General features: G+C 39.1%; 1 protein-coding gene across 1 annotated transcript; it reads left to right on the top strand.

The window, feature by feature from the left end:
- The first annotated feature begins 14697 nt into the window (after positions 1-14697).
- On the top strand, positions 14698-65671 carry LIX1 (limb and CNS expressed 1). Its single transcript, XM_526965.7, has 6 exons — positions 14698-15008; positions 32875-33038; positions 50031-50171; positions 52245-52340; positions 60619-60696; positions 62516-65671. Exons 1-6 carry the CDS (start codon positions 14927-14929, stop codon positions 62801-62803), a joined length of 849 nt encoding a protein of 282 aa, XP_526965.5. The 5' UTR covers positions 14698-14926; the 3' UTR covers positions 62804-65671.
- The last annotated feature ends 6418 nt before the right edge of the window (positions 65672-72089 follow it).

The following is a 72089-nucleotide window of genomic DNA, read 5'->3' as shown; positions in this document are numbered from 1 at the left end:
AGCAGACTTCTCTGTGGATACCTTACAGGCCAGGAGAGAGTGGCATAACATATTTAAAGCGCTGAAGAAAAAAAAAAAACTTTTATCCTAGAATACTGTATCCAGCAAAAATATCATTCAAATATGAAGGACAAATAAAGACTTTCCCAGACAAACAAAAGCTGAGGGATTTCATAAACATCAGACCTGTTCTACAAGAAATGCTAACAGGAGTTCTTCTATCTGAGAGAAAAGAGCATTAATGAGCAATAAGAAATCTGAAGGTACAAAACTTACTGGTAATAGTAAGTACACAGGCAAAAAAATATTATAACACAGTAATTGTGCTGCCCATATCTTGCAGAGAAAGAATAACAGCTGAACCAATAAAAAATAACTACAACCAGTTTTCAAGGCATACACAGTACAATAAAATATAAATAGAATAAAAAGTGTAAAAGTAGGGGGACAAAGTTAAAGTGTAGAGTTTTTATCAGTTTGTCTTTTTTACTTGTTTGTTGGTTTATGCAGTTAGTGTTAAGTTGTCACGGGTTTAAAATAATGGGTTATAAGATATTATTTGCAAGCCTCATGGTAACATCAAATAAAAAAATGTACAACAGATACAAAAAAAATAAAAAGCAAGAAATTGATACATACTGCCAGAGAAAATCACCTTCACTAAAAGGAAGACGAAAAGGAAGGAAAGAGGAGAGGACCACAAAGCAACCAGAAAACAAATAACAAAATGGCAGGTTAAGTACTTACTTATCAATAATAACATTGAATGTAAATGGATTTCACTCTCCAATCAAAAGACATAGAATGGTTGAGTGGATTTAAAAAAAAAAAAAAGAACGAATGATCTGTTGCCTACCAGAAACACAATTCATCTACAAAGATACAGATAGACTGAAAATATAGGGATGGAAAAAGATATCCCGTGCAAATGGAAACCAAAAAAGAGCAAGAGTAGCTATACTTCAGACAAAATAGATTTTAATATAAAAACTATAAAAGGCAGTCACGAGGTCACAATATGATAAAAGAGTCAATTCAGCAAGAGGATGTAACAATTTTAAGTGTATAGACACCCAACACTGGAGTACCCAGATATATAAAGCAAATGTTATTAGAGCTGAAGAGAGATAGAACCCAATACAATACTATCTGTAGACTTCAACACTCCACTTTCAGCATTGGACAGATTTTCCAGATAGAAAATCAACAAAAGAAATATCAGACTTAATCTGCACTGTAGACCAATTTCATCCAACAGCTGCAGAATACACATTATTTTCCTCAGCACATGAGTCATTCTCAAGGATAAATCATGTGTTAGGCCACCAAACAAGTCTTTAAAACATTCAAAAAATGAAATTATATCATGTATCTTCTCTGATCATAATGGAATAAAATTAGAAATCAATAACAAGAGGAATTTTGAAAACTATAAAAACACATAGAAATTAAACAATATGTTCCTGAATAACCAGTGGGTCAATGAAGAAATTAAGAAGGAAATATTAAAATGTCTTAAAACAAATGATAACAGAAACACAACATACCAAAACCTATGCAATACAGCAAAAGAAGTACTAAGAGAAAATTTTATAGCTATAGGCATCTATAAGAAAAAGTAGAAAAAACTTTAAACAGCCTAACAATGCATCTTAAAGAACCAGAAAAGCAAAAGCAATGCAAACCCAAATTAGTAGAAGAAAAGAAATAATAAAGATCAGAGCAGAAATAAATGAAATTGAAATGAAGAAAACAATACAAAAGATCAATGAAACAAAAAGTTGATTTTTTGAAGATAAACAAAAGTGACACAGCTTTAGTCCGAATTTTAAGTAAAAAGAAGAGCAAAGTAAGTAAAATCAGAATTGAAAAGGGAGACATTAAAATTGACACCACAGAAAGTCAAAGGATCATTAGAGACCACCGTGAACAACAGTATGCCAATAAATTGGAAAATCTAGGAGAAATGGACACATTCCTAGACACAACCTCCCAGGATTGAACTATGAAGAAATCCAAATCCTGAATTAACCAATAACAAGTAATATGATTGAAGCCATAATAAAAAGTCTCCCAGCAAAGAAAAGCTCAGAAACCCACGGCTTCACTGCTGAATGTTGCCAAACATTTAAAGAAGTACTAACACAAATCCTACACAAATTATTCTGAAAAATGTAGAGGGAAATACTTCCAAACTCATTCTGCAAGGCCAGCATTACCCTGATATCAAAACCAGACAAAAACACATCAAAAAAAGAAAACTACAGGCCAATAGCCCTGATGAACATTGATACAAAAATCCTCAAGGAAATACTAACAAATCAAATTCAACAACACATTAAAAAGATAATTTATAATGACCAAGTGGGATTTACCCCACGGATGCAATATTTAAACATACACAAACCAATCAATGTGATACATCATATCAGCAGAATGAAGAACAAAAACCATGTGATCATTTCAATTGATACTGAAAAAATTAAGTGGATGAAATTCAATATCCCTTCATGATTAAAAAAACTCTCAAAAAACTGGATACAGAAGGAACATACCTCAACATAATGAAAGCCATATATGACAGACCCACAATTAGTATCATCCTGAATGAGGAAAAACTGAAAGACTTTCCTCTAAGATTCGGAAGACAACAAAGATGTCCACTTTCACCACTGTTATTCAACATGGTTCTGGAAGTCCTAGCTTGAGCAATCAGAAAAAAGAAGGAAATAAATGGCATCCAAATTTGAAAGGAAAAAGTCAAATTATCCTTGTTTACAGACAATAAGACCTTATATTTGGAAAAACCTAAAGATTCCACCAAAAAACAAACTCTTAGAACTGATTTTAAAAATTCAGTAGTCACAGGATACAAAGTCAACATACAAAATTTAGTAGCATTTCTACATGCCAACATCAAACAATCTGAAAAATAAATCAAGGAAGTAATCTCATTTACAATAGCTATAAATAAGTTAAAATACCTAGGAATTAACTTAACCAAAGAAGTGAAAGAACTCTATAATGAAAACTATAAAACATTGATGAAAGAAATTGAAGAGGACACCAAACAACTGGAAAGAGAGCCCATGTTCATGAACTGGAAAAATCAATATTGTTAAAATGTCCATACTACCCAAAGCAAGCTAGGGATTCAATGTAATCCTTATCAAAATACCAACGACATTGTTCACAGAAATAGAAAAAACAATTCTAAAATTTATATAGAAACAAAAATGCCCAGAATAGCCAAAGCTATCCTGAACAAAAAGAACAAAACTAGAGTAATCACATTATCTGACTTCATATTGCTGAAAAAATTAAGTGGATGAAATTCAATATCCCTTCATGATTAAAAAAAAAACTCTCAAAAAACTGGATACAGAAGGAACATACCTCAACATAATAAAAACCATATATGACAGACCCACCAACTATTAGAGCTACAGTAACCAAAACAGCATGGTACTGGCATAAAAACAGACATATACACCAATGGAACAGACTAGAGAACCCAGAAACAAATCTGTACATCTATAGTGAACTCATTTTCAACAAAGGTGCAAAGAGTATACATTGGGGAAAGAACAGTGTCTTCAATAACCCTGGGAAAACTGGATCTCCATATGCAGAAGAAAAAAACTAGACCCCTGCCTCTTACCATGTACAAAAATCAAATCAAAATGAATTAAAGACTTAAATCTAGGACCTCAAACTATAAAATTACTACAAGAAAACATTGGGAAAACTCTTTAGGTCATTGAAATAGGCAAAGATTTCTTGAGTAATACCCCAGAAGCACAGGCAACCAAAGTAAAAATAGACAGATGAGATCACATCAAATTTAAAAGCCTCTGCACAGCAAAGGAAACAATCAACAAAACAAAGAGACAACCCACAGAATTGTAGAAAATATTTGAAAACTATCCAACTGACAAGGGATTAATAACCAGAATAAATAAGGTGCTCCAATAACTCAATAGGAAAAAAAATTTAGTAATCTGATTTAAAAATGGGCAAAAGATCTGAATAGACATTACTCAAAAGAAGACATACAAATGACAAACAGTTGTATGAAAAGGTGCTCAACATCATGGATTATCAGAGAAATGTAAATCAAAACTACAATGAGATATCTTCTCACTCCAGTTAAAATGGCCTTTATCCAAAAGACAGGCAAGAACAAACACTGGGCTGGGCACAGTGGCTCATGTCTATAATCTCAGCACTTTGAGAAGCCGAGGCAGAAAGATTTCTCAAGCCCAGGCATTCAAGACCAGCCTAGGCAACATGGCAAAACCTTGTCTACAAAAAAAAAAAATTAGCCAGGCATGGTGGTGCATGCCTGTGGTCCTAGCCACTGGGGAGACTGAGGTGGGAGGGTCACCTGAACCTGGGAGTTCCAGGCTGCAGTGAGCTGTGATCATGTCACTGCACTCCAGCCTCTCCAACCTGGGTGATAGAGTGATAGAGTGAGACCCTGTCTCAAATTAAAAAAAAAAAAAAAAATTGCTGGCAAAGATATGGAGAAAAGGGAACACTCATACAATGTTGGTGGGAATGTAAACTAATACAACCACTATTGGAGAACAGTTTGGAGGTTCCTCAAAATCTAAAAATAGAGTTACCATATTATCCAGCAATCCCACTGCTAAGTATATACCCAAAAGAAATAAATTCGTATATTGAAAAGATATTCGCACTCCCATGTTTGTTGCAGCACTGTTCATAATAGCTAAGATTTAGAAGCAACCTAAGTGTCCATCAACAGATGAAGGGATAAAGAAAATGTGGTACATATACACAATGGAGTGCTATTCAGCCATAAAAAAGAATGAGATCCTGTCATTTGCAAAAACATGGATGGAAGTGGGGGTCATTATGTTGAGTGAAATAAGCCAGGTACAGAAAGACAAACTTCACATGTTCTCACCCATTTGTAGGAGCTAAAAATTAAAACAATTGAACTCAAGGAGATAAGAGAAGAACAATGGTTACTAGAGGCTGAGAGGTAGGGTTGGGAGAAAAATGGGGATGGTTAATGGGTACCAAAGAATACTTAGAATGATTTAGACCTAGTGTTTGATAGCACAACAGGTTGACAACAGTCAATAATAATTTATTATACATTTAAAAATAACTAAACAACTATAATTGGATCATTTGTAGCACAAAGAATGGGTAAATGCTTGAGCTGATGAATTCCCCATTTACCCTGATGTGATTCTTATGCATCATATGCCTGTATCAAAATATCTCATGTATCCCATAAATATATACACCTACTATGTACTCACAAAAATTAAAAATAAGAAATTTCTTAAACTAACATTTTATATAACATTTACACTTAATTCCATAAGTAGAAGTATGCCTCATATTTAAAATATTACTTGGGACATTTATTACAAGACTATGTCCTTCTAGATTTTAAAAAAGAAAAGATAACTATTTGAAATAAATGAATCACCAGGCATGGCATGTGCCTGCAATTCCAGCTACTTGGGAGGCTGCGGTAGGAGGATGGCTTGAACCCAGGAATTTGAGACCAGCCTGGACAACATAGTGAGACCCCCAAATCATTTGTTTAAATTAAAAAAAAACTTTAAAAAAAAGAATTAAAAAACCCTCTTACTATAATGCTACTGTTGGCTGAAGAGGTTTGGCCTAGATTAGGAAGAAAATGTACATGTTCACACATCAGTAATTCAAGTGTGTGGGGTATATAAAATGATATTGGGGAAGAGAGTACACAGATTTTCTTTTTTTTATGATAAACTTTTGCTGGCTTGGAGGCCACCCCTGTTTTTTTTGAGAGACAAGAATAAACACATGGAACAACTACATGACAATATAGAGAAGGCTGTACCCAAGAGCCTGGTATCACTGATAATTGCTGGGGAAATTCCAAGCACAGTCTGAATGAAAGGGCAGCATAATTTGGTGAATTGTTTTGGGGAATGAAGATTTGGTTGAATAGGTGAACTAAAAAAGAAAACTTTCAAAGAGGAAATCATGCAGAAAATTCAGAAGACAGAAATGAATGTTGTGTGTTTGCTGTGCTGTAATTGGGAAAAAGGTGTTTTGGTGTTGTGAGAGCAAAGGGCCAAATTCAAGCTTATTTTGAAATATTTTTTAAAATTGATTATTAGGAAAAAGTGACTGTAGATTTTGAAAAAATACTGCAGAGTATTTTTTTAAATTTTTTTTTTTTTTAGAAACACGTCTTGCCCTGTCACACAGGCTGGTATATGTGGTACATATACACAATGCAGTGCTATTCAGCCATAAAAAAAAGAATGAGATCTGGTCATTTGCAACAACATGGCTCACTGCAACAAAGATAGCTCACTGCAACCTCAAACTCCTAGGCTCAAGCAATCCTCCTGCCCCAGCTTCCCCAGTACCAGGGACTACAGATGCATACCACCACACCCAGTTAATTCTTTTTTTTTTTTTTTTTAGAGATGGGGTCTCGCTATGTTCCCCAGGCTGATTTCAAACTCCTTACCCCAAGTGATCCTCCTGCCTTGGCCTCGAAGTGCTGGGGTTACAGGCAGGAGCCATAGTGCCCAGCCCAGTGATTTTATTTTAATGAGGAAGGAGTGGGGCTAAGGGAATTAGTCTGTTGATGTTAGAAAGGGTTTGAGGGAATTTGGAATAGAATCTAAAAGGTTGCCCAGTTAGTAGACTAAATATTAAGGCTGAGACAATCTGAAATAGAACCCTATTCTATTGGACTTGTAGTTACAGTGATTCTGTATTACCTTGTTCTTATTTTAGGGATGAGAAAATATCTTTAGATGTAAAAGTACTTGCTCAAAATCACATAGAGTAAATAAGGAGTGGAAGGAGTGGGAGAAAAAATGTAACTGATAAGTACCAAAATGGTTAATGGTAGGAAAACCAGCATATTCCAGTGGCCTAAGGCTTGTATTCAGCCTGGGAGTCTCTTCTGCAGAGTCTCGGAGGCCCATAAAATTTGACTTGCCCTCCTGGTGCCATGGAAGTATGAGAGGAGACAGTATTCACAACCAGGTTTTGATTCCATCCTCCATCAAGTTTTATCACTTTTTAGAAAACAAAGCTTTTTCCTATTACAGGTCTTTCTATCTTCTCAGTGTACACCCAAGAAAACCCATCTCAATAGACAGAAGCCCTTAGTGGAAGATTCCTGGGTTTTTGTTTTGTTTTGAGGGCAATGCTGGGGGACTGCTTTCTTTTTGGGCTCAAGGCTATTGAGATACCTTGAGAAGCTCAGAAGAAAACATACTCTAATTTGGTCTTTCTCCAATTTTCAATTTGTGGACAAATAGGTCCCTCTTTCTATGCCGTGTCTTATTTCCCCTTTAAACAGATTTTGAAGAGAAATAATGCTTGTTCTTTTTTAAAAATTTTTTTTTACCGCACAACACTCCTTTATGTTTCTTCTTTGTCGGCAGAATGCATGCTAAGTGTAGAACTCTAGTGGCGACTGCATAGGAAGTGAAGTAGAAATTATAGTTTACAGTGTGAAATGGATGGCACAAGGCTTTTATCTTAATGTAAGCATATCCATAAGTGTAGCCTGGATTGATTTAAGAATATACTGATGATGCAATCTTTACAGGAAGCTTCAACTGAAATATATGGAGCTGTGAAATTACTAGGTTGCTTGAACCCAAAATCTCCATCAACTAATCTTAGGCTTACGTCATTTGTTTAAACCAATAAATAGTCTCCTAGGTATTTTAAACTAATAATTTTTGCATAGTCTAGATTTTCCTTTTACTTTGCTCATTATTTTTGCAAAAATTTAAACGTTCTATATGACTTACACCCCCCAGAAATGTGACTTTCTAGGTAACCCATAGAAGGGGTGTGTGTCTCATCCCTTGGCTTGCCCCTTATAGAAGACCTCTTCTCTCTTTATTTGAGGAGTAGCTCAGAAACTCAGCTGGAATTCAAATGTCTCTTTTAGAATCAATCTGATCACTTTACAGCCACATTTTGTATAAAGTTTTTTCCTATGCACCCAATGATACAAATTTCTGTCCTGGAAAGGGTGTGTGCTACCTGAGAAAATGGAGAGGAACCAATAATTAGATAAACTTTTATGAAAGAGAAAATATCATTATAAAGGCCACTAGCAAAATCCACTCCAAAAACAAACCAAAATTGTTTTAACTATCTTTTTAAAAATACATATTAGGCTGGAAGTCAGCCAACCATCGTTAATAAGCTCAGTTATCACAAACGACATCCAGTGACCCAAGGGCTTGGCATCATAATCTCCAATCTTGTTAAGTTTGAACGTCCAAATTCTCCCACTTAAATAACTCTGAGTTTATCCTTAAAGTGTTAACCTGTGAACTAGCAAAGCCTCCCTCAGTATCTTTGACCTCTGAAGTATTTCTTGAATAATCAATTTTACTCCTCTCAGAGACCAAATACCAAGACAGCTCTGGGTAATTGGTTATATGAGACCATCAAGATAACATGGACCTATTCAGGGTCCCCGTATATATACCAATCAAAAAGCTGACATAAATGAGAGGTTGAATTTCATTGTGCTTTATGGTTATGAGAGTTGACTTCGCATTGGCAAGGAAAAAGAGCAGTTTACTAGTGGTTTTTTCATAATGTTCTATAAAACTGAAGAAATGTACATTCTTGTAATCTGGAGATGGGATAATAATCAATTTTCTAGTTATTTTTCATGTAGTTCAACAGATTAGTTCCTATTAATGATTTCTTAAAGGCAGTGAAATATCAATAAACAAGTATCTAGGATAAAGTTCTTTTATTTTACTTGTATTTGTAAACTTTTGCCTAGAAACCATCTGAAGTTGCCTTTCCAACTCACCCTCTCAATAAATACCTTGATTCAAACATCTCATTTGTCCCTTCCAAGTTGACAGTATATAAATTAGCACTGCAGCCGTTCATTCTTTTAACTTGTTCTTTCCCAGCTGAGAGTAAACAAAGTTGATGCTATACAGCCATTCATTCCTCCTACTGCTCTCTTCCTAGTTGAGGCTAAACAAAGCTGACACTAAACAGTCATTAGCTATTACCTCTGCGAAGTCAATCTCTTCCCAGCCTTTCTTCTTCATCCTCCCACACACCCTTAGAAACACTCCTGACAACAGCTTTGACCCTCTTTTGCCAATTCTGCATTTACACCCTTCCAGTTCCTTCCACTCATTTCCCATTAGAATCTGAAAGGAGCTGTTGTCAGTCATTTCCCGTTGATTTCATAAACTATTTGTTCTCCATATTAAGGCATTTAACGATTTGATTCCAATTCCTTTTCATTTGATCTATTTTATCTTAAATTGTACATTTTTAAGAATTAGAAAGTAAGTGAAGAAATTATTTCAGGATAGATAATCTTCCTAAATCTCAATCAAGGTCCACTCCCTCTCTCAGTCACCTGATTCACTAGAGATGAGTAGTATAAGTCATCTCAGGCTTAGTTACTGCAGGCTTATTGTTTAAAGCCTGCATGTCTTGAACTGAAATCTCTTGAGGACCTGGAGTTTCACTAACCTCACCTGCAGCCTCACCAACAGGCCCACTCTCCTGTTTCAATTACCTTAGCTTCTTCCTCCAGAGCAGAGTACATTATGGCAACATGAGAGAGTTCCTTCTTGTTTCTAACTGAAGATGATTCTTCAATATATCCACTATATTTTCTAACATTCTGCAGGTTATTTTAATAAATGGCCCCTACCTTCTTATCATTTTTATAACTGTAATGAGCCATCTAACAACAAAACTGTTACTGGAATTAAGATCTCAGCTCACTGCAACCTCTGCCTCCCAGGTTCAAGCAATTCTCCTGCATCAGCTTCCTAAGTAGCTGTGATTACAGGCATGTACCATCACACCCAGCTAATTTTTGTATTTTTAGTAGAGATGGGGTTTCACCATGTTGACCAGGCTGGTCTCAAACTCCTGACCTCAAGGGATCCACCCGTCTCGGCCTCCCAAAGTGCTGCGATTATAGGTGTGAGCCACCATGCCTGGCCAGGAATGAATTTTTTTTTACCAGAAAAATTATTATTTGTATCTACTTTTTTGTTGCATTATGCATAAAATTATGAAAATATACCACCTTGATTTCCCATCTTGAAGAACTTTGTTCTCTCTGGAAGATTGGTAAATGTGCTATTTCCCTGAGCCTTCTTCTTACCATTGGGTGGTAAGTTTTGATCACTGAATATGTCAGTTGTATGTCATTTCTCATCCTCTGATTAGTACACTCTGACAAGATTTGTAAAAACATCATTTTGGTTTTACTTTGTTTGAATACTTTTGTTTTTGGTATATGCCAACAGATGGTTGAGGTTTACATTGAAATCTAATGTGAACTTTAGAATTTGTGCTAAAATAGACACACTATTCAGGGGTTTCTCAGGTTCTTCCATCTCCATCAGATGCTTCTTACATCAAATAAAGAATAGTAAGAAATAGTTGTTTTTCTAGACTATCTTACAATAGCATTTTAAGGTAAAAAGTCTTTATGGGCATTTAAGAAGGAAATGCATAAACAAAGGTTTAAGAAAACTTCTGCTGAAGGATTGAGCTTAATAGGAATGAAGAAACTATGCTATCTAACTGGAATGTTGTATAATCCACCTTTCTTAGAATTCCTTTTTCATTTCTCAAAATACAACTCATTAAAAATCATGATATTTATACGGACTTCTCTTCATGAAGCTGTTTTGGAGCTCTCCATGAAGATGCTCAATAGTTTGCTTTTTAAAGAAAAACCTTATGGAAATTGAAGATTAGTTTTCTTTTTTTCTTTTTTCTTTTTTTTTTTTTTTTGAGACAGTGTCTCACTCTTGTCACCCAGGCTGGAGTGCAGTGGCGCGATCTCGGCTCACCGCAACTTCCGCCTCCTGGGTTCAAGCAATTCTCCTGCCTCAGCCTCCTGAGTAGCTGGGATTACGGCATGCGCCACCAAGCCCAGCTAATTTTTGTATTTTTAGTAGAGATGGGGTTTTGCTATGTGGCCAGGCTGGTCTCGAACTCCTGACCTCAGGTTATCCACCTACCTCAGCCCCCCAAAGTGCTGGGATTACAGGCGTGAGCAACTGCACTTGGCAAGAAGATTAGTTTTCTCAACAAATTCTTACCTTTCATTGTAATTAATATTAGAAGTGAACATCTTTGAATTCCTCATATTGATTTGTGTCTCTCATACTGATGAATGGATAACAATCAGATTGACTGTGGGAATAGAAGTGATTTGTTTGAAGACCATTGCACCCTTAGGAAACAAATATATGAACTTACAGAAGGCTAAAAAATCTGTGATAATATTTGTGCTCATTTGTAATATAGGCATAGAAAAATGTATGTTAGAACTGAAAGAGAGCATCCAGCTTAATCCCTTAATTTTACAGAAGAGGACTCTGAGCCCAAAAATGAGTGGCTTCTTTAAGGTTATATAGATAATGAACATGAAACCCTGGTCTTAATGATCCCACGTTCAGTGTTGCTTTCACCAAAATGCAACCAAAATATTTTTAAATACTGCTGGAATTATATTTAAGCATATAGAAATGCCCATTTATTGACCGAAATCCAAACATTTCTTTTTTTTTTAATATTATCAGGCTTACTTCTTTGAGAAGTCCATATCATTTTTCTTGGTTCTCTAGTGGTGATATTAAATATCTTGGTTTTCAATTCAATATCTCATTGAAAGTACTTCATTTATACTTTGTGTCCAATCAATGGATAATAGCTTTTTTGTCCACAAAGCATCTAATTTCTGTTTTAGATGATAAACTCCTGGACAGCAAGGACACTGACAATTTCCTATTTGGCACAGCTCATATAAAGTGCACTTTGGGACCCTGTTTAAAGAAAATGTCTTAACATGAAGGGCCACTTCTTTCAAGTTCTTATCTTATACAATGTCTTTGCACTCTGGGGCAACCCTGTGTCTGTGTTCTGTGTGGCATATACTCCCTGCGGGCATTTGCTAAGTGATAGTGATGATATGGTTTGGCTGTGTCCCCACCCAAATTTCATCCTTTTTTTTTTTTTTTTTTTTGAGACAGAGTCTCACTCTGTTGCCCCAGCTGGAGTCCAGTGGCACAATCTCGGCTCACTGCAACCTCTGCCTCCCAGGTTCAAGCAATTCTCCTGCCTCAGCCTCCCGAGTAGCTGGGATTACAGGCATGCACCACCACGCCCAGCTGATTTTTGTATTTTCAGTAGAGCTGGAGTTTCACCATGTTGGCCAGACTGGTCTCGAACTCGTGACCTCAGGTGATCCGCCTGCCTTGGCCTCCCAAAGTGCTGGGATTACAGGTGTGAGCCACCACACCTGGAACCAAATCTCATCTTGAATTGTAGTTCCCATAATCACCACGTGTGGTGTGAGGGACCTGATGGGAGGTAATTGAATCAGGGGGGTGATTACCCCCATGCTGTTCTCATGATAGTGAGTAAGTTCTCATGAGATCTGATGGTTTTATAAGGAGTTTTGCCTCTTTGCTTGGCACTTCTTCTTCCTGCTGCCATGTGAAGAAGGATGTGTTTGCCTCCCCTTCCACCATAATTGTAAGTTTCCTGAGGCCTCCCCAGCCATGCTGAACTGTGTGTCAATTAAGCCTCTTTCCTTTATAAATTACCCAGTCTTGGGTATGTCTTTATTAGCAGCATGAACTAATACAGTGAGTATAATAGGAATTATTATTCTAGTTCGGTTCCATCTATTTCCTTTTATGAAGCCTGCTCTTCTACAAACTAGCTGAAGAAGCTGATCACATGGAAGGTATTTCCTTTTTATATAGTCTTTAAAGGTCTACTTTCAGTTCATCATAAAATACAACCTAGTTATGGAATCTGAAAATTGGAAGAAACACTGGAAAGCAATCTTTGTGGCTACCCTGGAAAAATATTTTAAATAAAAGTTTGACAATCCTCAACAACCTCCTTCAACAAGTAACATTGGTTACAACCACTAAAATTAGTTATTTTATATCTGGTATAAATCCTTATTATGGAAAAGAAATCCTGTGACTTATATTTATGTCTTCTATGGAAAGATTATTTAACAAGGTGTTACAGGTAGTATAGATCATGAATAGGTAGAAAAAGAATTTCTGTTTTCTTAAGATCTTTAAAGGCCAGGCATGGTGGCTCATGCCTGTAATTCTAGCACTTTGGTAGGCTGAGATGGGTGGATCACTTGAGGCCAGTTTGAGACCACCCTGGGCAACATGGTGAAACCCCCTCTCTACTAAAAATACACAAATTAGCCAGGTGCGGTGGCATGGGCCTGTGGTCCCAGCTACTAGAAAGGCTAAGGTGGGAGGACCGTTTGAGACTGAGAAGTCAAGGCTGCAGTGAGCCCGGATCATGCCATTGCACTCCAGCCTGCATGATAAAGTGAGACTCTGTCTCAAAAAAAAAAAAAAAAAAAAAAAAAAAAAGATACAGCTAGGGACCAAATTAAGCCTTGCATTTGAATTCAGGAGCCACTTTTCTGGAAGCCAAGGCTTGTTACCCCCCAACAACCCTCCCAAATTTTAGTCACTTCTATTGGGCAAGGGCAAGTAAAACCTGACAGACTGTCTTACAGCTTGCCTGGGAACATTTGTTTCCCTATTTACCCTTCAAAGTGAATCATTCCCAAGGTTGACTTTAATTAATTCTGATGTAATTCACTTCCTTTCACTTAATAATTATTAAAAATTTCAGGGCAGGGTGCAGTGGCTCACGCCTGTAATCGCAGCACTTTGGGGGCCAAGACGGGATGATTGCTTGAGCCCAGGAGTTTGAGACCAGCCTGGGCAACATAGTGAGACCCCATCTCTACAGAGAATTTAAAAATTAGCCAGGCGTGGTGGCATGTGCCTCCCAACTACTTGGGGTGCTGAGATGGGAAGATTGCTTGAGTCCAGGGCTCAAGCCCCTCCCTTGAGTCAAGGCTGCGGTGAGTTATCATCACGCCACTGCACTCCAGCCTGGAGGACAGTATGAGACCCTATTAAAAAGAAAAATAAAACAAAGAAACAGGACGAGAAAATACATATATGTTTCTTAAGGTAGTTATTGAAAGATTTTTTAAAAAATTGAGACAGGGTCTTACTTTGTCACCAAGGCTGGAGTGCAGTGGCACAATCTGGGCTCACTGCAGCCTCGACTTTCCAGGCTCAAACCATCCTCCCGCCTTAGCCCCCAAGTAGCTGGGATCACAGGCATGCGCCACCACACCCAGCTAATTTTTGTATTTTTTGTAGAGTTAGGGTTTCGCCATGTTGCCCAGGCTGGTCTGGAACTCTTGGGCTCAAGCGATCTGCCCGCCTCAGCCTCCCAAAGTGCTGGAATTACAGGCATGAGAAACTGCACCCAAGCCCAAAATCTTTATAGCACTCCTTTACCAAAGAAGAATTACACTGAAAATTTAGATTTATAGGGATTATACTGTTAATATATAGCTGGCAGTCCTGAGCTGGAAGCTGTCTTGTCATTCAGGAAATTTCCTGGAGAAATAACCTTCCTGATTCCATATTCCTGGGGGCAACACAATTGAAGATGGAGGGCCAGAAGAAATACTCAAGTCAGAAAGCTGCACAGCATTCAGACAAAATCTGGTTGGAGAGGAAAGCTCTTTTCATAATTTAGCGAGCTTCCCCAGCTAGCCTGTAGGTGGGTGTGTTTAACAGAAGAAAGCAATGGGAACCCGCCTGTCAGCCAGCCTTTCGAGCTAATTAGCTCAGCATACAACAAAGATAAGTGAGCCTGGGAAGAGGGCCCCCTGAGGGGTCTTTAGATTCTGGGAAATGTCTGATTGGCAGATGTTAAAAGGGATTCCTTGGTAATCCAGTGCATCAATGAGCTGCAGAAATTCAGCCCAGGACTGCAAGAATTCAGGCATGAGGACACTGTACAGGAGGCTCACACAGGCAGACCCAAGATGGACAGAACCTTGGAATCTCTGAGACACATCATTGCCCAAGTCTTGCCTCACAGAGATCCGGCTCTAGTCTTCAAAGACTGTAAGTACTGAAGGGGGAAAAGTTTTTTGACTTTTTAGAAAATAGTCCTAAACGTCAAGTCACATTCTATTTAAGTAAGATTTCTCCTAAATCTCTGCAGTCGTATGCTGTGTTCTAAGTGATATTTTAACTTGTTCCTGACTTCAGCCAGAAGAACGATTTCATTTCACCTACAGGCATTAGGCGCTGGGTTATTTTGTCAGTAATACATCTTGCTAACTATTTAGAAGTCTCTTCTACAATCCAAGACCTGCCTAAGACTTAATGAACTTTTTCTGATGCTTTTTAAGTAAAGCAAAGCTGACTGGTGTTGAGATTAAACCTAAAAATAATTTGGAAATGATACTAGAATATATCAATATTTGTTAACCTGTTTAATACTCCACAACACATATTAGTTATGTTAATTCAAGTATCGTGTTTGTCTGAAAATATTTGTTGCAAACCAGAATTAACAGTAAATCACCACTGAACTTTTAAATTTTGATAACAGATTATAATGCTTTAGTTAAAAGGCCAATAAAATGAGATGCCTCCTAACCTCAGCAACACTCCCTGTGTGGACCCCCCTACCACCATCACCAATTTATACAGCATGGCAAAGTTATTCCAAAATCTTTTTTTTAATGATTTAAAAATAATTCAATCAAGATTTCCAATTCTAGCGATACTATTAAACCATTTGTCATATAACTTCGTTTCTGGAACCAATTTGATTTCCTGCTGCTGCAAAACAGACTATCTTCATGTTGTATCTTATCTACAGTGGGTTTCATATTACAAAGGGCTTCTGAAATAGAACTTTGCTACGGAACTGCCCAAAAGGTAAAATGCATATGGAATTTTTTTTTAACTTCAATAGGTTGCAGCTTTCCTCTTTGTGAATCTAGTTATGTTTGTCTCCATCAAAACATCAATGGTTTGAATTTTTGCTTTCTGATTGCTGAATAATGTTCCATTCCAGATGTCCTCTTAGCTTAGATTTCTCATATGTATGTTGAAGAAAGAGGAATGTTAGGCCATTTAATTCTATAAATTTTTCCTCTTAGATGTTAAATTGTAACCAATCTGTCCTTTAAGGCATAAAGTGAAAGCCTTTTCTTTCTCTCGCTCTCTTTTTAAATATTGTCTTTAGGCATTTGCCAATAACTATGTTAGATCTAATAAAAATCACTCTCTCCACTACTCTAGCCTGGAGTCTATTCAGGTTTGTTATGTTTTTTAAGCGAAAAGGGGAGGAAAGAATGTCTCTCTCCTACAATAGAACTGAATTCACTAGTGAGGGATAAAAGGGCTCTCGGGCTGCCCAAGCTTTGGATAAATTGTATAGGACCAGGGTTCTTACGCTGAGCGTTTAAATAGGGGAAGCAGTTAAAAAAAAATAGGGGGGACGTTTTTCACTGGCTCATTGAAAACTTAATAAGTTCGAATGTGAAACTGTATAGCTCATTTTTTAGCTGAACTAAATTGCTGCGATTGTTTACAGTTTAGAAGAGAAGATAGACTAGAAAAAGGATTACAATAAAGCATACATTAAGTTCTGTCATCCAGGACTTTGCAGGACTTCTTTTATATGGGAGAACAAATAAGTGTCCTGTTTTATATACTTCATTCATTAACATAGAACCTATATTTGACCAGAGAGCATTGCCTGTTTACCCTAGAATGGACTGCTACTCGGCAACTGCTTGCATGGCTTAATAGACGTGAATATTAAACTGCCAATTCTCTCCCTTCTTTTCTAATCTGAAAAATGACTAAATGACAGTAAGCCAAATGGCACATTTCTGTACCAGGAGTTTTCCTAACTTTAAAACATCCAACCACTTACCAATCTCGTGGAATAAGTGGGAATGGGCTGCTTACTTTCTGGGACAGGACATTAAAAGTCTGTCTGGAGCCTATGCCATTGCCCTGGCAAGCTGTAGGTGCTGCACACGCCAGAGTTTGGCATATGGTCCCATTTTCTTTGGCATACCCATAAGTTGCTGCCACCACACTCCTATTGGCAGCCTGTAAAAAGCTGCCACCAGCCTTGAATGGCAGGTTCTGAGCAGTCCCCTCTCCTCCTAGTCACTCCTGGCTCCTCCTCCACTCTAACCTGCTCCAAGCTCTTTCTGCCAGAAGGAAAGAGCTGAGCACTTGAGCACATCACTGCCAATTCCTTAAGAAAAATTGCTACCTTACTTTCCTACAAGATGAAAGCTGATACAAGAATTTTTAAAACCCAGCCCAGTTGAACAAAAGAGTAAACACACACAAACACACAAACACACACACATGCACACACAAAACACTTTTAAATTTTTTCTAAATTTCTCTTCCATGAATGCAAACACAGTTTTTCTCTCTTCACTCTTTGGTTATACACAATCCAGGGAGTGTAAATGATCATGCAATTCATTTATTGCCCTCAGTTGGCTTTTGATTTTCTTAAAAACAAGCAATAGTAACTGAATTTTCTCTTCAAGTTGGTTAGAAAAAGCACCCAGAGACTTTTCTGGTCTGAAACAGATGCACATGGGAATAGTTACATTCATTTAAAGAAATAAAATTCAAATGCTTTCTCAGACGAGGAAGCTCTTCAAATGGTATTTTGCAATACATTAAACCTGTCATTTTATTTTATACAAGGCGTTCATCTGGCAATAGTTGTGATTTGTTTCTTTTTTTATTTTCTCTTCTAGAAGGAAATAAATTCCATAACACTTTTTTTCCTTTTCCCTATTTCACATTTCATATGAAAAATAATGGAAAGAGGTTTTAAATAAGATGGACTCCCAATTTGAAATTTGTTCATCTAAGCTGACACTGGACTGTTCTCCCCTGCATAAATGTCTCTATTTTAAAACAAGTAGCACTGGAAGTCTCCACACTAACAGGCAGAATCTCTGCAAAGTATAGCTTGTCTCCATATTGCTTTCCATTCTTGGCTTTGTGCAATATCCAATTTCGTTTCATGTGTCATGCATCACAACCAAAGCTGAGCTATACTAAAAGCAGCCCCTGTCCACTCTTTTGAAGAAGTGTGTTAACTTACTATTCATTTGCCACTGTTTGACAATTCCTTGCGTACTTTCTCAAAAGAAATCACCACATGACTTCAAGATAGCTATGCTTTCAGATCCTAATCTGAGTGTTAACTCTTCAAATTACAAGAGCACAATACATTTATCTGCCATCTTTGGGCTCTTTCTTCAACCATTTAATAGTAAGGCTAAGACATCAAGTCCTTATCATGTGATAGGCACTGTACTAGAAACATTTATTCTTCACAGTAAGCTAGTAATGTAGGTACTATTGTTGTTAGAGGTGAGGAAACTGAGGCACACAGAGGTTAAAATGACGTGCCCAAGGTCACTCAAGGTCACACAGCTAGTATGTGATAGAGCCAGGAATCAAATTCTGTCTTCCAACTCCTTACCTTGAAACACTATGAGACATTGCCTCTCAGAAGTGCTAGTTACCATGTCATTAGTGTTGTAATAGCAGTACAGGTTGAGTATGCCTTATCTGAAATGCTTGGGACCAGAAGTGTTGTAGATTTCAGATCATTTTTGGATTTCAGAATATTTGCATTATATATACTTTAGCACCCCAAATCTGAAAATCTGAAATCTGAAATGCTTCAATGAACATTTCCTTGGAGTCTCATGTCAGCAATTAAATGTTCTGGATTTTGGAACATTCTGGATTTTAGGTTTTTGGATTTGGGATGCCCGACTTATATCTGTTAGGAAAACAGGGAAGAAAAAGGAACTCTACCAGGAGCATAGAGGGAGCCCATTAAATAATCACATTTGAACAGAAGTGTGACAAGAAAGTGGTGAGGGGCAGATAATTTTTGATGAGATAGAACAGCTTGTCCAAAGACAAATTGGGCAATACAAGAACCATGTGCTGGGGGAGGCAGAGACAGACTGAGGAGGCAGGTTGGGTCATGCTGACATGCCGGCAATAGGGAGCCATTGGAGTTAACAGTGATCCTAAATTAGTTCTGGAAGTTTATGGCCTTATGTTGCATTGCGGAAAAGTTTATATTGACATCGGTTAGAGGTACACATCCGAATACCTAAGTTAGGGAACACTGCAGCTTTTTCTTAGCAAGAAACCATTTGCCAACTCAGACAAGATGCAAGATTTGTAAATGTCAAACATGCCTATGAGGAGAAACCACTTTCACTGACTGAAGGCCAAAATCAGGGCAAACTTTCTCAAAAAGATTGTTTAAAAAGTATCTTAATTGTCACTGTAGCCATGAGAATGAGTTGGTTTCTAGCATTGACTTATGAAGTGACATGTAATATTTCACTGATATTTTTTCCCAAATTTTATAATGAAAAAGTAAGATGGATCCTTTACTAAGCGTTGAAAAATTGGAAGCAAATTTCTCACATATTTGAGGTGCATTAACTCTTCCATTTGGGAGAACATTTTTCTGCATGAAAGGTTTTATTTATATCAGATAGGTGAATACTTTACTTCAAAGAGTACGTTTTTTGCCCTTTGGAAAAACTGGACCAGACTACAGGGCTATTAAAAACATCTTAGTAATCATGAATCTAGCTATATGCAGCATGAGAGAGCAAGAATCCTCAGGAGTCAAGTACTTTATCCACCCCATGCTTTTTAGTACAGTTATGTGAAATCAATAAATTTATAGTTTTCACATTTCACAGAAAGGAATGGAGTAGGATGTAAAGGCTGAAGATTGCATTGCATTCCACCACCCCTGAAAAAATACAGTTTAAAACCACAAAAAAAAGCCAAACAAAAATAAACCCTATAGTGCTTGCTAGCTTATTTTAAAATAATGAGTGCATCTTAATTACAGTAATTTGAACTCTGCTAATTTTAGCATCTAAACTATGGATATCTGTTTGACTGAAGCCTATTCAAATGCTAATTTTACTTTATTTATCATAGGGCCTAATTATTTTTATTTGAATTTATACTAAGGAAGAAATATAAATTTTAGTACAGCTATCAATGGCATAAGAGCTGGTTCTTTCTTTTTTCAGTAAATATACATTTGACAGAGTTTAAAGTCAAATGTATAAAAGTCTCAACCCTAGAAGACAGGTTTTCAAAATGGAAAAAATAGGTAGCTTCTTGATCACTTCATGGCTTTATCTGTCCTAGTACATTTATTTCTCATAGAAAAGTAAGATTTAACAGATCAAAATAAATATGATAGACACCTATCCTGTGAGATCAAATCTGGGACCTCTTCATTGACTGCTCTCCCATCTCACCAGAGGTCTTTGGTGGTGGTTGCTGTTGTTTTTAACAGTTAAGATTTGTTAGTCTGAACTCAATTTTAACAACTTCTGAAACTCATGTGTTAAGTTACAGCCCATAATAGGATACAGATGCATAAGGGTGCGTTTCTAAGTTATGATCTTCTGTTTAAATGACACGGTTTTACTGATTATGTGCTACAGATTGATTTAAGAAATGTAAGACAACTTTAGAAGCCTTTCACAAAAGAATCTTCTTTTTGTAATACATTTCATATTGACGTTTTAACCCCAAACGCTCTTACTTCTTTTCCTCCATGTTCAAATGCCCATGTAAGTTTAGTCTGTCGAGGTAGTTAAAACACTTCTATTTTAAAAGAAAAAAAAAGAATCCTATTGAAAGATTGACAAAATAGACAATTATTACACTCCCCATAGTTCTTTATATTTTTTTCTCTGGTGTCCATGAAATGTTTGAATTATGGTTTTGGTTTTTTTTTCCTCCTGCGATGATAATCAGTTGATCCCTATTTTGATCTCATCCCGTTAAGCAGCTGTGAGAAACCATCATTTCGTCACCACTCCTTTGGCACTTATGGCCTGTGCTATTTAGTTTACATTTCCCTCATGTGGCTCTGTACTAAGTGTTACGGCTTCAATGTGGTGTTTTTGTCCACACCTAAGTTGTAAGTTCCAGGAGGGCAGAGCTGTACCTTGTACTTTTCTGTAACCCCCAGGTAACTCCCACAGGGACACACACCTAGCAGTGCACAATCAGACATTTTTGGATTGCCAATGGTTGATTTTTCTTCCTCACATAAGGGGGGTAAGATTCTCCCCACTGTCAGGTGTTCTCCTTTACGATGAAATAAACTGTGCCAAGACCCTTTTAAGCCATTTATCTTCTGACTCCATTATCACAGGCTAATTACATGCAGGGTTAAGTTGATAGCCAGATGATACAGAAGACAGCATCAAGAAAGTCGGGGCTCTAAAGACAAACACACCCACTCGGCTAGAGCTCTGCCTTGGGTTGGCCCTATCACACTCTCTCAGAATCATTCCATATGCCATGTTGGCACAATGGCTTAAATTGCCCATCCTTACATTCATCCGTTGGATCTACCCCCGACTGTGAGTCACCAAAGTCATGCATGCACCATGCTCTTTAGAGCCAAACTCTGTGCCTTGTGCATAAACCCTGGTTAGATAGCTGTGGCAGGATCTTGAGCATTCTTATAATGACTGTTTCCAGGGAAGGAAGATGCATTATACAAAGCCACATTTACACTTATTTGACCATTTTGACTAAGAAGAACTGATCAGCAAAGCAACCAGTGTGACTAATCCTTTATTGGTTGTCTAAAATCATTGGTCCTCTAAAGTCTCTTTTATTTATTTTTATTTTTTTATTTTTATTAATTTTGAGACAGAGTCTCGCTCTGTCACCCAGGCTGGAGTGTAGTGGCATGATCTCAGCTCATTGCAACCTCTGCCTCCTGGGTTCAAGGGATTCTCCTGTCTCAGCCTACCAAGTAGCTGGGATTACAGGCGCCCACTACCGCACCTAGCTAATTTTTGTAATTTTAGTAGAGATGAGGTTTCACCATGTTGGCCAGTCTGGTCTCAAACTCCTTACCTCAAGTGATCCGCCCACCTCGGCCTCCCAAAGTGCTGGGATTACAGACGTGAGCCACTGCGCCTGGCCTAAAGTCTCTTTTAAATACAGTGCAATGTCATTACCCAATAGAATATGAGAAAGATATGTACTTTCTGATTGGATAAATAGGGTACATCAGGCTTCTATTTTATGCAGCTTTTGAGATTGAATGACATCATCTGACCCAATGTGCACATATAAACCACATATGTGGAATCAGGCATGCTGCTTAACTATGGTATACTTAAAAACTTTTTAATTTGTCTTTGTGATTCCCTCTTACACCTTCATTAATTTTTCCCCTCCTTCCTTAAAAAATTACCCTGTGCTTCCAAATATACATAAAATAAGTGTTATTTAAATTTTCCCCTAAAAGGATTTACAGTTCATCGGTTTTAAATTCTAAAGGTGAAAATTAAGCAAAAAAGTATGATATCCCTTTTGCATGTTTTGCAGAGTCTCCTGAGAGGTTAACTTTGTAAAACAACCTGAAGGATCATAATTTCCTCAGGAATATGTTTGGGGTAAGGAGTGGGAATGAAAGAAGAAAAAAAAAGCAAACAAAAGAACAAACACAACCAGCTTTCCAGTTGGTGAAGAGTTAAGCTCTGACCTGGGAGCGTTACCAAAGGAAAGTTCCTCTGCTGGGAACAAAGCAAGACTCCAAGCTGTCTCAGTCCTGCTGTGTGCTGTGGCTACCTTTGAAAGTGTCTACACAAAAGAAAAAGGGGCCCCGAGATTCCTAAATGTTGTACCCTGTGTGTCCACAAGATTCCATTAGCCTGGCCAAAACTTGGCAAAGGCTGAGTATAGTTAGAAACAACTAGACAGCAACTCTGTTTGTCAGTGTCCTGGGGTTCAGCTAAGCCCAGCACAAGACCCAAAGGTACCACATTTTTCAACTCATTTTCATGAATGTAAATGAGCGTCACACCTTGAGCTTGCCCTTTAAATTGTTTAGGGTTCCTTTTCCTGTTGCTCCTCAAGAAAACTAGGAAATAACATTGGTAAAAACAAGTTGTACATGATTGAATTGCTAAAATACAAAATACTAATTAACTTTATTTAAAAATATCACCTGCTAGGGATAATTTAATTAGAGGTTATATTAAAATATTACATAACATAAATCCATCTGTTCGGAGGTAGATAATCAATTTAGAAATATGGCGGCCAGGCACAGTGGCTCACGCCTATAATCCCAGCCCTTTGGGAGGCCAAGGCGGGTGGATCACCTGAGGTCAGGAGTTCAAGACCAGCCTGACCAACATGGTGAAACACCATCTCTACTAAAAATACAAAAATTAGCTGGGCGTGGTGGCAGGCGCCTGTACTTCCAGCTACTCAGGAAGCTGAGGCAGGAGAATCGCTTCAACCCAGGAGGTGGAGGCTGCAGTGAGCCGAGAAAACTCCATTACACACCAGCTGGGTGACAAAAGTAAAACTCCATCTCAAAAAATGTATATATATGGTAATCATCTTGAAAGCCTCTTAATGATTTATCCTTAAATGGAAGCCTTTCCAATTTGTCTTTGTTTTCGACAAGGGAAATTCTACCCAGCTAGAATATTTCCTCATGTAAGTCTTAAAGAAATTTGTTCTTTTTTTTCTGTCAAATTTATAATGGATTTTTAAGATCCCTTTTTGTGGACAAATGACTGTCTTCTATGCAGGACTTGTGTCATATTAGGTAATTGAACTAAGCAATGAACTATATGGTTTCCACTTTCCTGAAGAATACACTGTTATGAAAATTAATTTAAAATAAAATTAGCTCCTCATGGTAGTTTTTGCTAGGAGCAGGTCTATTGCCTTTAGCATCCATTGGAAAGTGAAAAATTGGGACCAAAAAAATCCACATTTTCAAATTTTGAGACATGTAGCATTTTATCCATTTATTTTCTGGCTATTAGGGAGTTCTGACTTTACCAGTGAATGTTATCAAAAGATCTTTCTCTTTTCTATCCCTGCTGCATCTCTCTTGGAAATAAATAGCACAATGTGTTCAGTTAGAGAATCTTCAGGTTGTAGACTATTTCTGGACTATTTAATGACTTAGTTTCCAATACAGGAACAGTTAGTTTCAAAGATGCAATATGAAAACATATATTCATGCCCTCTCTTTTCTTCCTTTACTTCCTCCAGTCACAAATAATAGCTAACACTCTAGTACTTACTATGTGTGAAGTTCTTTTCTGAGCATTTTTCATTTTAAGCCTTACAGCACCCCTGTGATGTAGACACTACATTCCACAGATGAGGAACTGAGGCATGGGGTGGTTAGATATCTTGCAGTGATAGAAACAGGATTCAAACCCAGACAGTCTGGCTTCAGAGAACAGGCTTTTAACTACTAAGGAAACTTCCTGTCTGTTGATAAAAAGTGGAGAGACAAGATTCAGTGCATATTTTATTGTGTAATGAACTCATGCCTGTATTTGAGGACTCTTCTATAACAAACCCTGTAATCCATAAAGCATTTAAACTCTCTACATCTCAAACTTTCCGTATGAAAACATAGATCATATATGCTTATTGGCATCCTCATTGTGTCCAATCTGTGAAAATAAAAATACAATTTTATGTATATATACACAAATGATAAGCCCTGAATGTTGAGTATGATGCCCTCTGGGTGTCCAATTACTGATGTCCTTCTCTGAAGGGGCTTCATCTCCTTCCAGGCTGCAGAAGGAACACTCTTTTGCTTAATCATCTCCTACCCACTTCTAGTGGGTTTTTCTGTCCAGGCCCCTCTCAGAGAAATGTTCTACCTTGGGCTCACCCAGATACACAAGAGCAACCACACATTCTCTCTGGGGATCCGGGCCCTTCCTTGTGGCTCCACCTCTTCATGGATGGAGCCACCACAGGCAGCACAGCACCTTTGGCAAGGGCAAAGGACAAGGGACTCTGTTCCTACCCTTCTCTCCTGCTTGGGTAAAGCTGGGACATCAGGGCAATGGGGTTCACATCCAGTTATTAAAAGAAGCTAAGTCCTCTCACCCTGTCTCTTGTCAAATCATATCCCTTCCTACTGGCACTCTTTCCTATTGCTCCCTACACAGTTCTTCAATGGGAGTATCATTATTTCTCTCCCTTCACCCATCCCTCCCTCAACCTCATTCCTCTGAGAAGGGCTCAGCTTAGGCCTTTTTCCTACACAAATTTTTCCTGACCTTTTCAGCCCACATTCATCTACTCTTCCCCTTGCATTTATTTAATTATTCTGCCATAAATTTTACATTTTACATGTCACTTTAACATCATCTCTGTTCCACAATTTAGCACTCTAATATTTTGTTCATTAATTATATGATGAATATATTATTTCCCCAGTCGGATTGTAAATCTCCGTGGGCAGAGACCCGTCTTGGATTTTTCTATTACTTCATAGCATCAAGGTTAGGGTCAGCACATAGACATGCCAATGCCACATTGCAGGTTAATTATGGCGTTCTGTTCCACTGATCCCATATGGTATTTTTCAATTCTTTTCAACAGAGTGCTTCAGGCAGTCAACATAAATCAATTAGTGTTGGCATCCAAGACAAACAGACTTATTATCCCTGTTCAGGAGTTTCCTAAGTACTAGTTCTTGTGAAGGTACAACCCAAGTGAGTAGGCAGCCAGCAACCACGTTTCTACCCTCACCAGGCTTCATCTCTCTCTACCTGAGACATGGTTGCCACCAACACACCCATGTTGTTTGAACACCATGGTGGTCTATCCGTGAAACCTCCTATTCCAGAATTAAGTCCTGACCACGCTGTGGATCACAGTGACTTCACTTACTTTCTACATGTTCATTCAATTGCACTAAAGCTGTTTAGACTATGTCGAGGTTTCTTAGATTCCAAATGAATTCAGTGACTGCTTCTAGGTGAGTATCCAGCCTGTGCTGGATACCAAGGAGGCTACAGAGAAGAATGAGCCAGAGTTGCTGCCCTCTAGAATCCCAGTCTGCTGTGAGTTAAATAACAGAAAACTGTATTCTGTAAGATGAATTGTTACCACAAGGCATTTCATTCCTCTGGCCAGAAGGAAGTACAGCCAAGTCTGACTGGATACATTTAGCCAGGAGCACCACATCCATTTTATTAGCATAGTTTATAGGAGATTAAGTGCTAAGACATAGGGCCACTCATGGAATAAGAGTTCAGAAAAGGAGGTACATGTGGGTAGGAGCCAGTGAGTAAGACACAATGGAGGAGGTGTCATTTCCCCTGAAGTGTGGGAGTAAGCTGGATAGAAGGAAGGGAGGGGAGGGACACAACACTCAAAATAGGAGGGAGAACTTGAACCAAGGTACAGATAACAAATAGGCAACATGTGTTCAGGGAGGTGTGATGAGACTGTCCAGGCTGAAGCTAATCAGGAATTTCTGCTCGAGAGGGTCAAGGGTTAAATAACCAAGGTGTTCCATGTTGCTGGATGTCTTCATCAGTTAACTGGGAAAGCCTCAATGCTGACCTTTATAATAAAAGAAAGGAAGCTTCAGGAAGGGGAAAATGAAAACCTCACTTACAAGAGACTTGCTTGGGGATCTAATACTACTCTGAAAACTCTGTTGTGTTCAAATTTCAAAATACAGTGAAGAAGAAAGTAGCCACACTAATGTCTATAAACTACATGGCACATTTTCTTGCTATTGAAACACAAAATATTTAAAACTCCTGTAGGGGCCTATCACCGTGTTAGAGAAAGCAATTAGGGGTAGTAGAATGAATTAAGAAGCTCGATCTGCAAAGTCACTTCAGAGGTACACTGCTTTCTTTACTGTCAGCAGTTCTAAGCTGATAGAAATCACAAAAAGGAACTGGATTTCATGCTATTATTATGACTCCTCCTAACACTTATGTCTCCTTCTACTTCTTACGTCCCTTGCCTCAGCAAGGGATTTGATATTCTGCTTCTTTATTGTAACTTTATCAGTTAAACATCAGTTACCTTGACAAAAGCAAACCCAAAAGATGATTTGTGAAAGTTAAAGGCAGAACCAGAAGTGTTGCTCAGCTCATCCTTAATTCAGTGTCAGCCCAACTGCTACCCCTCTGCCTTCTCCAGAGCTCCAGCTTAGGAGTCACTGCTTCCTGTGTCCGGTGTCTAGATTCGCTGTATGACTGATTTATCTTGTCCTGGCTGTGGATAAAGTCCCTTCCCTTTAGTGTCCACTGGGAGAGAGTAGAAACTTTTCAAAAAGAACTTTACTAAACTTTCGGAGAAATAATGCAAAGCCATAGATAATGTGTTTTCGACTATAGCTTCCTGACCCTGAGGTGGAAGGCACAACCAGGCAGAGAGCTGGCCTTGCCAGAAGGCTCATTTCTCTCTACGGGGGAAACCAAGCCCCTCAGCAATCTCTGTCATTGAGTCTTATTTCTCTTGAGGTCCCTCCTTTGTTCTTTGAAAGAAAGGGCTGGAATGAGAGGCTCAGTCACAGCCCCTCCTGAGCCAGTCTGTGGGTATTTACACCATTGCTTTAACCAGAGCAGTTGGCTGAAGATTGATGATAAGGATATTGGTTTACATGCACATGGATTGCTCATTCCGTATGACAATTCCAAGCTGGAAACATGTCATATGACTTGTTTGAAAATGTGCAAATAAAGTCTTTTCTTTCATTTGACTTTGTCAAGAACAAATGTCAGAAAAATGGCCCACGGAAAAAGGTAAATGAAGTAATTCTTGGGGAAGGCTCTCATGCCTACACTACCAACAGCCTCACAAATGCAGCCCATCTTCTATACTTTTGATAACATTCAAATACTTGACTAACATTTATTATGTTTCTACTATGTTCCAGGGGTTGTGGGGAAATGATATAATTCTTTCTCCAATGAGCATTGTTTATATTACAGATAGACAGCATGAAAATAACTTAAGTTCTATTATATTACGGAGTATCTCAGGATAAACCAAGAACATGGACTATAGAGGCAAAACTAGGTTAAAAATCCTAGGTCTAAGACTTAGTAGCTGTGTGATTACACCTTCAACTTCTTTTTTTTTTTCCTTTGTAGGATGTGAATGATAATACCTATTTCAAGGGGGTGCTGTAAGGATGAAATGGGAAAATGCATATAATAGGTACATTAGGAGGATAGGAATGGTCACTTCTTCCTACAGCAAGGCATCTCAAATTTTAACATGCACCAGTTTTTTTTTTTTAATCTTGTTAAGAAGCAGATTATATTTCAGAAGGCCTAGGGTGGAGCCTGAGATCCTGCATTTTTAACAAGTTCCCAAGTGATATCCATGATGTTTCTTGCGGGTAGGGCGTGCACTTTCTTTAGCAAGGGCTTTGAGATTATTTTGTTTTTGTTTTTGAGAAACTGATGCTGGAAGCAAGTCTTGAAAAAGAGTAGGTACCATTCAAGAAGACAATAGACAGTGGAAAGAAGGGCATTCCAGGAGGATGAATGGAAGTACTGGCTTTTGAGAAGCATAAGAAGCATAGGGAGTGAGGAACATGAAGGGTGAACTTGGGGAGAGGAGGTTAGGACAAGAGAGAATAGTGAGACATAGGGTCTTCTATGCCTTGCCAAGGAGTTATTCATTCCATAGTTAATAAGGGACCCATAGAAGGACTTGAAGATGTGAGTGATTTGACTTGAAGTTGTGAGTGATTTGATCAGCTATGAGATTCAGTGATATTACCCCGAAAACAGTGGGAATATAGGTTGGATGGGAGGCTGGTTGGAGTCAGGAGGGTATTGTGGTATGCTTGATGAGATACAGTGAGCATGAACCAATGCAGTAATGGCAGTATAGACTGAAAGAAACTGATGCTGATGGGAGACATCAGGATATGAAACTGACAAAACTTGGGCATTTATTAGATATTGAAAGAGGAAATGAAGTTTAAGGTTTATGCCCAGTTTCTGATTTAGGTAACTAGGTAGATGATAACATCACTTTTTTTTTGTAACCCAGGAGAAAAAAAAGTAATTCAGGAGGAAGAGAAGAGTTTATGAAAAAGAAAATGAGTTGAGTTTGAAAATATGTTGAGTTTTTGCAACATCCAAATGGCAGTGTCTGATAACAAAATTGGAGATGCAGGAGAATAGTTTGGGAGCTGTCTGTGTATATTATGGTGGGTTCTATCATTCAAGGAGAATAGCTGGAAGAGAAGCAAGAGGAGACAAGACAAGATTTCCATGCTAGCCAACATGAGTAGTGAGCAGAGGAAGAGAAATCCACAAAAGACACCAAGGAGAAATGATCAGGAAGAGATGCAGACTGAGGAGGAAAAGCCTAGGGAGACAAGGTTTCTAGAAGAAAGTTATCAGCTTTATCAAACACAGCTAAGAAGTCAAGTAAATAAGGACTGAAAACCAGGAATTGGTACATTTGTAGTAATTTCAGTGGAATAATGTAGAGGAAAGCCTACATTACTTGCAGTAGGTTAAAAATAAATGGAACATAAGGAAGCAGAGATAGTCAATGTGGAATATTCTTTCTAGCAGTTTGGCTATATTGGGAGCATTTTAATAACTAGTAGCCAGACATAGTTCCAAGATTGAGTGTTTCATTTAATTGATTGATGGATTCATTCATTTATTCACTTAATAGTTGTTTTGAGCACACTTTTGGCTGCTGGGAAAGAGTGAATAATGAGGGAACTTTTAAAAATAGGCCATGGGAGTGACTAAGAGAACAATTCCAGGAAAAGCAGCACAAATTCATTTGAGACTGTAGGAAGTAAGGTGGAGCTGAGCATTTGTGCAGATGGGTCCCTAGACATAGGGATGGATATTGCACACTTGGTAGCTCAAGTTTATTCTGTAACATGGAAGGCAGGATCATTGGCTGGGCACTGAAGGTACAACTGCACCTAGAGATCAACTATGTATTGATTGACGCCTACTCTCAAACTTGGGTGATTTTCTTCAGCAGCTCTTGAACCTCTGCTCATATTTTCTTTGAAATTGTCCACAAACCTTGTTGATGCTACCGCCCCAAATAAAGAAGCATGTGTTTCATAAATAGAGCATTTTCTGATATACCCATCTTTGGAATTCCAAACGGCAAGCTGGCCTTCTTCCCTCTGCACTTCATTTGTCTGGTTTTCAAGTCGACAAGAACAGATAGAGATAGAAAGATGGATTGTGTGTCTGTATGTATATATATTGCACTCTTGGTGGGTGATGACATCTATGGGATCATCAGAGAAATCTTACAAAATTGCAGAATGAAAAATTTGAAAACTTCAACTTTTATTCACACAGAAATCTGACTTAGTGCATACCTTCAAACTCTTTAATCCCAAAAGCTTTACATGCCAAAATTCTTGTGTTCATTTTCCCTAGATTATCATGCATTTTACCTAGATTATCATGGGTCCTCAACTTCCTCCTCCACTTCTCAGCTAAACACCAGTCAACAACTGACTGACAAAGTATGAGGCTAATAGTCCTTGTTGACAAGAAGAGCAACAGGCTACTGGCATTAGTTACAGTCTTCAATCTTTAGGACATCTCTGCTGACTTCTGGAGGTCAACTGCAAGCAGAGACTCAAGTCAGCTAGCTCATAGATATTTGTTTCCTCAGGGGTGGGAGGGAAAGGAGGAGAGTAGGGGACAGAAATAATAGTTTAGAAAATAAAAGTTCTAATTCTATTTTGAGTTACATCAACTAGTAGAAAATATTATTTCAGGGTGGGCACAGTGGCTCACGCCTGTAATCCCAGCACTTTGGGAGGCCGAGATGGGCGGATCACAAGGTCAGGAGATCGAGACCATCCTGGCTAACAGTGAAACCCTGTCTCTACTGAAAATACAAAAAAATTAGCTGGGCGTAGTGGTGGGCACCTGTAGTCCCAGCTACTCAGGAGGCTGAGGCAGGAGAATGGCGTGAACCAGGGAGGCAGAGCTTGCAGTGAGCCGAGATCGTGCCACTGCACTCCAGCCTGGGCGATTGAGCAAGACTCTGTCTCAAAAAAAAAAAAAAAAAGAAAAAGAAAATATTATTTCAAATATTTTCAAAAAAATTAAAAAGCTCTGTAATGACCAATTCTCAACTTGACCATTCAATATGTATTTTATTGATTAATTCAAGTATCCCCTCACTACTTTTAACATTTTCCCAATTTCTTTCCCAAATCACTTCTTAAATTACTAAACACTGCAGTTTTTAAATATACACAGGCAACCAGTTCCTTAGGAGTTGCCAGAATTTGCCTGAACTATACACCATGAAGCTGATCAGTGACCTACGGAGGAGGTGCAGACACCTAGTGCTCTAGTAAACGCTTAGAAAGTGGCTATACAATGATTTTGCCTCCAGATCGCACTCTGAGATACTCCAGACTCTCTGAAAAATGTCACTGTCCAGAATTTTAAAGCAGATCCAAAAATATATTCAGGATAATGGCAAAGGGCATAGATGCCGTGTTACACAAAGCATGTTTGAAAGAGCAAAAACTATTTAATCTAGAACTTGAAAAAACATGAGTGTTGTCTGTTTAGTGTACTTTTCATATGCATGTGAGAGATGCCACCTGAAAATGGCTTAAGGAAAAAGCAGGTGGGTTGGTTAGATAACTTCAAGTCCAATCAAGGATCCTGGATTATGGGCATAGCTGAAACCAGGAGCTCAAACTATGTTGTCAAAACTTAGCCCTCCTCCATCTCTTTACTGAACCGTTCTCTGGGCTTTCTTCTCAGCCAGATTTTCTTCTTGCTTGGGCAGCACCATGCTTACCTCCTACCGCTCCAGAAACCCCACTGAAAACAGGAAACTTTCAACATTTTCAACACATTCATTGTCCCTAAATGGCTTGGCTATGGCCAAATTCCCACCTGCACCCCTCGAGACCACATGATTGTTCAAGGAAAATCTTGGTGCTATTTCCACAAGCAGAGAAGTGAATGCCAGGCAAGCAAAACAACAGATGTCTTATACTGCTTTTAAACATGTGGTGGGCTCCCATGTGGATAAGGAAATAAACTTTTTGAGGCCTCAGAAATGAGAAGTAGACCCTCTGCATGAAACTTACAGGAAAGCAGATTTCAGTTCACTCCTACAAGGACTTTTTCACAGAACCATTAGCAGTTGAAATAGGCTGCCTCAGGTTGTGGCAAGTACTAGGTCCTTCCACATGTTCAGGTACAGGCCAGATGAGCAGCTGTCAGGAATGCTGGCGAGGAATTCCTGCATTAGGCAGGGCTTTGCCTACATGACCTATAAGGTCACTTTTGACTCTACAATTCTATTATCCTTGTTAATTTCTACAATTTAATTTGCAGTACAGGATAAACAAACCAACCTAATTTGATCTGGAACTACTGCAGGCTATCACAGGTCATTTAATCTAAAACATATGGCTCTAGCCATTACTATGTTTTCTGAAATACTCGAACAGACCTTGTTCTTAACAAGGTCTTCATGTTATTAGTTTCACTCATGGATTTTTCCAGCCTCCTGCTTATTCTACAACTGCCTTTCATTCTCGTTTAGACTGGGGTGGAAGGAGCATGAAAGAGTTCCCTTCTTTCTGACTTTCTCTTCTTAAATCTTTGAAGGCTTAAGAATCTATGAGAAATGAGAAAGAGGACCACAGATAATCACAGCTCTGGATAAAGTATATTAAGACAAATGTTCAAAGCACAATGAGATTTTTAATTTTTATATTAAAAATTAATTTATAGAGTAAATTTGAAATACTGCTATATTGTTTTAATTAGGGTACCAAAACCACTTCTTGAGCCTTACTCATTAAGAAATATACATATTTGCATTTGTAAATAACAGGTTCAATTTGTATATTTTAACATACTTTAAATATATTTAAATAAAGTATATTCTTTCACAGCTAAAAGCCCCTCCACCCCACTATCCACATACCCAGCTCTACTTAAACTGGAACTGTCATGCTACAGAATCCAGATTGCAAATAAAATTTTGGTTTTGCACCAGATTATGTCCATCCTTAATAACTGATGGTGTTTCTTGTCTTTTTCAGTGAACGTTGTGTCAATGTTACAGGAATTTTGGGAAAGCAAGCAGCAGCAGAGGGCTGCATTCCCAAGTGAAGGTGTGGTGGTCTATGAGTCACTGCCAGCTCCTGGGCCTCCCTTTGTGAGTTACGTGACCCTCCCAGGGGGAAGCTGTTTTGGCAACTTTCAGGTAAGAAGTAGCCATTAATTTGTCAGTGAAAGTTCATTGGGCTAAAATTAAGTAAACCTTTTTGTAAACTGGTAACATTACAAATTTTCTTGGAAATAGTGAACAAAGTTGTACCATATCCTATGAATCAAAACAACCAGAAAGGAATTAAATTTGCCAATATCCTTTATAAATACCCTTTTAATTGAGTAAATTATCCCTCAATTTTCAATAACTGGCAAAGATGTTTTATTTCTTGCTTATGGATACCGTGAAACTCGTAAGCAATCAAGTTTCTCTCTTAGTTTGTCAACTAAATAGCCCAAGGCAAATTTTCAGGTCATTTTTTTGTAGTGTAAGTCTACAGAACTTAATATCATATAATTTTTAAGACTAACATCATACCTGATACTATTTATATTTTTACCTTTACTCTCCCTTTGAACTTATGAAGTCACTCATTTATTGTATCCTGTTACCAGGTGTATCTGTTTTACATGGTTTCAAATCCTTCACTGAGTGAGGGAAGGGTATAATTTAATAAACAGACCTACAAACCTATGCTGCCTCGGGGAAGTCAAAGAAGGATTCACAGGAAATATAAATGTGAACTGAGGCATTCAGTTGATGATGTCTTGGCCAATGGGAAAGGGAAAAAATGACATTCTTAGCATAGGGAACCATAGCATTTTCAGAATTAGGGAAGCATAAGGGTTAATGTGTGTGGCAAGGAACGGTTGGGAGAGGACAGGTAGGCACTCACATCAAACCATAAGAGATCTTCATACTTTGCAAAGCAGTACAGGTTTTATTCTATATAAAATCAGAATCTTTGAAGGATTCTGAGCAGAAGAGTGATGTATTCAAATGTACTTCAGAAAGATTACTCGGGTCACAGCATGAAGATGCTTTGGATTTAAATGATTTAAATGGCTGAGAGGCTGAAAGTGATGAGTGCCCATGGAGACAAGCTGCAAACACAGTATATTCAGGAGCTAAAGGTGAAGGGACTTCACTAGGAGTGAAAGTTGGGATAATACTTTCATGCCTAATGAAGTCTCTTCACCTTCACCTTTACCAGTGGTCAGCCCTGGCTTTGGCCACTGGGTGGGAAACACAGGAGGAAATGGAGCGGGTATGTGAAAGGTGAGGACGAAGAAAGTATGAAGTGCCTTGAAGCCAAACAGAGAACAGCAATCGCCCTCCCCTATCCAAAAAAAAAGTAAGACCTAAAGCTCAAGAAAGAGATATGGGTTGAACTTCTACATTTCTAAGCGGAAGCCACAGCTACAGGTACCACTGCCAAGTGAGAATGTGTGGTGTGAGAAGATGATCAAGGAATGCTCTTAGGAACAGTTTTAGTGGGGGAAATAAAAGGAGAAAGATTTCTCTAAAAAGCCCATTGCCCAGAAAGAGACAAAGAACCAGAAGAGGGGATTTATGGAAACCGAGAGATGTGACATCTTGAGACTGAGGATGAAGTGAGCAGCAGTCAGCCACAGGACAGATGTCCAATGAGATGTTTCCACTGACTGTGATGAATGTGAAATCCTTATTAACCTTCCAAAAAGTAATGTCAATGGAGAAAATGGGATACAAATTAGATTACAGTAGATTACAGTTTTTAGAGTAAAATAGGGGTTTAGAAGTAGAGATAGTGTCCTTCAGTAAGGATTTAGAGGGCTCCTTCTTACTCTGGTGGTCAGCACTGCTTGTGAAAATAGGACCACGTTGCCTATTGTCCAGCGGGGAGTTGGAGACAAAACATGTTCTGGTCAAACTGGCATCAGTGGCTTCCAGACATCTAAGCCATAATTAAAGCTGGGAAGGACAACTAAAACTGAGCCACTGAATATTCAGACAGTTCTCAAATAGCCTACAAAGATGGGCCAGAATCAACAAGATGAACTCTTAGAATATAAAATAAAAATTAAAAAAAGTCTCAAGATTGAATCAAGATGGAGTGGACTTAGCACATTCTTCAAACTCTTTTCTAGTCTGAAATTCCCTAAAATGTCAAAGACATGTTTTAAAATAAGTAAATTCACAATAGTGCTAGGCAAGAAGAAAGGGTGCCATTGGAAAAGATGAACTTTGAGGCAATTCCAGGAGACGAGAGTAGAATCAAATTATTAGGGGCAAAGATGCCACAGTCTAAATATATATAGGAGAAATGTATTGTGAAAGTAAAGAAGAGCTAGAGAAACTCCAGGTTCACATGAACAAATGCAAAGAGCAGAATGCAGTCCTGGGGTAATTTTAAGGCTAATCAAAAACTGCTTTCAAAACTTCTGACCCATCCAGACAGTGAGGTGTTGCCTTCCCCACTCCGAACAGTAGTCAGCAGTGTGTTTTTACCTCTGGTGAATGAAAGTGAATTGACTGAGGAGGATTATTTGAATGTGGGTATAGAAGCCTCAGAACAGAGCTTAATGTAACCGTAGACACCAAAGACACGGATGAGAGGCAGCGAAGGGGAAAGAAAGGCAGCCATTGAGGAAGAGGCTCTCCAACCCACTTGTGCCTGCAGGTCCCTTATTGAGCATCCTAAGGTGAAGTCTGCCTGTCAATACACCCCATTCAATATGAAGCACCCAGCTGTCCTCTCATTCAGGGGAGCCCCTCTGGGGAAACAGACATTCTCAAGCATAGAGGAAGGTTTTGTCAGCCATCTAAACTAATGTACTTGTTTGTCCATCTATGTCAATGAACTTAAGATCACCAAACATTTAAGGAAAACCAAATGCATAAAAGACCAAAGGCAAGCAAACAAAAGAACAAAACAATTCAAGCAGCACAGAATGTAAAAGAGTATTAAGTTAATATCCTCAGAAAATTTTGAAAGGATATTTCTCTCTAAAACAGCTATTAAAATGGAGCAAGCAGGGAGCAAGAAAATGAAATATGATGGCCAAATTAGAACAATAAGTATAAAGAATTAAGAGGGGTAAATAGAGGAGCAGACATAGACAGCCAAATTAGTAAGGAATAACTGAGTAAAGTCTTCTATAACTTAGAGCAAAAAGACAGAGATGGAAGACAGTACAGGAGACATGCAGATAAATTTTGGAGGTAAACATCAATTTAGTAAGAGCTCTAGAAAGAGACAAAGGAAATAGAGGGGAGGAAATAAATAACAGAGGCAATTTTCTTTGAGTTAAAGAAAAGCATAGGTTGTCAAATTGAAATGGCCCAACATATTCCAAGCAGAATCATAACAAAAGAAAAGCACAGCTCTGTGGTTATGTGGGACTTAGAGACAGCATTCTGCTTAAAGGTAGATCAAGGGACTTTTTTGATACTGCATATGTACACTATCTGTTTTTAAAATTAGATTGAACATATACGTAGCTTTAGGGAAACTTCAGGGGGCATTAGCTCCCTGAAATGGGACAAAAACTGGCAAACTTGGTTAACAAAATCAAAATCTATTTCTTTGAAAAGACAAATAAGAAAGACAGATCTTTGGCATTTCTGATTAAGGAAAAAAGACACACCACACTAAGCATTAAAGAGAGGATATAATCATAGGAGTGTAATATAAGAATACTATATAAATCATTATTCATTGAAACATGAAAACTTAGATGATATGGACTACTTTCTGGGAACTCTTTACAATCTTTGCAACTCTTATATAAACATAGCATTTGTTTCAAAATAAAAAGTAAAAAGGGGGGCTTCAATGGCTCCCTATTACTTTCTTATTAAAGCATACATTCCTTACTCTGGCAATAAAGATTCTACAGCTGGTCCAACTTTCCCTTCCAGTTTTATCCCCCCGATTTCCTCTTCTGACACTTGATGCTTCCACCTAACTGTTCCTCATGCATGTCTTGACCTCTTCTAACCACTCCCATACTCACATTGAGATCTACTTAGGAAATGCTATTGCCACCTTCTCTTCATGTCTAAACCCTGACCATCTTCCAGGACTCCACAAAAAGTTTTCTCTGAATCTCCCTGATGGAACTCCCTACCTCCTGTGATTTCCCAAAGCAGTGTTCTCTGTTTCTCTACTAGGCTTAATGTTTTCTACCATATGCTCCAGTTGTCTATGTGCATGTTCTTTCCCTTTACTGAAATGTAAGTTATAGGGATGGGGTGTGTATCCTTATGTTCCCCATGACCTCAAGGACTGTGTTTTGCATACAGTGCATAAAGTGACTAATAAATTGTCTTAAGTGAATAGCCAAATGAATGAATAACAAATCCAAAGAATAAATGAAGTTAATGTTTGTCCATTCTTGTATGTAACCAATAGTCAGCTAAGATCATTCACCTAAATCTGCAAGATAGTGGGCTAGGAAGGAAAAGTCAGTAACAGTAAAATCAGCTGATATTATTTTGTTCATATCTGTGGTTAAAGTTTTGAAAATGGATGAATTTAAAAGTATTGATTAAAAATATCTTATGATTCTCTCTGGATTTAATTTATGCATAGCAACTTTTTCCCCATCCGACTCTTAGGACCATAAATAACCAAGATGTGGCAGTACTCACACCCAGGCATGCATTATATTTGTTCATACATTCATTATACTCTATCTAGAATATAATGCATTTGACAGATTGGTGAATGGATCTAGAAGATATGAGTGTAAGAAATTCTAGTGTTATTGTTTTTGTTTTTGTTTTTGCTACCCGGAGAAGTATAAATTTTCCTATCATCTCATAAATTTTGACCCAAAATGATAGCTCTTCCCTTAGGTAATAAATTCAACATCCTCCTGTGGTCTTAAAAAAAAAAAGAAAAGAAATAGGAAACAAAATGAAAAACTGAAAACTTCAGCAGGGAGGCCTCTTGATGATTTCTCTGATCATTTTAGGGTCCCCTTTTCTTTATGTTTAAATCATCATATTTTAAGGCTCTCAGGAGGACTGTTAACATCTTTGCTTAAAAAGATCCAGAATTTCCTGAATCAAGTATGTTTTGAAAATGTGTTTGGGTGGTTGGCTGCCAAATCTGGCCCCTTCACCCATTTGGCCCTCCAAAATATGACTTGAGAAGGGAAACCAGGGGGAAAAATGAAAGAACATTTCTCCTAAAGCAATGTGCTTACACTTTTCTTTGTCAGTTCAGAAACCATCTTAAATGCTATTTTCACCATATAGCATTTCATCATGTTTTTGCCAGCAGTTGGACTATAAGAGCCTACATGCTCATTCCTGCAATGCCTTTCACATAATCAAATGTCACCCCTGTGCATTACAAATCATTTCACGATGGATTATTAATGCCAAGACCATGTGCTGAAACATGGAGAAACCATTATGCCAGCAGTAGCCTTCTTACTGAGCCATGGACGTCACCACCAATGGTGCCAAGTAATTGAAAATACTTGAAGTGGAGTATGGGACTGGATTGTGGGACTAATCCCTCTGGTTTCAGGCAGTTTCATGAAAGCTGTAAGAGATTATGCTCATTCATTCTTTAGGAAAGTAGTATTCAGACTGAACTTTAGTTTTCTGATTAATCAAAGGAAAGCAGTCCAGTCAAAGACTCTGATGGATACAAACCACTGGCTTTTATGCAAAGAAGCCTCTCACTGAAGTAAATGGGAATGAAGTAAATGAAGTAAAAGCTGTGTCCATGAAAGCTAATTAAAGAATTTTCAGTTAGCCTTGACACCACAACCTACAAAAAACAGTAACACAGAGAGAACGAAAGAGAGAGAGAGAGAAAGCAGCCATAGCCCTGCCTTTAGACCAGGCCTTCATAAGTTACTACAGGATAGAAAAAGAGAAGTGAAAATATAATTTTATTTCTGCATTTCTAAAAAATAAATAAAATAATCTACTGATTAAAAATTTTTTTTTCAGAAAGTTGTATTGAAACACATTAGTACTTATTGGATCGTTTATAAAAGAAATAATTTTCTAATATTACAAGCATTAAGTATTTCATGTATTTTAGACATATTTGCTTCATGCCACTTTTGTCTAGGCAGTTAATCCTTCCCTAGCCACATATCATGACCATGAAAACTTGCAGTAATTTCCATTTTTTTACAATAGAGCAATACAAGGGCCATCAGATCCACGTCTGGCTCCCCTCTTGATGAACTCAGAAGGAAAGCCACTCATTGTTGCAGCAGCTGTTTTTGCTTCCAAATCCAAAAGGGTATTTTATCTTATTTTATATTTTGATTTAAAGGGTTTGTGATTCAAGTTTTGCTTTCAAGTCAGTGACGTGGTCTTCCACATATAGCCTGCTGGAATGACTTGAATTAATGCATTTCATTCTTATTTTGACTAAAAAGCAAAAATTTCCTCGAATATAGTACTAGAGCATGTGATTATTTATGTGCATGAATTATGATTGAATAAAAAATGCCTCCTGACAAAAATATTGATGTGATAGCTCGATCTATTTGGAGTGAGACACTCACTCATCGGGGCATTATATCTTTTTCACATAAGTATTTTGTTGTTAAAATGGCTTCCCAGAAAATAAGTACAGGTGTTAAACACTGGGTTCTGGTACTTAGGCTAGTTGAATAGTGCCAAGCACTCTATGAAGTTGAGACAATCAATTCTTCCATAGGCAAACTGTTGATTGACCTTTTTTTTTTTTTCCATTTGTAACCAATGTTTGGTGTTGCAAAACAGGGCTGCAGAGTAGTGAGATGCGGGGTGGTACACAGTGCAGATGAGCTCCTTGCCAAGCTCTGTCTCTAAAAGGCAATGAATTCATTTGATGGGTTTTGATTTTTATGCCAATCTGGTTTTCAAACCAAAGCCATTGCCTATGCTGATATCTAGAAAAACTATTTTTCCAAGGAGCATACAGCCTTAAACAAGGTGAGGAGTATTTTAATTTTGTTTTATTTTAGTTACTTAAGGCAGTAAGCACACTTAATCTGCATTACCAGACATAAAAACGCGTTTTATACTTTCATGCGTTAAATGAGTCTTCTCAAAGTCCATGGAATTAAAAGTACATTTAAATCACAATAAACTAAGTTTATAAAATTAAGTTTTTCCCAGTAGAGAATGACTAAGAAAATTTGATTAATTCATACACTTGACTCAATGGAATTGTAATGCTCTTTTTGCTGAGCGTTAAATAAGGCCTGGCCTTGACATTCCACATCCCAAATAGGGATTTAGTTCCTGCTATAAACTTGAGACTATTGCCCAGCACTAATGCTGTTTTAATGCCTAGTATTTCTATTTGAAATTATCCATGACCTCTTCTCTGCCTCTAGGGTGGTATACCTTGACTCAGATGGACGACATGCTATGCAATGTAACTTAACTTCTAAAGGAGGTATTTCCTGGTGGAAATCTCCACAGGAAAGCATCCTGTTTTATAACTAATGAGACTCAAAGACGGGAAGGTTAGTTATAACCATTCGAAAGTCATATGTCAGCTAATTATCAGATCTTAATGACTTGCCCATGAAATTGGGAGTGCATATTGCTTTAATGAGACCCTTTATTTATTCCCCAGCCTCCTTCCCTAACTTTAATCTGTTTCCTTTTTTATTAAACAAAGTGAATAGAAATTCTTGACCTCCAAATATAGAATGTAGTGAAAGAAATGATTAGGAAAGGCCCCATGGTAAATAAAGACTTCAGACTATCTCCACAGGAGTCTCCCAGCCCCTAGTTCATAAACTTTAGAAAGATGCTCACCAGCTCAGTGAGTTGCTGAGTGGGGAAGAAAGCCTGACTCCATCTCTCCCTAACTCCCCCATCCCAACTCCTTTCACATCAAAGCAACTATAAAAATAAACCCAAATCTTGAGCCCTGATCAATTCGTCTTGTCTACACCTTAACTTGAAAAAAAGAAAAAGAATAAAAGAAAAGGAATAAAACCTCAAGGAGCAAAGCACAACATAGGCTTGTAATAGTTACCAGGGACCTTGGTCTAGGTATGTGTGTAGAATAGCATTGCGGCAGAGGTAAACGAGGAGAAGGCCAGGTGGTTTATATTATAAAAATAACATTCTGACCCACCATGTGCATGAAACATTTCTTTCAGTTGACAGGAACTGGTGAGTTTTCTCTGAAAATTGGACTCCCAGAGCAGTCCCCTCCCCCACACCTAGCTAAGACCCCCATCCCCAGCACACACAGAGCTCTAAATTGTTCCCAACATATTTGCAGCCACCCTGACCTATGGATAGACACGATATTAACTTGGGTGACTGAGTTCCAACGGTTGCCCTTTTTCACATCACCATCTGGAAGGAGAAAAAATGCTAATATATCCACAATTAGATAAATTGGAACACATGCAAATGTTCATGCTTCGGTCAGGGTAGTCAAGATTTTAAAGCACTGAAAGGGGTTCCATTAGCAACAGGGTCTGGTTTGTGGCATTCTTCGTGAAGGCTTGCTGTCAGGATGAAACCGAGGTGTTGGTGACACTGACCAGAGCTGTCAGGCAGTACGCACAAACTCCGCAAGTCACTTGCTAAAAGTCGGGCTCCAAGTCACAAAAGCAAAATGTTCCCAACCACCTGAATGACAGACCTAACAGCCGATAGGATTTGGGCAGGAATTCTCACTTCTCACAGAGTCAATTTATTTGGTTTTGCCACCTGCAAAGTCCCAGCTTTGGAAAACCCCTTGGGTACCATGTGCTATTGAATAAATGCCACCTAAATAACACTGACCTGCCCTTGACCCCAGAGAGGATGGCATCTTCAGCTTTGAATCTGCAAATAGATACAATCTGTCACATTAGCTATTACATTACTGTTCTTTTTTTTTTTTTTAATCCTGCTTCTTACAGACTGTGTTTCAACTCCTTGGCTACCATTGGGAGGCACCAGTGAAAAGGTGCCTAAAATGTGTTTTATACATTTTAGATCTGGAGACCATTTTTCTCCTGATGTCTTTAAAACACATGTATGAATAATTGTAGAAAGTCTGTTGTTTAAGATAGAAAGTTACTTGTATCAATGTCCTTCCATATGCATTCCTAAAGAAAGCACTGTGGTTGGGATGTAAGTACAGTAAAACCTTGGGATGTAGAAACAACTACTCAACACATGTATCCTGCCTATTTTCTAATACAAAGCATGGAAAACAATCATTAATCAAATGAGGGCTACCAGGAAAGTTACTGTTTCATGTCTAAATTGCTTCAGCTTGGCCAGAAGATGGTTCTATAATCAGTAAGACACCTACAGATAGTTTTAAAGTATTTCACAAATAAGTAATAAAAAAACTAATTTCTTATTAGGAATTTCTATTTATAACACATACATGACTACCAAAATTTTATTTCAATTAATATAAGAACTTCAGTTAATGCTAAATAGTTAACTAGTCATTATTTTATTTCAGGACAGCCTACTGGTCAACAAATTAATCTTGGTTAAATCTCAACATTACATAGTGTGACACCCTGGAAAATAATCATAGAAGAAATAAAAACTGTTAAGCAGAGAAGTGAAATTGAGACCTCAGTTAGTTAAGTCAGTAGTGCTTATGTACTTCCTAAGGACCTAATTTTAGAAGAACTATCATAAAGGACTTTTTTTGAACCTGAATGCTACTTTCCTTGACTCTTGGGTAGAAGCAGTTTCTCTAATGAGAAATTAGCATTTCTGATGTTAGCAGAAGTGGCTTTACAATGAAGACAATGAAGCTTCTGCAGAGGCTATTTGTAAATCACAATGCCAATCTTTTTATTTGTAATTTCATATTGTTTTTCTTAAACAAGGGCCCCCAAATTGTGTAAGCCTCAGGCCCCACAAAACTTGGTTCTGCTCCTGCCTGTTCGAAATGAGACATGGCAGGGGCAGAGGTTTCAGCAACACTCCTCTAAGAGTTGTCCTGGGTCCACATGTCAGAATCACCCGCAAATCTTATTATATGCAGACCCCCACCATCATACAGCTGAAGAGATTCTGATTCAGTAGGTCAGCTTTGGGTGCAGGAATACACATGTTTAACAAGTTCCTGGGTAACTGTACTATGAACACTAAAGTTTTGAACTATTGGTCCAAACTCCCGGCCTAGGCTTGGCAGCAATCTGTACCAGTACAGGGTACCAGTACCCTATAGGGTCCTGGTGACTTGTTGGTCATCTTAATCTATGATAAAATACAGGGCCAAAATGAGTTAGTCTTGGGGGAAATTTTTTGTTCATCAGAGCTAGGAAAGTTTATTTTTTGTTTTATTTATTTAGTTTTTGAATTTTAGTACAGACCAGGTCTCGCTACATTGTCCAGGTTGGTCTCAAACTCCTAAGCTCAAGAGATCTTCCAGCCTCAGCCTCCCAAAGTGCTGGGTTTACAGATATGAGCTACCATGCCCGGCCAGAGAAGTTTAATTTAAATGACTTTTGCTCTTGAAGAGTTATCAATACTTCTTGGAATGTTGAGCAACCTTGTGTGGTAGAATTCCAAAATCTCTTGGCCCCGTACTTCATCAACAGAGTACTTAAGGTTAGAATGAGATGCTTCCTACAAGGTAACATCTGATCTCTGGCCTAGTCGCAGTTGGCCTTTCTCCATTTTCCTTCTCCCTATAGTCCAGGAAAGCATCCAAAGGAGAACAACAGGAGGGAGGAGGATATTCAGATAATGTCAGCATATTCCTGTCCTCAGTGAGTACCATTTATCCCCACAGTGTACTGTATCTTGCTTGGCCTTTTGTTGTAAATGAAGTCAAGTTTGTCATGGGAGGAGATATCCTTGTAGTCTTATATCAAAATGACCCATAAAAGTGCAAAGTTGAAGCTTTGTCTAAAATACTGTACTGATTTAGAGAGTGCTATGTGACCTTAGGCAAATTATATATCCTCTTTATTCCAAAGTGGGTGGCCATTTCTGTGAAGAGCAAAATAGCAAAGTGGTTAAAAATCTGGACTCCCAAGTCAGACAGACCAGAGAACAAAACAAATCTTGTTTTGTTCACATCTTAAGGTGCATGACCTTGGGATGTATAACCTCTTAAGGCCTCTATTTCCTCACCTGCAAAATAACGATAATAACAAAACCAACTTTATAGGATTGTTGTGGTAACAAAATGTGATAATAAACATAAAGTGCTCAGCATAGTACCAAGCACATAGTGCCAGCAATGTGGATTATTTCATTGAGACTTCTTAATTACCTGTGGTGAGCAAAGCCTTTGTATTAGTTACCTATTGCTGCATAAGAAATAGCCTGAAAACTTACAAACATTTATTGTCTCGCACAGTTTCCGAGGATCAGGGATCTGGAAGTAGCTTAGCTGAGTGGTTTTGGCTCAAGGTCTTCTGGAAGGAGGTTGCTTTTGGTAAGCTGTCAGCTGGAGGTGCAGTCATTTGAAGGCTTGATCAGGGCTGGAGGATCAGCTTCCCATCTCACTCAGATGGCTGCTGGCAGAAGGCTTTAGTTATCTGCCATGTATGCCTTTCCTTGGGACTGCTCATAACATGGCAGTGACTTTCCCCAAGCCGGTGACTTTTCCTCTTGGTTCCACTTCTCTTCTCTTATAAAGAGATGGCAAGTGAGACCAAGACGGAAGCCATAGTGTCTTTTATAACCTAATATGGGAAGGGATTTGCCATCACTTCTACCATATTCTATTGGTTACACAAACGAACTCTGGTGCAGTGCAGGGGAGGACTACACAAGGGTGTGAATGCCACGGGGCAGGGGTCACTGGGGAATCTTACAAACTGGCTACCACTGCCTTTGAATAGCTTTCCTGAGCAATGCCACAGTCACTCTTTTTTTTTTTTTTTTTTTTTTTTACTTTAATTTTAGATCAGAGCCAGGAGGCTTTGGAATGATTATAGTGGTTTATAATCTACCAGCAAATGAAAGGCATCTGAACATCAAAATAAATGTCTGAATGAGGTCTGCTGGCCACTCGGAAAGCATGTGGCTCCACATGCCTGAGAAATTCACAGCTGACTTCAGTAAAGTCTTGACTTAAATATCCCAGCTCTGCACTTTCACAAAGTGCAAAGGACAGAAGTTGTCCTTCTATATTAACAAGTAAGAATGGTTAACAGAAAAGACACGGTTTACAAATCTATATTTATGATTAGGGCCTGGCTAAAAAATAGCAAGAATGAACTGTATAACCTGGGAAGTCTAACCCTAGCAGGAAGTTACTTTGAAATAACATCATACTTCACTCGCTCCCCAACCGATGTCTTTGACGACTGGTTTGGACACATCCATAAAATGTCCTGTCACTTACCATATTTTATTTTCTTACAGTGTTTCCCACTGTTTGATAGTAACTTTAACAGTGCCTGTTCTTACAGCAACATTCACATTCTGATTTACATTGCAACCAAGTAGATTGCCGTTTGGCTAAATTTCTTCCCCCAGTAAAGATTCTTATGGGCTGAGAGGTCCCATTAAAAGATCCCTAGAGAAAAATATGCAGCCCTTACTGGCTGAGATTTGTAGTTCTAGAATTTAGAAGAAAGCGGCTGGTTAACATTATAGACATTTTGAAGTACTTGTCTTTCAGAAATGCCAAGAACAATAGCAAGAAAAGCCCTTTGATGGCTCAGAATTTATTTTATGTACTTATTAATTGGAACACTTTCTCCCCCGTTTTAAGCAAAGATTCTGTACATTGAAATAATAAAATGAGCATGGACATGTGTCTGCTTTAAAATCTTGGTATTGGTTAGGTCTCTGTAGTCCTTTTTCACGCTTTCTGGGTAAAGGCTCTTTCTGTTCTCTCAGCTGGGCTGCACTTTGATCTCCGGAGCAGTGCCATTTGGTTGTAAACGTATATGGTGCTTTTGATCTAGTACTTAACTGGTCTTATTTAAAATAGATAGCTTCTTTTATCTAACTAGTGTTTACTAGGTCTCTCTCTCCATAAAAGATGGTTTAAATTGCTATTATTTAGATAGAAGTTGTTTCTGAAGAGTGCCTGGATCTGAATCTAATTCTCTAAATTCTAAAACTCCAACAGCTCTATGATAGATTTTGTAAAGCTAAATTCCTATTAAAATGAGCTGTTCCTACAGATGTCAGGTAATACTTGCAAAAACGTTGTTTGCTTTTTAATGGGGAACTGATTTTCCAAAGAATAATAAACATACCCTACGCTCAGGCAAAAATGGTCATCTCAAAGTGTCTGACTGCAATGACCAATTATCCATCTGAAATTCATTAATATATTTTTATATGACTAAGTTACACATACCATAGACGGTTTATTGAAATTGCGCTCATTTAAAAAAAATAAAAAGTATATATCTTTCATTCTTTTCTTTACGAGGATCTCTTGAACATTATGTCTAGTGCTTCAGTGACTTGTTTTTTAGTTTCCTAGGCTGTATTGTTGCTTATTCAGCAAACTAGGTCACAGGAGGCAGGAGACAACTAAGTCATAGGCTCTGCCTTTAGGGAGCTCACAGCCAGGAGATGGTGGGAGCAGAGCATTAGCAAACAGTTACACTGCAGTGTGGTCAGTGCCTCCCTTGGACAGTAGTCCTCCAAGCCTAGACTTGAGAGTGGTCAAGGAAAGCTTCCTAAAAGAGATGGCACTCAAGCTTCAGTGAAAGATCAGTGACTCAATGTCCTATAAATTTTCAGCCAAGCCCATAACACAAAGCCAATCTACCTTGTCAAACCCATTCTGGTTTCATACAAGTTGCCTAAAACTTAGAAGAGGTCTAAACCTTGAATGGCCTTGCTGTCTAAAGCTTCCCCCAAAGCCTTCTTGCGTGTCAACACCAAGAAAAAAAAAAAAAAAAAAACTACTTTCCACACTCATTTTGGAACTTTAGCTCCATTCTTCATTCAACGGCTACATAGAAAATCACTCTTTGGGCCCAGCACTGTGGCTTATGCCTGCAATTTCAGCACTTTGGGAGGCCAAGGCGGGCGGATCACCTGAGGTCGGGAGTTCGAGACCAGCCTGACCAACATGGAGAAACCCCATCTCTACTAAACACACAAAATCAGCCAGGCGTAGTGGCACATGCCTATAATCCCAGCTACTCGGGAGGCTGAGGCAGGAGACTTTCTTGAACCCAGGAGGTGTAGGTTGCAGTGAGCCAAGATCACGCCATTGCACTCCAGCCTGGGCAACAAGAGTGAAACTCCATCTCACAAAAAAAATTAAAAAAAATAAAATAAATAAATCACTCTTTATTGTAAGTTATAATATCTTCTTCTGCCTGCCCTTAATTGTTCTGCTTTGTTAGTCTCCTGGCAAATGTTGTTTGTTTGGTTGGTTTTTGTTATTTTTTAATTTGTGTTTGTTTTAATTCTCCTCAGTGTCATGTTCTTGCCATTTCAAAAGTCTTGTAATTATTTCATCAACACACTCACCATGTACAAGCATCTCCAAGTGCTGAGCCTGGCTTAGCCAGTGGAGGATGCTCAAGTAATATACAAAAACAGTATGGAGATTCCTTAAAGAACTAATAGTAGAACTACCATTTGATCCAGCAATTCCACTACTGGGAATTTACCCAAAGAAAAAAATGTCATTATATGAAAAAGACACGTGCACACTCATGTTTATAGCAGCACAATTTGCAATTGCAAAAATATGGAACCAACCTAAGTGCCTATCAACCAATGAGCGAATAAGGAAGATGGGGTACACCATGGAATACTACTTAGCCATATAAATGAACAAAATAATGTCTTTTGCAGCAACTTGGGTGGAGCTGGAGGCCATTATTCTAAGTGGAGTAACTCAGGAATGGAAAACCAAATATTGTGTTTTCACATATAAGTGGGAGCTAAGCTATGAGGATGCAAAGGCATAAGAATAATATAATGGACTTTGGGCACTTGGGGGAGAAGATGGGGAGGGGGGTGAGGGATAAAAGACTACATATTGGATACAGAGTATACTATTCTGGTGACAGGTGCACCAAATTCCCAGAAATCACCGCATTCCCAGAAATCACCGCATTCCCAGAAATCACCGCAAAAGAACTTATCCACATAACCTAAAAGCACCTGTATCCCAAAAACTATTGAAATAAAAAATAAAATAAAAAAAGAAATAAATATATGAGGGGGCCAGTGGCTCACACCTGTAATCCCAGCACTTTGGGAGGCCAAGGCAGGTGGATCGCTTGAGCCCAGGAGTTTGAGACCAGCCTGGGCAATATAGTGAGACCCTGTCTCTACAAAAAATACAAAAATTAGCCAGGTATGGTGCCAAGTGCCTGTAGACCCAGCTACTCAGGAGGCTGAGGTGGGAGGATCGCTTGGGCCCAAGAAGTGGAGGTTGCAGTGAGCTAAGATTGCACCACTGCACTCCAGCCTGGGTGACAGGAGAATCAGTCTTTAAAAACAAAAGTATATGAGGGCTCCTCCCAGGCCCGGAGGCTGGGAGAAGGGGTGGGCAAGAAGTTACCCATAGTCGAGGACACGGTCTTTACAATATATAGGCACTACTGTTCTAGAAGGTTTGAGGGAAAATCACAGACGACTTGGAACCTGGCTTCAGGGCACTCCAACTAGGTTTGTGGAGATGGGGAGGAGAGACAGTTCTCTAGAGGACACGAGAGCATAAGTCTGGAGCGTTCCCGGGACAGTGCAGAGATAGTCAACATAGGGCAGATAGGATGGAGGTGGGGATGTTGTGAAAGCAAATGAGAGGGATTTGGCTTTCTTCATTTGGTGGCACAGAACACTTGCTCTGTGAAACTGTAAAATGAAGTGTGGTATTTGCTATTTTTCCTTTTCTTTCCCATCAATCACCAAGAACTACTGATTCTGAGAATCATGCATTTTGGGTAGTAGGAGCCTTGGAGATCAGACAGCCTAGCCTCCCTATTTGTCCAATGAGAAGATTAGCTCCCAAAGTTCAGGTGGTCCAGGTTTCTAAGAAGCACAGTCAGGGGTGCCTGGCCACCCCCACTGACCAGGACCCAGGCCTGGACTTCTCTTGTTTCCTCCTAGGAGTCCAAGATCCTAGACACTTATCCCTGGGTTCACAGGAGCCTGTAGGAGAGAGGCCATCAACTCCTGGGCTCTCCAAAAGGTATGGGCTCCAGGGACAGTCCAGTACTTATGGGGCTTGTCCCTCTATCTGCAACCCCAGGAACGATGCCAAACCAGAACTTGAAAAATGGGAGTTGTTAGTTGTTCAGAGGCAGGGAGGACAGAAAAGAATCAGGATGCATCGACCAGATCCATATGAGCCACAGAAAGCCAGTCTAGCAGGATGGAGCACAATATTATATTTGAGAGGAGTGAATTTTTTTTATGAGTCACTAATCATAGGCTGCCTATGGCCCTAACTTCAAGAAGGTTTGAATGCAGTATGTCCCAGCAAAACCGCATGGATTGAGACCAAGGGAGAAATCCTAGTCCTCAAGAAAATCAGGGAACTGTTACTAGAAGGAAGGTGGGGGACAAATGTTGCAAATGCAAAAGCAATAGATATTGACAGCAGCACCCTTGTACTAACCTGGAGATAAAAATGGCTGGCTGGCCTGTTCTCATAAGTGCTACTGTGTGCCAGGTATTTCCAGTGCTTCATCTATATTAACCAATTGATCCTAACCTCAACCCTACTATTATTCCCATTTTATAGAGGAGGAAATTGAGGTGCAGAGAGACTAATGAACCTACTCAAGGTCTTATAGTTAGTAAATGCCAGAGCTGAAAGCAGTCTGACTCTAGAATTTGTGTTCTTAATTATTGTTACAAGTAGTTCCAGATTCCTTGCTTTTCTCCTTTCCTTACATTTTTTCTCTGAAATAGGGATTTGAGGAAGGCCCTGACAATGAATATAAATTATCTAGCACACAATAATAGCCATTATTAATTTATCATTACTCATTAATAGAGTATGCAAAGCTTCTGACATATAGTAGACATTCAATGACTATAAAATAAGACAATAAGTAATTGAAGATCAACCAAGACATTTGCACGAACTCTAGAGCTGAAGGAAAATCTGCGTGACCTTCAGGGAAATTAGCAATGTATATGAACAGAATAGATGCGGACAGTAAATGTGTAAATAGAAATGTCCACAGACCCATTGATGCAGGAGTGGAGTGGTGAAATGCTAAATTCTCAAATGACTCCTTTTCTCCTTCCCTTCTCAAGTGCTGCTTAAGTAGAGCCGAGGCCAGGCGGGATGCAGCTAAAGTGGCCCTGATCAACTCCCTCTTCAATGAGCTACCCTCTCGCAGGATCACCAAGGAATTCATTATGGAAAGTGTTCAGGAAGCAGTAGCCTCTACGAGCGTGAGTACCCACCATGGAGGGCAGGAGATGGCTGCACTGAGAATTCTGAAGCATTTGAATCTTGAGAGATGCTAACATGAGCAAATTCTTATTTTAAGAATTCTGTAGATTCAATTTTTACCCATTGAATTGTTAATTTTCAGAAAAAAGAATACTTAAATTGGAAATCATAATATCACACATCTCAATAATATTTTTTAATCTCTCTGGATCACAATTAATCATGTTTTAAATCAAGGTAGATCATTGGATCCACCTGGATATGTTTAAGTGAATGTTTACTTATTGAGGAGTGTTGATTCTTTTAGGGCCTGAGAACGCATACAGTGGAATACTGCTTTAATCTAGTGGAAAACGAGCTCCATTTTCCCCAAACTTGAAAGATCATGAAAATCATCTGAAGTGTTTACTGGAAGTGCGAATTCCCCAGCCAGTGTGGGGCCCTGCAATCTGCATTTTTAAGGAAACATGGACTGTTTAGATATGTGAAAAACCATATGCCCAATATGTGTTAGCTATTAGAATTACCATGGTTAATATCAATTACCTCTTCAGAGAGCATTGAAAATTTCTGTAATTAACACAATTAAATGCAAAGTGCTTTAAGAGCAAAACACCCTGTCTTAAAAATTAGATAGGATTTTTTTTTAAGCAATATAAGACAGGATATTTGTCCCATGAATGATTTGGAGCTCCCAACTCCCATCGCTTCCAAACTATAAGCCAAGAAAGAAGCCTTCGGTCCCCACCTGTGGCAAGTATCGCCCTGTGTGTGCTCAAGGGCAGGAACCTGGCATTACCAAAGGGATTAGCCACCTCTGGTTTGCCTTTAGCACGGATAAACCCCACCTGAGATTTCCTTCTGTTTCCCTTAACTAGGAAGGCTCTGTCATTCTGGCGAAGCTGATGATGATGAAGGAAACACTATCAGACTAGATGTGACCCTTTTCCCCTCATAAATCTTCTTATCACATAAAGGAGAGATAAGGAAGGAGCAGGAGAAGAAGAGTGATTGACTTGGCTGGGAGATGCCAGGGAGTTCTGTTCTATATCTGGTCTGAGGATGAAAGGAAGCCTTTATTTTCCAGCCCTGTAAATTTCAAGTGCTTTTGAGGAAGAGAGGTTAGGAAAATTATGCCTGATTTATATAAGTGTGAAATTTACTCAGGAGCAGGGAAGGGCCCTCAGTGTAAAAGTAATTTATCATTTTTTAAATGGAAATTTCTAAGGAAACAGAATATACATGGTTGCATGCTTCTAGATGGATTTCCTCTGGGATATTTAAAAAGCCAACATAAATATTTCAGCAGCAGTGTGTTAATGTTATTGCATTCAAAAGCTATAAATTTGCTGCTATCTGTGCTGGCACTTGTTTGTTCCATCTCACAAAGTCACCATTGCCCACCTTCCCAGGAATCTGTGTCCATAGGATACGGAAGGGCTGGCCCAAAAGCCATACCAGAGTTGTGTTAGCTTCTTAGCACCACTCCCCACACCCAAATGGAAAGGGAATTTCATTTCTACCCATCACCCACCCACCTCGTTTCCTAGAGATTAAGTGGTACAGGACTGAAAAAATATAAACCATGATCCATGTCTCCAGGCTAAACACCAGCATATTACGAAAAGTTCCTATTAAGAATCACGGCAGTAAAATCTGAATGGTCCATACAACTGACAAATTCTTTCCATGTCAATTATGTAATCTTGCCTGGTTATCACTGGAATCAGAGCAAAGTCAGTGTCTCAAGATTTCAATAACCAACGAAGGCAGTTTCGGAGCTCAGCCATGCAAATGTTAACACCACCACCACCAAAACCCTGTGCAATCATACAGAAATGTCTTCTTTTGGAAAATTATTCTATCAGCGAGTATATAACAGTTAGTATTCTATCAAACGCTCAATTCAAATTGATTACAAAACTCTCAAATCTACTGGAGACTTGGTTGTGAACATCTGTTCAGGTTAGACCAAAAATAGGCTTACTGTGTGGTCACAGAATTAATTTGTGACCATTCAAAGAAGAGGAGGAAAAATCAGTAATTTTTCTTTCTCTGCTTTCTTTCCCAAGGGCACCTTAGATGATGCAGATGATCCCAGCACCAGTGTTGGAGCCTATCACTACATGCTGGAGTCAAACATGGGGAAGACTATGCTGGAGTTTCAGGTACCTGCCTGCCTGCCACATATTTGTTTGATTATCCAATCCAGAAGCCTAAGAGAAATGCAACAGTTATCACTAACATCTCCTGACCCAATAATCTTTTGGTCTTAAGTGTTTTTGGTCATTTTAATCTAACCCTCCTGGAATCCAGCATGGAAGCCCCATCTCGGCCACATATCATAGGCCTAAACAAACACGCAATCAGGAAACAACCTTTGCTTTTATAAAAGAAAGTAAAACACAAATCTAAGAAATAAGTGATTCTGTAATGTTTCACCAGCTTTTCAGTGCAAAGCTCCCCACTAAACCAATGATAACAGTTTGACATGTTGGTTGTTACCATTTGCTTCTTAATTTTCAGAAGTCCTGTGACGTCTGAAAGTTCCTGCAGTGCACGTTAAACAATACCCTACTTGGGTCTGGTTTTCTATTAAACAAGTTCTGCCCCTTCCTATCATCAACGAAATCAAAACAATTAACAATCTGTAACTCTTTTTCATCCACTGCCGACAAATGATAACAAGAGTTGAGGAACTATATTACCTATTATTTCTAAAATATATTAGTAACAACAACAGTAATAACAGCTGACACTTACGGATGCTTACTTTGGCCCGTGCTTAGCATTTAACAAATAGTGTCATAATTTAACACTCACAATAACTGTATGAGGTGGATAATATCGTTATCCTCATGTTATCATTGAAGCTAGGGTTCAGGATCAGGCAGTCTGATCTCTGAGCTCACACATCTATTATCCTATATCAGGCTGGACAGATAGAATTTTAGTAGTGATTGGGCATGAAATGTGCTTCCCTTCAAAAAACTTAACTCCAGTGCAGTTGAACATCCATAAACATGCAATGCTGGTAGGAATCAGAATGCAATATAATAAAGAGACTTCACCTTAGAAATTGTTTTCTTAGGTTATATTCCAAGAAGCAATCAGAGGTATAAGGTTTTATGGGCAAAATGTTCCTCACGGTGTAATTTACAATGGTGAGCTGAGCCCTTCTGAAGCCACAACTTTCAAATACCTTCTTTGGTACCTTTCAAACTCCTTTCCTGACCCCAATGGCACAGCCACTTCTCAGATGGATATGTCCCCATGCACATTATTAAAAAATAAATATTATTTTATTAGCCTTCCGTATGATTGCGGCAAAAATGCTCTTTCTTCACCCATCCTAAATCTTAGTTTTTCTTTTTTTTTTTTTTTTCTTTTTTGAGACGGAGTCTAGCTCTGTCGCCCAGGCTGGAGTGCAGTGGCCTGATCTTGGCTCACTGCAAGCTCTGCCTCCCAGGTTCAAGCCATTCTCCTGCCTCAGCCTCCTGAGTAGCTGGGACTACAGGCGCCCACCACCATGCCCGGCTAATTTTTTGTATTTTTAGTAGAGACGGGATTTCACCGTGTTAGCCAGGATGGTCTCCATCTCCTGACCTCGTGATCTGCCCGCCTTGGCCTCCCAAAGTGCTAGGATTACAGGTGTGAGCCACCGCGCCCGGCCTTAGTCATCCAGTTTTATCCTTAAGTGGCCAAGGTCTTACTGACCTTTGACGTAGCCTGTCTTGGTTAGGAAGCAACAAAGTATCCTTTAAGCCTAGTGGGTGGGGCACATGTCAGCCCAGTGGCTCTGACCCAGACTCTGCAGTGGGCTGGCCAGTTTGAGCCTGGCTCTTTTCCTTACCTCAAAATCTACTTCCTCGTTTGTATGTAAATCAGAGAGAATAACAGTACCTTCCTCACAGTGCTATTGTGAGGATTAAATGGGATGATATGCATAGAGTCCAGAAGAGTGCATGGGGTATAATGAATGCTCAGTGAAGATGAACAACTATTATTAGATGTATTTCTGAAGGAATCTTTGCTTGAAATGCCAGAGGCTACTGGATGGATTCCGTTGACAACTCTGTCTAACCTAGCTCTATTTGAACCTACACAAAATGGTTCAGGGCCCCTATTGTAGGATAAAAGAGTCGATCTGTAAAAGGTCCTTTTTTTTTCATAACAATCTAAAACTGAACAGAGGAATAATACTTTTAAAAAGAGGTATTTTTTTCAAGAGAAAGAATATAAACTTTAAAAAATCATACAGACCTGTGTGTGAAGTCTGCTCTACCACTTGCCATCTGTGAGCTTGTCCATTCTGAGACTCAGTTTTCTCATCTATAAAATAGGAATAATAATGCCCATTTTGTAGAATTTTTGCGGGATTTAAGTAGTGTAACATTTATAAAGCATCTGGCATAATGCTTCCCCTAAGCAGGAATTTCATTTAATTCCTGTTCCCCCTCCAAATAATATTGTAGTTCTTTTATTATGGAATGAACATTGCCTGCCCCAGTACACAGTAGCTTGTATGGGATTTAGTGCTATTTTTGGAAAAATTAAGAATGATTTTGAATGTGATTGGTTTAGTCTGCCAAAGATGGGGGAAGGTGAGATTTAAAAAAAAAAAAAAGTCTTAAAATTCCTTCCAAGTACTATGAAAGGCTCTACTCAACCCTCTTTTAGTAATAGTTTAATTGCTTTGCATAGGCTATGTGTTTTCTGTGTGGTCTGTAGTAAGGTATTTAAATTTGTGAAATAATAATTTGAATCCTACTGTGGACATGCTTCATAAATTCTCCTAAAGGAGTCTGGATACAGGATGGAGACAGAGGAAGATGTGGCAGGGAAAATCCAAACTCCCTTCCCCAGTAGGGATACTGGCAACCCAGGAGGAGGGCCTATGGAGCGCATCCCTTTTCCTTCCACCAGCCCTAGCTTGCCTGCTGGGACCTGGCACATTCCTTAGTGGCCTCGGTTAAATGCTTCTGCTTGTGTCTACACATAATGGGAATTGCCCACAGACCTGGGCTGTTTCTGCAGCCAACACAGCAATTCAGTACCCCTGGTGGGTAATAGATGTGTGTTTGTATCTAGCTATGGATGACTCTACCATATAAAAACAAGCTGGTGTCTCCAGACTGCCCTCGGGCTTTCGGGGCGGGGTGGGGGGGCGTCCTGCAGCCAGCACTCAGAGGAAACATGATAGGCCTCTGCTTACCTTCACTTCGTGGGAGGGAAGCCTGGATGCCTGTTTCGAGGTAGCTTTGCCACAGAGAAAATTGCCTGCTGTTTGCGGGGAAGGTTGGGAGCAGCACTAGTCACTGGGTCTTGTCAGGGTCAGATTCTAGGCAGACTTTGACTGAAGCTGGTTAATATATTTATTCTGAAGCCTAATGCAATCCAAGGAAGAGTTGTTTATTTACATCTTTGCTAAATTTTCCAGGTCGCCTTTTAAAACTTCATCCCATAAACAAATTTCCTCTTAAATCCATTCTCTTGGGTGGGGAGATGGTGCCCACCTGTTTTTCAAGTTCTCCATTTACAGTGTTTGTTTTTCTTATTTCTGATGAATCACAGAGCCAAACCCGTCTCCTAGAAAGAGTTCCAAAGAGAAGCAGTGAGCATTTTCTCTCCACAAGTAGCTGAAAAGCCCAACATTGTTTCTAACAGAGGCAACCCCAGGAAAGGCTGTGAGGACAGAGCCCCGTTGTCTGTTTAAATGAAATGAATGACAAAATAAACCAGGAAAGCTGTAGAGTGAGAGCTGCAACTGAAATTTTCCCCGAAGAGGAAAGAAAACACACAGCTTGATTCTTTGTTCTATATTAAATTTACTCTGCTGGTCAGGACCAGCTAGATAATTTGCCAGGCCCAGTGCAAAATGAAAATCCAGGGGCCCTTGTTCAAAAATTACCAAGAATTTCAAGACAGCAGAGCACTAAACAAAGCAGGGGCCCTGTACAGCTGCACAGACCTCATGCCCGTGAAGCTGGGCTTGCCCCTGAGACAGAGCTACAAGAAGGGGACAGACAAGGGCTAGGCAAGTGATGCATTTCTCTTGGGTACAAAATTGAAAGGGATGCTTAAAAACTTCATAATCAAGATAAATAATATTATAATGCATTATTTTTTAAACTCAAAATTCATGCAAAAAATTCACGATAAACAAAATATCAGAATTATAAATAAAAGACCATGAACATGTATAATTGGCCCCACTCACTTTAAACCTTGCCTCACCTGCCTCACCTCATGAGGCTAACTTGTTTTTCTGTTGGTGCAGCTGGGCCCCTCAGGCTTCCAGATTACCCCACAAACAAAACACCACACCCCAAAAGACTTCCGTGAGGACTATGACAGACCCTCACAGGAAAAGACAACACTAATTTCCTTTATTTAAAAAAAAATTATATATATATATATATATATATTTTTTTTTTTTTTTTTTTCTGAGACAGAGGTCTTACTATTTCGCCCAGGGTGGGCACAAACTCATGATCTTCCTGCCTCAGCCTCCCAAGTAGCTGGGACATTCCACAGCACCTGACTACACTAACTTCCTTTAGAGTAACAGAGCTTCTCCAGGTAGAATATGAGCCAGCGAACACCAGGCAGCAAAGAATCATGGGGAAACTAGTAAGCAGAACTCCACAGCAGACCTCTCCTTCCCACTCTGCAATCATGCAAGGATTTCCAATGGAATCAGTCAGAGGCATGCAAAGATTTCCTGGAGTTGAGCCAAGAGCTAATAGTTTTGGGAAAATGTGAAGAGAGTGAATTTGGTCTTATGAGGGGAAATAAAGAAGTGAGACAAAAAATATGTGAAAATATTTAAATATACTTTATATAATGATGGCAAGATGAATATCTCTACAGAGGACAAAAACTAGATGAGGATATAATGTAAGAAGTTGGAAAGGAGGTCATCTTCCCTAGGGAATGTTAAGAACAAAAGCAACACTGAGGAAGTGGCAGTTGTGTTACTGGAGAGAAAAAAAAAAGCTGCTTCGTGATGGGATAGAAATTTAGACAAACCAGAGGTGGTGAGGAGGTTGACCTTCATCCTGGAGACGAAAGCAGTTCAAGTCTCTTTGGGGACATTTTTGAAAGATGAAGGTTGTCAAGGGGCATGAGAAAGGGTTTTGGTTCTGTTCACAGAAGAGTTGTGAATTCTAAAGTCTTAGGAGATTTTCAGGGTGGAATGATAATCGCTTATGGGGCGGGGAGAGCAGTTAGTGTATAGATAAGAAAAAGAGCCCAGAAGACCCCAGAGGAAGAATAGTATGTTTCTAAGTCAACAGTTATCAGAGGATGGAATTAAGAGCCCTGTTAGCAATAGGCTGTTTCTCAAACTGGGCCACAAGGATGCAAGAACAATGCCAAGATAGATACCTATAGGAAGCCACAAAATAAATCCAGTATATGTGTCTGAGTTCTCAACTTTACATAAAGATTTAGGGTTGTGAGGGTCAAATGGAGGAGTGGAGTGATATTTATTTTCTTTTTTGTGATGGAGTCTCACTCACTTGCCGAGGCTGGAGTGTGGTATCGCGATCGCAGCTGACTGTACTCTCCGCCTCCCAGGTTCAAACAATTCTGCCTCAGCCTCCCGAGTAGCTGGGATTACAGGTACCCACCACCACACCTGGCTAATTTTTTTATTTTTAGTAGAAACAGGTTTTCACCATTTTGCCCAGGCTGGTCTCCATCTCCTGACCTCAAGTGATCCACCTGCCGCAGCCTCCCAAGTGCTGGGATTATAGGCACAAGCCACCACACCTGGCCAATATTTATTTTCTCTTTTCTAAAAATGGACATACACAATAGAATGCAAAATTTGAGTGGATTTTTATAAGACATAAAACCAAAAAATTTTTCTTATTTACAAATATTGGCCCTCCTGTTACATCATAGAGACTGGTTCCCAAATATTAAAACAACCTTCCTATTCATTTTTATGGCTTCAAAGTATTCGGTGAGTTGGTTTGTTAGTATGGTAGGAAGGGCAACACAAATTTGCCCTTCTCAGCCACTGGGGCTACTTTGATGGAAAGCCTGAGAAGAACAGCAGTGACAGCCAGACTGGACGAGATTTGGTTTCTCAAACAAAGCACTCCCACTTTTTCAAATTAGCATATTGACGTGATGAAGTGAAAGTCTGAACACGGGCAGGAAGATGTGGAGGAGAGGGGCCAGGAGGGGACAGCATCCCTGGGCACTGGACCGAGGACCCTGTGCAGACAGGGAGGTCTCCATCTGGGGGGCAGAAGGAGCAGCTCAGCTGGTATTCATGTGTGTTTTAATTAGCAGACACAAGTGGTTTTGCTTTTACTGAGGTGTCTGTGGGCTCTCAGAGTACTTACTGTGCAGTGAACTTAGACAGAATGCCAAACTGGATCTCTGACAGAAAAGAAGAAAAACATTTCATTCTAACGGCAATTTTAGACATGAGAGAAGTGCTATTTGCTCTTCTAATAATCTGATAGCTTTAAAATTTACCAAATAATTTTAAGATGCCTAAAACCTGACTGTGAGTCTCCTGATTTTCATAAGAGAACCTTTTCCCAAGCAAGCAGATGTAAAGACAGTTAATTGAAGTCAGCTTTTTTGTTTTGTTTTAAGAGATAAAATATTATGTTGCCCAGACTGGTCTCAAACTCTTGGGCTCAATCAATTCTCCTGCCTCAGCCTCCCAAGTTGCTAGAACTATAGGCACACACCACCGTGCCCAGCTAAAAGCTTTTTTGAATGGGCAGTAGGACATCTGTCTATGTTAAGTTTTCATAACTATTTTTTAAAACATGAAAGTTCCTTGATCGTATAGAGTTATTTTTCAATAATTTCAATAACCACAGGCTATTAATCCACAATAGATGTATCTCTGACCAAAAAAAACTATAACTGAAATGCAAATAATTTCAGTGGAAAACTTCTAATTGTAACCGCATTAGGAAAATGAAAATCTTCAGTAAACTTATACACCTTAGCTTGCCTTTGACACCACAAAAGGCAAGGAAATGATGGTGCTGATAGTCTGAATGCTGTGCTCAGCTGTGGCTCTTGGATTTGGAAACCATGGGTGAGTTTTAATGTCAATACAACCTTATTGTCTATATTTCAAGGCATTTTTCTTGACTGAATTTATAAATTTAGGAGTATTGAACAGTTCCTGTAGTTTGTTCATTATATGCTTTATATTGTCAAAAGACAAAATTACAATAAATTTAGTTTAACGATCTAGCTGACTTTTACTTGCAATTTTAGAATTGCGTAACACCTCCTTCTATAAAACAGAATGAGCGTTCCGATGAGCTGAGCAGAGGAAGTTGGCTTTAGGCAGAAAAGGGCTGAAGAAGGTAGAAACAGAGGACAAAAATGGATTGGTCATTTCATAGTTACTTCTCTTGTAAAGATTAAAGCAGAGGGGACTTCTTTATTATGCCGGCTAAAACTGGCTTGTTTGGGGATTTGGCTATTATCTCTCTCTTTGTCCTGATTTCTAGGAAGCTCAGATAAACAGCTTAGTTTCAGCACGGCAATCTAGAACTTCAGCATGAGTGACTCCATTTTGATTTGATCTATTAAGCCTAATGCAGTAGCTCCGTCCAAACTAATGGCGTCCTATAAATGCTATTTAACTATATTTGTATATTTATTTTTTGGCTTAAAATTTTTAGAGTTAAATGGTTTTAAGATATAACATAGTCACATGATTCAAAACTCAGTAAGTTTTGCAAAATAATGTCACAAGAAGGTCTCCCTCCTACTCCTGTCCCCCAGGCATTCCTCTGGCATTCCAGAGACAGCTAAAGTTACCAGATCCTTTTGTATCTTACTAGAACTCTTCTAGGCATTTACAAGCAAACATGTATATAGCGATCTTCTTAATCAAATAGTAGCACACATTACACACTGTTGTGTACCTTGTTTTATTTTAACACATCATAGAATTCTTTCTGTTTAAACTTATGGAACGTTCTCATCCTTTCTTTATGATAGCAAAGTGTTCAGTAGTAGGGATATATCATACTTTAGCCATTCCTCTAAAAGTGACCATTTAAGATGCTGTCAGTCTCGAGCAATTTTAAAAAATGATACAATGTAAAACCTTGCCTATACACTATTTCTCAGATGTCCTGGTATATTTAAATAACTTCTTGTGTGTAGAACTCTTCAGTGTATTATTTTTAATGCTGAAAGACATTTGTCAAGTATTTAGTCATTTCATTACACAAGTAATGTAATGTAATGCTATGGATATAGCAAAGGAGGAAGAGAAGAATGTTCCAGAAGCCCTGGGACCCTGGGCTTGGGAAAGTCCCAAAGTGTTGTGACAATATTGTGTATTCTGTTTCCTGATATATTTGGGAATTAGAGTTATGCCCTGCTCAGCTCTCACCAATGCACATTTCTGCTTTGGGACCAATGATAGGTGTTTGGGTTTTGTAGGAGCTGATGACCATTTTCCAACTATTGCACTGGAATGGAAGCCTAAAAGCCCTTCGTGAAACAAAGTGTTCCCGACAGGTAAGATTGTCTAATCAAGTCTAAGTCTGTGTTATATGAACTCAGCAGGTGGCTCATCATCTTCCTAGGAGATTTCCTTTATTCGGATTTTTCCAAATATAAATTTGGTACCTTATTTATTAAGAGCAGAGGACACACAAAGAAACATATAGAACAGCCCCATTGAGTCAGGGACTGACCAAATATACACACTAAAAAGAACGTGGGCACAGGACTGATTTAGATACCTGTACCGAATGCAAACCGAAAGGATCATAAAGGCAGACAGCTTCTAAAGAAAATCCTGGATCTACTCCATACACCTCCCCTGCCTCCTTGGAATGTGTGCCCTCTTGTACCTTCTGAGGCAGAAACTTGAAAATGCACTGCTTCTGAAACCTCGTCACTGGAGAGTGGCCAAGTTGGTGGTAGGAGAAGAGTATTTCCCATTCCTGCCAAAAGTCCCCAATAAACAACAGAAATGATTATAAAGTCTGACAAGCCGGCATTTGATCACTCCCATTTTTTTGGTTTAGAAGTTTCTTCTTTGTTTTTCAGAGACACGGTCTCACTATTTCTTTGTTATTTATGAGAAGCACCCTTCCCCCTTTTTTAATAGCTAATGTAAACCCCCTCCTGTGTATTTAATGGTTTTCACCTGTTGTTCTCCAAGATTTATCCTTCCTCTACCCACCGTTAGAATGTGAAAGATGGTAGTTTATTTCTGAGAATTTCCTAATAGGAATTTGTATGAGGAAGAAAGCCTCTGGGAGTCAGCAAGGTAAGGGTGGGTATAAGGAGCTTTCCATGCACTGCAGCCCCCTAGTTTTTAGTTGTTCTTTGCTTAGAAAGTCTAGGTTTCAGTTGTCAAAGATGGAAAAGAAATGAGTAGCTGACAATGGCTTTGGTTTTGTTTTTTTTCCTTTTCCTTTGATTTTACAAAAGGCCTTTGAAATATGCTGGTTGGGTTATAAACACTTTTCCATGATTGTTTTTAATTTGTTAAGGTCATAAATGCATACCATATGTTCTTGAAAATAAAAATAAGCAGTGCATTCACTCCACATGATCAACTCTACATATGATGTTATTATGTATTGACAAATTTTTCACACAAGAATTGACAGGCAGTAACTAATTTTTAATTGTTTGTAAAAGTAAAAGACAATGTACCATGAAGGAAGCATTATGATATCAATAATGGAGATTATTGATCTCATAATCTCAAAATAAATAAATAATATTGGAAAATCAATAATTCCATTATACATCTAAACTCCCTTCTGTATTTACTGTGGGACAGTTGGACCGTCTCCCTTGTGCTAATACCACAGTTGATTCTCCTGGTTTCTAAATGATACTCTGAGATGCCCTTAACTAAGAGCTTCCTGCTTTCTTCAGTGGATTTGACCAAACCCCATTCTGCCCAAGACCCTCTGTAGTGCTACTTCCCTCTCTTTATCTTTCCAAAGGAAATAATGCTGGGCAACAGGGTTCAATGAATAAATGAGGTCATATTCACACCAATTGTTGTAGGAATGTATTTTCAGTGAATGGCTTGTATTTCTAGAGATGGCAGAGCTATGTTTGGTGAACATTATTGAGTCATTCCTGGTGGTGTGTTTTGACTCAACCTGGAGTGGTGTGCTTTGCTAGGCCAACTTAGCCTTTCATTTCCTTTATAGAAGTAAACCAGTGGGTTTTGGTTTCAGTTTTTGAACATGAGAGAGATGGGGTTGTTGATAAAACCCTAATGGATGTGGGAAGCAGGGGGAGGCGTGTGGACGGGTGCCTTTGTTGCTTTTTATTGACACCCTGGACTTTGTTTCTTGGCCCCCAGGAAGTCATCTCCTACTATTCTCAGTATTCTCTAGATGAAAAGATGCGCAGCCACATGGCCCTGGACTGGATCATGAAGGAGCGGGAGTCACCAGGAATTGTCTCTCAAGAGCTACGAATGGCCCTGAGGCAGTTGGAGGAAGCCAGGAAAGCAGGACAAGAACTACGGTTTTACAAAGAAAAGAAAGAAATCTTGAGCTTAGCCCTGACTCAGATCTGCAGTGACCCTGACACTTCCTCACCCAGTGATGATCAGCTGAGCCTTACGGCCCTGTGTGGCTATCACTAGCAAGGCCAAGCCCCAGGTACCCTCAGTGATGGCAGAGGCCAGACTAACATTAGGAATCTCAGTGCAGAGGTCCTCAGAGGCTCTAGCATCTCTAGTACTACCTGAAGGCTCTCCTAACCCTCTCCACACATTCCATTTACAGAGTATGAGAGTTGTAGGACCCTTACAAGACCCAACAAGCCACTCGATGCATTTTTCTATCACATTCTCAATAGTTCCAGCTCAGGATGAAAGGATAGACACAAAATTGTTTGAAAAACATTTTCCAGGCCTGGCTCCAACCTAAAGCCTGACTGACATGTGCCTTGCTAGATTATATATATTGTTTCAAGAATAGTCCAATATAGCATTCCCCAAATGAACAGCAGCCAGAATTAGGTGAAGTAGCACGATAGCAGTTTTTAAAAATACTTAGGATTAATTAAATAATATGGATTGTTTTAAAAAATATCCAAGGATCAGAGTCTCTTTCTAAGCTTTGTAAGCTAAGCAATAGTTTATGTCCTACTAGATACACTGCAAACTACAGTGGGGATTTTATCTGGACATCCCACCATCAAAGATCTTGAAATAGTAATAGTATGAAAATACTAGATAAAATTAATGTTTAAAATGTTTTTGTAACAATAATTTTTAAAACCCACACTCTTCCATATACGGGGATAAATATCACCTAGAAAAGTAGCCTCACTCTTATTCCTCAAGAATTAATATCCAATTTTTATGAGTCTTGCAATCAATTTTGTTCATTTTTAATTTGCAAATAGATAACCTGAACTAATTTGTTCTTATTTTTTGCCACTGCAAACATATATCTACAGAGAGAAAAATTAATGGCATTTTAAAGGTTAAAACATTTTGAAAATTTATTAGCATGTAACAAAGAATGCTTGCATTTGATTAGTTTCACCAGCATTTGAGAGAAGGACCCTTTAGCTCTGTTTGTTGTTCAAGAACATAAGCAACCAGTAGCTCAAATGTAGTATCATTATTAAGTTTAAGTCACTGGAATCTTCTTTAAAGGAAGGATAAGACATTGCCATCTCTATTTAACTCATCCATATGGGTCAATCAACTGATTAGAAAATCAAAAAACAATAAAAACTTTTTTTTTTTTTTTTTTTTAGTAGAGACGGGATTTCATCATGTTGCCCAGGCTGGTCTTGAACTCCTGGGCTCAAGCCATCTGCCTGCCTCCACCTCCCAAAATGCTGAGATTACAGGTGTGAGCCACCATGCCTGGCCTAAACTAATTTTTAGATAGTTCCTGGTCACTCAAATTTAAGAATGTCAGCAATGTCAATTTTAAATGTTCATAGGTCTTTCCATATCTGTAACATGAAAATGATTATTCTGCATTTTATTCAGTAGTCCAAATTAAAGAAAATGTTTTTCTCAATTTAAAATAATTTCTTTTTCTTTTGTTTATGCAAGTGCATACATGCTTCACTGAAAGCAAAACCATTATAATTACATTAAAGTTTATAAAATATGATATTTTAACCTCATATCTAATAAGTATGTACAAAGGTAACCATCACTCCTTAAATCCACATGAAAACTACTGTAACTGATCACGTATTTTGGAATTAGACTTGATAATAAAAGATTATCATGTATCACATATCTCACACCAGGGGAACAATTAGCTACATAATTGTCATACCTTAATATCTTTTAAAGGTAACAGTAATTTTCAACACATTTTATTTTAAAATATTATTTTAACAAAAGTTACATTCCTCTCCACAATGAGGCTAAATGTCACCCAGGAAAGAACTTTATTCCCTTATATTCCTGAAAAGAAATCAGAATTAACATTTTTATGTTGAATAAATTTTAAAATTTAGGAAATGTTCTATTTAAAGTTAATTTCTTTCATAAAGCCATTACTCTTTACATTGTCATTTCCAAAAAGTCACAATTTCCCATGCTGGATGTGATTAAAGTTAGGCACACCTTTACTGCATTAGCAGCCTTTGACAATGACTTCCTCAAACTGACACCATCTTAATTAGATGCAGGGACAGGGATCAGATGGGACAGTATCAAATTTACTTTGTGCCCTACAAGTTAAAAACTGCACCCATTCTGTAAATTGAATATAGAGGTTCTCCCTTGGCCACTGTCAGGTTTTCCTGACTGGCCAAAACTGCCCATTCTTCCTAGAATGGTATGAAAGCTTCAGCAAAATAAATAAAAGTCAGAACCTTTGCTGGTCCCTTTAATGCTGATTTGATAGTAAATCAATTTCAGCTGAGACATAAGGGCTGTCAGTATATCATATAAACATCTTTAACTATAGCCTAGAGAAAAGAGGGTTGAAGAGCAAAGCAGATTTTTTTTTCCTTTTCTATATCTTGTTCTGAACAACACACTGTGATAAAGGGGACTAGAGTGGAAGATTCCCTATTTAAACACATGAAGCTCTGGGTCCTAGCCTTTTTTGGTTATAAGCCCTTTGAGAATCTGATAAAAGCTATGGATCATCTCCTAGGAAAATAGAACAAAACATACATATTCACATTACACAGTTCCAGAGTATGTGGACCCCCCAAAGTCCAGAGATTGCCCTAGGGGATCCTTAGATTCTTGTTTAGAACTGTTGATTTTGAACACAACATACACTGTCAAACTTTACATCAGGGATCCAACATAACTCAGACATAGCCCAGGTAGCCTGTTTCTAACACAACTGTCATAATCCTGAAATCCAAAATTGCACTGTGTTTGACATGAGATAGTTTAATTTCCACAAAATCCAAATTTACCATATTATTGTTTTTAAAAAAGCAGTTTAGAGCAAACTGTCACTAAACTTGGGTAAATGGGTCAGAAAGTACAGATTTAATAAAGTCGTACCTCTAATGTTCAGAATTTGGTTGTCTATTTGTTCAAAAGCTATAGCTCACTCCTATTTTTGCTATTAAATTTATTTACCTATTTCTAGAAAAGGAAAAGAATTAAACCATAGATATTCCTGAAATGCTATACCTATATCAACTATGAATCTGATCAGTTAAGTCTCAGGAAAAACAGAATCAAAAGCATAAAGGTTTAACACTTTTCTGTTTCTTTAGAGAAAGTTTTCAAAGCCAGAGGCATTGTTGCAGTTGATTTTATCTCTAGCCGAGATGCTTTAGAGAATTCTGAGTTTTATCATGCCACGCCTTTCTTTTTATCCAAAGGACGAAAGAAGCCGGACTAAGAATATTTTTATGCTATATTCGAAGGTAAACATTAGTTAAGATGTTATCTCATATATTGTTGATTTTTTTTTTGTTTTGACTTACAGAAATGCAAATATCAAGATTTATTCTATACTGTCCATCCTTAAAGGCTAACATTAAGATTGTTTTTAACCAAGGCTCTAGGAAAATGAAAATCCTTCTCCTTATAACAGTGGTTCTCAATTTTGGCTGCACATTAGAAATACCCAAGGAACTTTAAAAAACCCTAAATGTCCAGACTGTACCCAAACCAATGAAATCAGACTCTGGGAGTGGAGCACAGGCATCAGTATTTTCTAAAACTCCCCAGGCAGTTCTAGCACGCAGAAGGTTGATAACCACCGCTCTCTCCAGAAGTACTGGCTCAGAGGTCTATGCCTAACCAGTGGGAACTATTACTCCACTTGACCTTGGCCTCAAACTCAAATGTGGAGCTATTCTGAGCCGCATAGGAGCACATTTTTTTGCTTGGATAAGAGGTCTCTCCTGGAACCCAGGACTAAACCAGGGCAAGAACACACACATGTGCATACATGTACAAACACCCCTCATCTGAGCAGGAGAGCCAGATTCTGCCCCAGGGTCCAAGCTCTCTTTCTCAAATATAATAGATAACTATCTGCACCAGAATCATATAGGTTACTTGTTTAAAAATACAGCTTCCTAGGCTGCACCTTAGACCTTGCAACCAAATTCCAGGAGAGGGTCTGGATTATGTACCACTTCACCAGGTGTTTCTGATCACACTTCAGCTTGAGATCTTCTGGGATAAAGCTACCTAACACATCCTTTACTGGGCAGCAGAGCCCTGGCTTCTACAGAGAGAGCACAGAAAGGAATAAAGGAGTGTGTGAAAGGTTGCCTCTCCACCCCTCCTGGAAGCTAGGGAGAAGAAGGGGCAAAAAGATGTGTTGCATCTACCTCCCAAATGAGCAGCACGCGCTCTTTGATCACTTTGGCCCCAACATTTGGTATTACTTTTAATCCCTTTCCTAGAAACCATAAAAATATCTATCAGCTCATGGTTAAAGTCACTTTTTAAAATCTAACTAAGTCCCGGTAACACTTTCCTCCTTGGAGCAAGGTAGGTGGTGAAAAAGGCAAGCAGAAGCTTCTTTCGAGAGCTATTGATTCTCTAGTGTTGTTCGTTCCCAAGCAAAAGTCCCAGATTGCCACCTATTTATAGGCACTTCCCAATTCTATCCCCAACTGGGCTCCACAAGTCCATTTGTAAGTCAGTTAGTTCAACTGTGAGGATAATACATTTTTCTATAGGATCAAGGTCATAAATGGCGGTAAGTTTCCCAGACCAGCCTATACAGGCCATAAGGTGCCTAAAACATTGACTATGGGACATAATGCAGCTCTGGGTTGTGAGTGGGCAGAGGAAGGTACCACAAGGAGCAGCTGTGAGTCTAGGGCATCATATGGAAACACCTCCCTGGAGCGTAATTCTCAGTTTCAGACTGGCTCTCCAGACACTCCCTTTATTTTCTCTTTGTCCCCTCATAGATTCGCTTGCCAACGCCCCACCCATTCCCATGACCTATTGCCTTTTTTGATCATGGCTTCTTCTACTTTTGACTTGCTAAGGAACAGATGATTTTTTTTTTCCTGCGTTTCCTACAAAACTTTTGAAAGTGTCTGAGTTAGTACCACTAGAAACAGCAACATTCGGGTGACATGAAAATGGCAGCCACTAAGCCTCTTCTCAGAGCCTATTTTCACCAGGGCCTGCAGGGAAAGACAGGAGCACACAAGGCAAAACTGTGTGGGACAGGCCAGCCAAGGAGCCTGACCCAGTCACCCAGACCTCTAAGGTTCCTGCTTCTCTGTTGTTGGCTTCACGTGATGTTGCCCCATCCTGATCACAGCTAGCTACCCCATAGGCCAGCCAGTGATTCTGGGTAATCTGGCTCAAAACCACAAACTGGACCAATCAGTCTATCCTCTCAGGGATGTGAACTAAAAAACACAGAAGGAATTGGCCAGTTGGAGTTGGGAGCTGAAGTGGGAACAGTCTGTCCATGAGAGCTGTGGTCTCTGCAGGTGGAAGGGATGAAGAAGCAGGAACCATGAGTCAGCAAGGGAAGCTGATCAGTAGAAGGGGGAGAAGTTGCTTGGTGTAGAGAGCAGATGCAGAGAGAGGCAGAGACAGGAGATGATGAGGCCCAGGAGGGCATGATGATGATGAGGAATTCCTGGCCTATGTGCCCTGCAATAACCTTTCCTTGGTTGCAAGGATCACATACCTCGCAACCAGAGAAATCTCACTGTATTAGCCCATTTTCATGCTGCTGATAAAGACATAGCTGAAACTAGGCAATTTACAAAAGAAAGAGGTTTAATGGACTTACCGTTTCACGTGGCTGGAGAGGTCTCACAATCACGGTGGAAGGCAAGGAGGAACAAGTCACATTTTACATAGATGGTAGCAGGAAAAGAGAAAGAGCTTGTGCAGAGAAACTTCCATTTTTAAAACCGTCAGCTCTTGGGAGACTTATTCACTATCACAAGAACAGCAGGGGAAAGACCTGCCCCCATGATTCAATTATCTCCCACAGGGTCCCTCCCAGAACACAGGGGAATTATGGGAGCTACAAGATAAGAATTGGGTGGGGACACAGAGCCAAACCATATCATCCACCTTACTCATTTCAGAACAAAGCTGCATTTTATTATTCCAGTCTTTTCAACCTAAGAAAAGACCAAAAAAGCTGACACGAGGAGGACCTTCTTCAAGCAACAGAAATGCTGCTGAGAAAACTAGAGTTAGGACTGGTGCAGGGTTAACTTTCTCCTCACCTGCTGCCCCTTCACTCCAATGTTAAGTGTCACGCTGGTCAGGAGTTCTCCCCAGCTCTGAAATAAACACATGTATTGTGTGCTAACCATACTGTCCTTGCTCCATACATAGAAATTCCTGTTTACTCACATTCCACAGGAGATCTGACTACAGGGGGAAAACATAACTCTATTTTTACAGAGATAGAATTCATAGCCTCAACTATTTGTTGTCTTCTTCAAAAACTAATCACCTTGGGAAATAACATGTTCTGACCACACTCAAGAGTGCTGTCTTTGCCAAAGACATTCCTGTCACTAACTCCTCCTTGAGAATGGCCCCCTGAGTCTGCATGAGCAAAGGAAGAAAAGCGTTCTCTTCTAGGCTGAAACACCTCAGCATCCTGAATGGACTAGTTCATCGCAGCATCTCGACTATTAGGCCCAGCACTTAGCAGGTGCTCAGTGTTGAGTAGAAATTTGTCATAAACGTCTTGATACCTTCCTTCTTCTCTTCTTGAGAAAGAACCTTACCTGGCTCCATTCTGCTGGTTTAGTCAGGACTCACTTGGTTGCAAGATTGAAGCCCAAATCAACCTGCTAGGCAAATAGGGAGGTTACTGGCTCATGACACAAAAGAGTCCCAGCAGAGTTTCTGCTCCAGGTATATCTGGATCAAGGTGCAGAAATCAAGACTTAGTCTCATTATGTGGATATACACACATGTGCACATCCACGGGTCTCATCGCTCAGGTCTTAAATCTGCTTCCTTTTATGTTGGCTCCATTTTTAAGCAGGCTCTGTCTTTGTAGCAGCAAGTGGAAGCCAGTAGCTTCATGCTTATATCATAGCAGAGTGAGAAATTCTCCTCCCAACAGTTAAAATCCAAGTACCAGAACTAAATGCCAGCATGCCGTTTCAGTCATGTGTCCATCCCTGAATCAATGACTATGGCCAGGCTCGTCACATGTCTGTGCTCTGGAACTAGTGGTCAAGTCAGCCTACCTAAACAACTTAGACCTGGTTGAGGAGTAGTCATTCAAGAAAGACATGGGTTCAATTGCCAGGGGAAAATGTGGCCATTTCCCAAGAGATATTAAAAGCTATGTTCTCCTCGAGAGCCTTCAAAGACAGAATGAACGACAGAAGAAATACAGCCTCTCCAGCCACAAGTTTGGACAGAGGCTTCTGGGTAGACAAAAACAACAGATGTATACTGTGAATACATTGTATCATTTCCAACAATCTAATCCATCCTCAAAGGACACACTTTGTCACCACTAATAGTGTCCAAAAGCACTTTCTGTCCAGAGGGCATCCAAAAATGCTTCCAGACCAATCACACACCGGAATAAGCATATGGGTTCCCTCAGGACTGTCCTGAAGGGGACAGTGCTCATTTGTATGTAAGAGTTTTGTCGTGCAGAGAAACCTAATCACTCCCATTACTCTGCAGTCACACTTCATGTATCTTCAGTGCTGATGAACTGTTGTTATGCAAGTGAGTCAGGAAATTTCCTCTGGTCTATTTCTAGCGGGCCCTGGCTTCCATTATCAGTGGCTACTAATACCTTAATAGGAAAGAAAACAGTTGATCCCAACAAGTAAATACAGTTGTAGCGAAACTGGACAGTTCAACAGCCTGGATAGTTTGTTTATCCCCTCTTGCTACTAAGCCAGTTGCAAACCTTAACTGTGACTCTACTCTGACCCATGAGTCCCGACTCAGGCAGTCATAAAATGATTTGGGGAACAATTTATTCTGAGGCAATCCACTGTGTATCTCTCAGATATTTCCATATTTTCCTGTAGTGATTTTATAGATGATGTCTAAAAGTTAATAGGGAGTACTTGGCACAATCATGTTTTCACATGGAAATTTTGAAAACGCAAGTGACTCTATGAGGTTCCAGATTGCCAGGTAAGTTAAAAAGTCATCCTGACACTATAATTAACTGCAACTAAAAAGGGGGAGATGCTTTACCTTTTCAGTTAATCTTTTCTCTCAAATGACCTGGGAATTTTATTCATTTGCTTATTTATTTATTGTGGCTATTTGGATTAAAACAATTTTTTTGGTCACAAAGCCACCAAAGCAAACAAATAAAAAAATAGGGGAAGCAATTTTAATTCTCTTAAAAGCCAAAATACATTTGCTTCTGATGCCTCACATAAACATATTTGTTAAAGAGTAGGTTTAGTAAAATAGAGAATTTAAATTAAGACCACTTCCCTTCATCCTGCCTTTCATCTACAACATTCTTATTGGCAACATGTTTTGCAACCTTTTTCTTTTTTTTTCAGACATCCAAGGACAGTGTCTCCTTGTCCCGTTCACCAATTGTCTATGAAAAGCCAAGGGGGCTTGGCTCTCACTCCACTGAAAAGAGGCTTCCACAGGCTGCATCTCACCACATGGGCAGCTTCATCCCAGGCATTGCAGGTGTCACACACATTGACAGTAGGATTCACAGGATCTAAAATAAATGGCCTAAAAAGCAAGAAAATTAAAAACCAAAACTGTCAATTTCTAAAATCTATTTCTCTATTTATGTGTGTGTATATATATAAAATATATAATATATATAATATGTAATATATATTATATATTATAGTTTTGGCTGCATCCCTACCCAAAATCATCATGAATTGTAATAATCCCCACATATCAAGGGCAGGACCAGGTGGAGATAATTGAATCATGGGTGCACTTTCCCCCATACCATTCTCATGATAGTGAGTTCTCATGAGATCTGATGGTTTTATAAGGTGCTTTCTCCACTTTGCTCAGCTCTCACTTCTCCTTCCTGCCTCCATGTGAAGGACATGTTTGCTTCCCCTTCTGCCATGATTGCAAGTTTCCTGAGACCTCCTCAGCCCTGCGGAACTGTGAGGCAATTAAACCTCTTTCCTTTATAAATTACCCAGTCTTGGGTAGTTCTTTATAGCAGTGTGAATGGACTAATACCATATATATGTATGTGTATGTATATAGTTATGAGAGGTGACAGCATGCTGGCAGCCCTTGCTCGCTCTTGGTGCCTCCTCTGCCACGTTGCCCACTCTGGCCACATTTGAGGAGCCCTTCAGCCCCCCGCTGCACTGTGGGAGCCCCTGTCTGGGCTGGCCGAGGCTGGAGCCGGCTCCCCCTGCTTGCCGGGAGGTGTGGAGGGAGAGGCGTGGACGGGAACCGGGGCTGCAGGGTGGCGGAGCTCATGGGCCAGCGCGAGTTCCGGGTGGGCATGGGCTCCGCGGGCCCCACACTCAGATCG

The sequence above is a fragment of the Pan troglodytes genome, chromosome 4 (assembly GCF_028858775.2).
Source record: "Pan troglodytes isolate AG18354 chromosome 4, NHGRI_mPanTro3-v2.0_pri, whole genome shotgun sequence".
NCBI lineage: Eukaryota > Metazoa > Chordata > Mammalia > Primates > Hominidae > Pan > Pan troglodytes.
Note: the sequence above shows the minus strand (reverse complement) of the source record. Positions and strands in the feature narration are given on the sequence as shown.

Coding starts and splice junctions, on each gene's coding strand:
- LIX1 (XM_526965.7), top strand. CDS start 14,927: ATGGACAGAACCTTGGAATCTCTGAGACACATCATTGCCCAAGTCTTG. Junction 33,039..50,030: donor GCTGTTTTGGCAACTTTCAG/GTAAGAAGTAGC, acceptor TCCCTTCTCAAG/TGCTGCTTAAGTAGAGCCGA. Junction 50,172..52,244: donor AAGCAGTAGCCTCTACGAGC/GTGAGTACCCAC, acceptor TTCTTTCCCAAG/GGCACCTTAGATGATGCAGA.